Source organism: Elgaria multicarinata, chromosome 5 (assembly GCF_023053635.1).
Source record: "Elgaria multicarinata webbii isolate HBS135686 ecotype San Diego chromosome 5, rElgMul1.1.pri, whole genome shotgun sequence".
In the NCBI taxonomy this organism is placed as follows: Eukaryota; Metazoa; Chordata; class Lepidosauria; order Squamata; family Anguidae; genus Elgaria; species Elgaria multicarinata.
In genome coordinates this window covers 100,850,933-100,923,021 of record NC_086175.1, presented here as the reverse complement: position 1 = coordinate 100,923,021, position 72,089 = coordinate 100,850,933, and the positions used below count along the sequence as shown (strand labels likewise).

The 72,089-nt window shown below is 42.5% G+C and overlaps 1 protein-coding gene across 1 annotated transcript; it reads left to right on the top strand.

Moving 5' to 3' along the window:
- Positions 1 to 38,738: 38,738 nt before the first annotated feature.
- DPT (dermatopontin) lies at positions 38,739 to 58,667 on the top strand. Its single transcript, XM_063127639.1, has 4 exons — positions 38,739 to 39,082; positions 48,635 to 48,760; positions 56,220 to 56,327; positions 57,260 to 58,667. Exons 1-4 carry the CDS (start codon positions 38,784 to 38,786, stop codon positions 57,324 to 57,326), a joined length of 600 nt encoding a protein of 199 aa, XP_062983709.1. The 5' UTR covers positions 38,739 to 38,783; the 3' UTR covers positions 57,327 to 58,667.
- The last annotated feature ends 13,422 nt before the right edge of the window (positions 58,668 to 72,089 follow it).

The window sequence follows — 72,089 nt, the reverse complement described above, 5'->3', positions numbered from 1 at the left end:
GTCGGCAGCCCACTGTGAACAATTTGCCGAGCACTTAACAGACAAAATTGCTCGGATCCTCTCTGATGCTATAGTTGATACAGACCCAGTGGATGTAACTTTGGCACCTGCTTGTCCAGTGTTATTGGATACTTTTCAATTTGTACACCCTGAGGATGTGGACAGGATCCTTGGAGAGGTAAGTGCCACCAAATGCATGCTAGATCCTTTGTCCTCCCTGGTTCAAAAAGCAGCCAGAAGTGGTCTGGCCAAGTGGATAAGTGGAATGGTTAATGCCTCCCTCTACCAAGGCAGGCCTCCACCTGCCTGAAGGAGGTGGTAGTACAACCTATGTTGAAAAAGCCCTCCTTGAACCCCAATGTATTAGACAATTACCAGCCAGTCTCCAATATTCCATTTCGGGGCAAAGTATTGGAGCATGTGGTGGCCTCCCAACTCCAGGGTTTCCTGGATGAGATGGATTATCTAGATCCATTTCAATATGGCTTCAGACCTGGTTATGGGACAGAAACAGTTTTGGTTGCCTTTGTGGATGACCCACGCCAGGAACTGGACAAGGGTAGTGTGTCCTTGTTGGACCTCTCAGCAATGTTTGATACCATCGACCATGGTATCCTTCTGGGCCGCCTCACTTGGGTTGGGGCTTGGAGGCACTATTTTACAGTGGCTTCATTCCTTCCTGGAGGGATGGACCCAGCAGGTGGTGCTGGGGGACTTCTGTTCGACTCCTTGGCCATTGGCCTGTGGAGTCCCTCATAGTTCCGTTTTGTCCCCCATGTTATTTAACATATACATGACACCATTGGGAGAGGCTTTCCTGAGTTTTGGGGTGTGGTGCCACCAGTACACCGATCACACCCAACTCTACTTCTCCTTTCCATCCAGTTCCAAGGAATCTGTTTCAGTGCTAAAACAGTGTCTGTCGAGAGTAATGGACTGGATGAGGGCAAACAAATTGAAGCTTAATCCAGACAAGTCAGAGGTGCTTCTGGTCAGTCAAAAGGCAGATCAGGGAATAGGGATTCAGCTTGTGCTGGATGGGGTTACACTCCCCCTGAAGAAACAGGTTCACAGCTTAGGTGTACTCCTGGATTCAGCCCTGAGCCTGGATGCCCAGGTTTCAGCGGTGGCCAGGAGTACATTTGCACAGTTAAAGCTAGTGTGCCAGCAGCGCCCATTCCTGGAGATGTCTGACCTGGCCATGGTGACACATGCCTTACTTACATCTCATTTGGATTACTGTAATGCACTCCCCATGGGGCTGCCTTTGAAGAGTGTTTGGAAACTTCAGCTGGTTCAAAGAGCTACAGGAAGCACACAATTCCCCTGGTAAAACAGCTTCACTGGCTTCTAGTCTGTTTTCGGGCACAATTCAAAGTGCTGGTTATGACCTATAGAGACCTATATGGCTTGGGCCCAGGTTATCTGAAAGACTATATTCTCCCTTACAAGCCTGCCTGTGCCCTGAGATTTTCAGGGGAGGACCTTTCTCTTGGTCTCACCACCATCACGAGCACACCTGATGGGAACACGGGAGAGGGCTTTTTTGGTGGCTGCCCCAAGGCTATGGAACTCCCCTCCCAGGGAAACTAGACTGGCTCCCTCCTTGGTGTGCTTCCAGAGGCAGGCTAAAACTTTTTTTGTTCTGGCAGGCCTTGGGGAGTAGCCAATATAGAAGGGGTGGACTGTACTGGCAACCTCTGAAGAAGAATGAGACAAGATTTTGGAAAGCAATAAATGCTGGCTTTTTAAATCATTATTTTTGGTTGTGGAAATATCTGCTTCTTATTTTTCTGTACACAATTGAGACATCTACAAATGTACATTTTGAATAAATATAAAACAGATGTTCACATGTAAGTGTATAAATTTACAGCCTCAAGTACTGGCAAAAGCTTTCATATAAGGCTTGGAAATGAAGGATTTACAGACTTGAGGCTACAATCCTAGGCGTACTGCCTGGGAAATATGTCACACAAATATCTAAGGGGCTTGGGCTACCAATCTGATCCAATTAATTCTAAAGGCTATTTTATATCTGAACCCTTTTCATTTTTAGCCTCAGCAGTTAGTGACACCAGAAAGATAAAGTGAGCATCTAAATCTGACTTGAGGCACAATCCTATGCATGTTTAGACCAAAGAAAGTCCTAAAATCCCCAGTTTTCCCCAGCTACCTATGCTGGCTGAGGAATGCTGGGAGTTGTAGGACTTATTTAAGTCTAAACCTACATAGAATTGTGTCCTTAGTTGTGTTGGACTCCAACATCCACCATTCCCAGCCAGCAGGCAAATGGCTGTATTAGCTGTGGATAATGGGAATTGTAGTCCACTACATTTTGAGGGCACCTGGTTGGGAAGGCTGATCTGGATGGATATTCTGGCAGGTTATGGGTTTTAAGGGTGCTAAGCACCCACGAGCAGTAGTAAAAATAAATATTCATTTTCTTTCTGTAATTTTAGGAGAATGAAGCAGTAAAGTAATTGAAGCCAATGGGAACGTGTACGCTCCGCATTCTTAGAAAATTGGATGACGTACTCATCAAATGAAACATGGGCTGGAAATTAAACTCAGGCTAATATTAAAAGCTGGCCTTGTTTCTATGGGAAAATAAAGAAAAGAATGCAATTTCAAACCTGCTTTTTTCTATCTTTGTAGTTTGATCAATGTAATTGTTATATTGTTTGGGAAGCAACTGATGTGCGCATGTATTTATAATATAATGGAATGTAACATCTGCCATTGAATGACAGCTACAACTAGTGATGCTTCTCCTCCAAAAAAGGATTATGTTTCTGAATGTCCTCCAAACATTTAGCAAAATAAGCCAGGTGCTGCATTGGTTTTAATGAGGATTGGACTCCCATTGTAGCACCCAAATGTGATCCTATCCCCATTTCCCCTTCTTACCTATTATTATTATTATTATTATTATTATTATTATTATTATTATTTATAAAGCGCCATCAATTTTCATGGCGCTGTACAGAATAAAACGAAACAAGACAATCTGCCATATGGCTTACAATCTAAAATCACCGTAACAGACAGGGAAGGGAGGGAAAAACCCAATAGGGGTAGGGGACATTAAAACTAAATATAGACTACTATGACCACGCTACAGTATGACCAAGCTTTTGAGAAAAGAAATGTTTTCAAGTGAGATTTAAACACAGAAATTGACATTGTAGTTCGCAAATGCACTGGAAGAGAATTCCAGGCATAGGGGGCAGCGAGCGCGAATGGTCGAAGACAGTGAGAGATGTGGAAACTCTTGGGCAGGTAAGAGAAACGGTGTTATTGGAGCAGAGGGCAGGAGCAGGGCGTGTTAGGGAGGACTCAGGATGGACATCTCAGTAGGACAGCTGTTAATTCTTATACACTACCACAAATGCAGACTACATTAGCAGAGATGCTAGGAACTATGAGAAATGTAGTTCCCATAGTTTCTAACAACCCTGGATGCTGGTGCTCATATGAGTGGCATCCTCTAGAGCAGCGGTTCTCAACCTGTGGGTCGGGACCCCTTTGGGGGTCGAATGACCCTTTCACAGAGGTCGCCTAAGACCATCGGAAAACACATATTTCCGATGGTCTTAGGAAACTGTATTGACTGAACTATGTCATGTATCATCTTTTGTATTATTAAAGCTATTGTTATGTATTATTTTCATTAGCAAACCATCCCATGACAATGGATCATGTAGAGAAGAACGAAAATAATTTTATGGTTGGGGGTCACCACAACATGAGGAACTGTATTAAAGGGTCGCGGCATTAGGAAGGTTGAGAACCACTGCTCTAGAGATACTTGGAAGTGTGAGGACATATCCAATAGCTCTTGACAGCTCGGGATGTTGCCATGTATACTTGCGGCAGTATATAGTAACTAATGGAACTAACAGAGGCCTACCACAGTTAGGGTGACCATATGAAAAGGAGGACAGGGCTACTGTATCTTTAACAGTTGTATTGAAAAGGGAAGTTCAGCAGATGTCATTTGTATATATGGAGAACCTGGTGAAATTCCCTCTTCATCGCCACAGTTAAAGCTGCAGGTGCCCTGCCCTCTTTTAAATCTGGTCACACTATAGCTGCAGTATAGTTCTTGAAGCTTTAACTGTTGTGATGAAGAGGAAATTTCACCAGGTGCTGTATGCATACAAAAGGACACCTGGTGAAATTCCCTTTTCTATGCAACTGTTAAAGATACAGGAGCCCTGTCCTCCTTTTCATATGGTCACCCTAACCACGGTGTCTGTTGTAAACCCTGCCTATTGTTAAGTGCTACCCTAAATATATTAGGGCAAGGGTCTCCAATGCAAAACTCTCCACTCTTGTCCCCTTAATTAATTTATTTTTTTTAAATAAAAAACTTGAAAAATGTTAGGGAGTTCCTGAAACTGCCACTGCTCGTCTGTTTGGCAGTCAGGAAGAGGAGGAGAAAAGAGTTGTTTCCTGGCCCCCTCCAATCTTCTTCCATCCCCGCAAACCTTTCCCCTTTGCTCTTCTCTCTCTCCACTCCCTGGGGTGGTCTTCGTGGTGCTGAGTTGGCTCCACATTCCCCTAAGACCCCATGGTTTCCCTTACCCAGGGTGGTGTCAGGTAATCCTGACACCAAGGAGGGAGAATGGCATTTCCAACGGTCATCCGGGTACTGGAGCCACCCGCTGCCCTCTTCCTGGTTTCTGGTGACCAATCACCAGTTGCCTTCCACCAGAACACCCCCCTCCCCTGATCAGTCCTGAAGCGAGGACAGATGGTGGAAGAGCTGTACAGACCTCCAAAAAAGTTGGGGTAAATCCCTGACTTTTTCAATGCGCAGCTTTATGGGAAAGCCCTGTGGTGGCTGCAAATCTGTGGCTGCATCATACAATTGACACAGCGCAGATTTGCAGCCACCATGGGGCTTTGGCTGCATATAGACAGCCCCCCTGTCTCAGGCCCTGCTATTTCCCTGCATTCCCTGTCCCTAGCCTTCTTTCACTTCCTTCCTAGCCCCTGGCCTTGCTCGTTCTCTCCCACTAACTCCTTTTTCTTGCTGTCTGTCTCTACTCCCAGCCTTTAGCCTACCTATTTCTCTCCCTCTGACCTCTTTACCTTGCTGTTTCTCCCCCTCCTTGCCTTGCTCTTTCTCTCCCCTCTATCTCTTTGTCTTGCTAATCCCCCTCCCTCCCATCCTCTAGCCTCACTGTTTCAATCCTCCTCACGTCTTTTGACTAGCCATCCCCCCTCCCATGGCAGCCATTATGTGACTAGCCACATCTTCCATGGGAATCATTTTGTGGTGGCATCCACAGGACTTTCTCAGATCCTGAAATGTGCCTATGGGTCCAAAAAAGACTGGGGACCCTGTGTTAGAGATATTAAATAAGGTTGCATGCAAACTGGGACCTTTTACTAGAGATATTAAATAAGGTTGTATACACAATCATTGCCCAAAACAATTTTCAATTATCTTCTTGCCAAGAGCTACCCTTCTGAAATTGAGATTTATGTCCACTCCGACTGGTCAGAAGATGTCCTACTGTACAGAAGTCTTTCTGTATATATTCCATGCCCATCTTTCATTTACTTCAGCCAAGAAAGAGTCTTTCTCTAGGAATGACAGCAAAAACGCCGTGTTGGAAGCTGACATTTCTGCTAATCTTGTAAAGCTGCTAGCTAAACTTTCACACATTTGCCATTTATTTGACTTTTGAAATGTGATGGGAACAAGCTAAAAATAAGATATTAATTGAAACTAATTTATGTCGAGGAAGGCGATGTTTTGATGGCAGAGTAAAAATGTAAAATGCCCTTGACTCTGCTTCCAGCTATATGATAACAAATTTGCCAGTATTCGCTCAATGTACCCTACAGCCTCGGGACCAGCAAAGAGATGAAGATGATGAGAGATGCTGTGTCAGACAGAGAAGGAGGATCACCAGGCATGTTGAAATCTGCTGAATAGGCTTTGTACAAAAAGCCCTGCTTTGATTTCAGAAGTGTAATAACTTCTCGTCTGCTGGTGCTTATCGGAATGACAGCCCGGAGCTCAGCTGCCATGGTGCCCTTGTCAGAATCAAATTACCCCAAAGGTCAAAATCATTAACACACATTTTAAAGGAGATGAAAACACCAGTGAGAAACTTACAAGCTTTCACTACTGCAGTCTATTCTGGTACAGTTCCCCCCTAGCTTTGTTGTACATGTGAGTATAGGGCAGGTGAAAGAAAAAGCCAGATGTGTAAGCCTCATGCACCAGTGTAAATGTTTCTCTTTAGAATAGTGTTAATATTTTCCAGGACTGACAAATTGTGATGATGTAGATGCTTGTGCAGTAACTTCGCTTCTCCTCCCTGAAGGTGTGGAAGGGAAGCCTCTACAATATTACGGCTCAAAGTATGAGAATATCTTGGCCATAGCCTCTGCTCGTAATATTTCAATGGGGATAAAACTTGATCAGGATGCCAGAAAGAGGAAACGTATCACCAAAAACAGAGGACAAAAAAGACACGGGTTTGCATAAACATGCAACATTTAGAAATATTTGCATTTAAAATAGAAATCCAATAGACATGCAATACATCACAGCAGAGTGGAGAAGACTGAGCAGGTGACGTGTGCACCTGCTCTATCTGCTGCCCAGGTGCTAACTGTGGATGAGCAACTCCAGGGCCAATTGCTCACCCTTCTTAGAATTCTTTGTCTTTAAACCAGACCTGGTGTAGACAGCTCTTCAAACAGAGGATGCCTTCACATATAAGATTGTCTTCTGCAATGTAGGTCAGATGCTGACACTCCATGTCACTTCTAGAAGCTCTCTGTCAGAAATATAGTGAATTACTCCTGAACCTGTCCATCTTGAATATGTCACTAGCGTCTCATAGTCAGAGGTATCTCCAAGCATTGAAAGGAAGTACAGATCAGAGGCCAAGGCCAATGAAATCCAGTGGTGTCTATCTAGCTACAGTGGTTACTTATTCAATGTTCCCCAGCCCTCTCACAAAGAGTCGGGTAGCAAGAAGAGAGGTGTTAATAAGAACGCCTCAGGTTTTTGTAGGCCTGAACAGAACATTTCTCATTTGGCCCGCATTTTTTACATTGAATATATCAGTCACTGCTGTGGCTCAAAAGCTTTTGGGTTTATGTGTTGCTGCCCCATGAGGTGAGTCACTGAACTGCATGTTGTCATCTCTGCATCCCAGTTTAGCATCCTCAGGCCCAGGCCTGCCTGGTGCCGCCCACTCACTCTGGCTGTTAAGAGGACCTTCTGTTCCATTTAAGCCTTGCTTGAGTAGTCAGCCTTCCTGAACTCTCATGTGTTCCTGTATCCCTTGGTTCTCCTTCAATCCTGAGTTCTGGCTTGCTCCCCAGTCCTGCCTCCTGGGCAGGATGTACACTATTGCTTTAAAATGGTTTATAGCTGTAGTGACAACTGCTGGGGCCCAGGACACACACCATATTCAGTTTTCAAAACGTTTTCAAAGTGTCATACCCTGCTTGGTGCAGATCTGGCCCAGGTTTGTTCTTTGGTCCTGACTTGCTCTTCAGTCCTAACCATTCACTTTTCCATGGCTCCTGGCTCAGCACAGACTGCTGGCCCAGTCCTGGGCGTGGCAGTAGCTAGTGCTGCTGCTCCTTCTCATCATTGCTAGTGTGTGCTGCCATCCTCCAGTGGGCATTGGGGCCTAGTGGGAAAGGGCAGGCAGGTGAGTCAGTAAGTACATGGCATCAATGAGGTGACTGCTGTGGAATTGAGATGCCTTGGGCTATCACAGATTTAAATTCATGCCACAATTGGCCAAGTGGGCTGATGAGTGGGGCAAATGGTAACAGCCATGAAAGCCTAAAAGAATAGCATGGTGGAGTGGTGATTGGTGGTGGCTGCTTTCTAATTTAAATGTTCTGCAGCTGCCATGCAATACTTTAATGGCTTCTGGAACACAACTTTATTTTTTTTAAAGTCTTATACATTTGAGGATATGCACAAGGGCTAAACAAAGATTGTCATAGAAGATTGCATTTTCTGATGTCTCTTGTTGACACTAGATCTTCTGCTGATCCAGTTCCAGCAGCTGTCTGGACATGCCGATGTTGAGCCTGGAGCTGGTATTCCTGGACATAAAACATATTGCCAGGGGAATAGCAATAATATTACAAGTCCAGTTCAAAATGCGTCTATGACTATACATGTTTCGTTCATAGTCAAGGACATAGGTGAAAGTAACTTCAAAAGGCAGCACAGCACTGCTTTTCTTCCCTTTTTTGGCAAGGTGATTAAGGAAACCTTTGGGAAGAAAATCCAGAATCAAAGACCTTCCATTTAATTCTCCTGCTATCTCTTCCCTAGTGTGGCCCTCCTTCCTGGGTACCAAGCAAGCTGAAAAGTTCAGTGGTAGGATTATTTGACAGAACTGTTCTCCCTCTTCAACTCTCATAATATATCCCCCCAGTATCTCCTGGAGAGACATCTTGTTGTACGTAGAGATGGGTTGGCTCCAGACTTATGCCTTAGCTAGACCTACCTGTAAATCCGGGCTAGAGGAGGGGAGATCCTGTAATGCAACTATCATGGGATCTCGCCCTCATTCACACGTGAGGTGCGACGAGCTCTGGAGGAGAGCTGTCGCACCTGCCATTTTTTTAAGTTTTAAAGGGCCAGCAGCACAGGAGCGCTCTAGCGACGGCAGGTAAGGTTTTTTTTTAAAAAAAATTCCCTGCTCCCCCGCGATCCCCCCTGCTGTGATCTCTGATCCCCCCATCCCCCTGGCTCCATTTCCCCCAATCCCCCTGGCTCCATTTCCCCCCATCCCCCCTGGCTCCATTTCCCCCCATCCCCCTGGCTCCGTTTCCCCCCCCCCCCCCAATCCTGTGACTATCAGGGCAGTAGCTGGGAAAAGCTGGGAAGCTGGGAAAAGCTGGGAAAAGCTGAGTAGCTGGGAAAAGCAGCTGTGCGCCGTCCGCTGCTTTTCCCAGCTACTCACAAGTAAATGCAGTAGCCAGGAAAAGCAGCAGAACGGGCTACACGCCCGCGGTCTCAGGCTCAGCCCAAGGCCGTGGGAGATATCGGGCCACAAACGGTGCCGGTTATCCCGGGCCAAGGGAGGGTTACCCCTGCCTGAGCCCAGGATCCCCTGTGCATCATCTGGATGCACAGGGGCCGGGCTGGGGCTCGCACCGGGCTACCCCATCATCTAGCAAGGCCCTTAGTCATGCTTAGAGTAGAACTATTGAAATCAATGGGAGCCATGATGAATTTGTTAAGTCTGTTCTAGGTGTGACTAGCTCTGGACCTACATGCTTATGGGTTATAAGCATAACCCATATGGTTATCTATGACTGGAAAGAAATAAGTGGATTAATAGTATGCCTGTAGAATCCGATTGAGGGGGAAACAATTTAATCAAGGGTTGGAACAACTTTTAGCCTGAGGGTCAAATGAAGAGCCAGTGTGGTATAGCAGTAAGAGTGTTGGAGTGGGATTGGGGAGGTCTGGGTTCTAGTCCCCACTCAGCCATGAAGCTCACTGGGTGACTGGTGCTCAGCCTAACCTACCTGACAGGGTTGTTGAGGATAAAATGGAGAGGATGATGACCATGTGACTTGGGTTCCATGGAGGAAAAAAGTGGTATAGAAATGTAATAATAAATAAAAAAATCAATTTAAAATCAATTTCAGAGAAACTTTTGGGTTACACTTTCCAGTACTGGGCAGGGCCAAATGCAAAGCCCCAAATACAACCACCACCCTCCCTGCCTACAATACTTTAAAGCTCTTACTGCTACTGACTAAGCCTTAGGAGAGGCATTTCATCCTTTCAGAATTGGCGGAAACTGCATAAAAGCGAGGAAACCACAAACAATTGGTAGATGGGAGAAAGGAGATGGAGTCCGGGGAAAGAGGCGTGGCCTTTTTGGAAACCCCAGTGGGCCAGATTTGTCCATGGGCCTGAGGTTCCCCACTCTTGAAGTAAAGTGCTCCACCACTCTGATGGGAGTCCACTAGGGCAAGGAAAGTATTTTTGGAAAATAAATATCCAGCCATGAGACATGAGAGACGTGTTATTCCCTCCATTTGAGGGATAGAGCTATGCTGGAACCTAGACATGTGTTTGGATGACAACAATGGTCCTGATAGAGCTTATCCAAAGACATTTTGTGTAGTCACATGAAGTTGGCCTAAAAGCTACCAAGGGTTTCGTGGCTGCTACGTAACCTATTTCGAACAGCAACTAAAATACCGCTATAAATCAGCTCTTGATGTGAACACAGCTTCTTCAAGTTATAACGTAACAACATAAAAATAACTAAGAAGCAAAAACAAAAAAGCGCACCACCACCACCGAAAACTGCCTGAAAACACAATCTAGTAAACTAGACAGAAGACAGGGAACTTTAGAAACCCCAGAAGGGAGAATGATTTATCATGATCATTCTCTCATTAGTTGCAGGAAACACAGAGGACGTCAATCTTTATGAAGAGTCCTGAATAAAGGGAAGCTATTGGCTTGTAAAAAGAGGGCTGTGATGGAAACCACAGCTGAAACTTACAAAGAATCAAAGCACATTTAGCCAAGGCTATACCATATTATGCAAAATGGTGAGGTGAGGGTGAAGCCAAAATGGCTTCGCTTTAAGCCAATATATTGGAAAATTATCAGAATAATCAGCCATTAGAATGCATTTCAAAAGCTGAAGGCATCAGCAATGGCATCTGAGGATACTGAATGATCCATACATGAAGTTGGCAGTCTTAAATCCACGGTTTTCAACCAAACAAGCCGATGAGGGTCACCTGGCGCCAATATTGTTATCTTTTCGGCGCCAGGTCAAGACCTTTCTCTTGTCCCAGGCATTTAACAGCATTTAACAACATATGCTAAGTTTGTTTGATTTTTAATGGACCCCAGAACTGTTGTTGTTTAAAATGGATACTATTTTATACTGTTGTTTTTATATATTTTTGATGGTTTTAAATTTTGTATACTTTTTTTTAATGTCCATTGTTTTTAACTTTTGTAAACTGCCCAGAGAGCTTTGGCTATGGGGCAGTATATAAATTTAATAAATAAATAAATAAATAAATACATGTTTGGTGACTAGCTAAGACTGTACAGCTTTGGTGTACAGTGATATATGAATCTATTAAATAAATAAAGACAAAAAGGCCTGATTTTTTTAGAATATTCTTAATAGCAGTCAGAAGCTGAATTGGCTTAAATTTTAGATTTCAATATTGACAGTTGTTGGCTGTCATAGTTGTGTTAGGATTCACCTTCAGAGGCGAGGGGCAGGCTTCCTGAGGTAACCAAGCCCCTGCAAAACCTCTTCCTAATCCCTGAGAATGTCATATGTATTAACTGTAGCTTCAGCAGCACAAGGTCTCTCAAGAGTGTCCAGTTGCGTACATGTGATAAACCCACTCAGTTTATGATAGTTTGTGTGGAGTTGAGGGTTGTGTTTTCCTCAAGAGTTCACCTTGACTATCCTTATTTCCTACATATATTTTGCATGTTTTTTTATTCTAAATTGGTCATCTACAGTGCACAGCCTGTCTCAGAGAAGCCTCGCTCTAAGGTAGGAATATACAAGAATATGCCTGAAACTGGCATCCTGGTCAGATACACTTTGTATTTGATTAAAGAAATCCTTGGTTTTAATCAATTTACCATGATCAGCTATACCACCTTTCCTGTGCTTTCTGACCACTTCTGTGGCTTAATTTGAAATGGAAATAATGAGGTAATAAAATGATCCAGTTTGAATTGGTTTGAATTTTCCCTGTAAATAGGAAGTGCCGCTATAAAAACAGTACCATCTAGTGGCTGTACAATGAAAAATATAGAGCTTGCAGATAAAGGGAGAAGGGTAGCACATGTAAACAGGCAATCTTAACCCCACAAAGAATCCAGAAGCAGAAGCCCAAGTAAAATTGTGTGATAAAAAGCCTCTGTACGGAGATGCTCTGAGTCTCCCCAGTCCTAGTCTAACCCAATCTAACTACTACACTGACTCTCTGGCTCTATGATCCTTCTGTGTCTAGCTTGTTGTTAAATACAAATAGTTTATACCATGCTGTCAAAATTCTCAGTTGTTGGTCTCCATCCCACCCTGTGGCCAGATCTACGCCAAGCAGGATATAGCACTGTGGCCACATCTAGACCTAAGGTTTATCCTGGGATCATCCAGGGTTCGCCCCTGCCTGAGCACTGGATCCCCTGTGTGTCACCTAGATGAACAGGTTTGACCCCTGGATGATCCAGGGATAAACTTTAGGTCTAGCTATGGCCTATGAAAGCAGCATGAAAGCATTATATAAGAGGCAGGAGCCACACTAAGCAGGATATAGCAGTATGGAAGTGGTATGGAAGTAGTATATTGTATGTGTCATGGGCCCCAACAGTTGTCAGTGCACTTCAATGTCACTATAAAGTCGTACTGTAGCTCCTGCCTCTTATATACTGCTTTCATACCACTTTCATAGTACTATATTCAGCTTGGTGTAGATCTGGCCTATATCTCTGATAGGCTGGATTATTTAGGCATTTCAGGTTACATTTGCATCACAGTAAAGCTTCCAGTTCCCAATTGTCCTCTTGAGAGAAGGTATGTCCAGAGTTTGGCTGAATCTTCCTCACAATGAGGATTTGAGGATAAGCTCCTCTTGAAATATTTTTCTTAAAGCATCCTTACATCTGTGATTCAATGAGAAAATGTGTTCTGATAACATTATCTGGTCCCAGTGCCTTATATGAACATACATAGAGTCAAAAGACTCTACACAAAACTGTTGACATTCTAGGATCATCTATCTCATAAATGGCATAATATTCATTGTCAGTTTTGGAGCCTCTTTCAAAAATTCTGTGAAGAGGAAAAAAGGCAGGATATAGATGTAATACTACTACAGCTAATACTACTACTAATATACACCACTGGCCATGGAAGTTAAAGAACTATGGCAACAGGAAAAGGTCACAGTTATCCCATTAGTCACACCAGTCACTGGCATCACATCAAAAAATTATACAGAAAATCTTCAGAAACTGGGCCTACCAAAGTACATCCACACCAACAGCCAGAAAGCAGTCATACTTAAAACATGCTTAATTGTCAGGAAATCCCTGAATCAGTAAAAGACAGCATGACTTTGCAAAGCCCGTTAAGTCCACCATGAGCGAGAAACCGCCATGAGCGAAAAAAGAGACGACGACAACAACAACAACAACAACAACAACAACATGCTGGGGGTGGGGGAAGGATCACAATGGTAATCCAATCCCCAACCTATGTGCCACATTTCTTAGGCTGTCTGCATGTTGTGATTGATTTTCATGAATAACGCGAATGCTGAAATTAATACTAGACTAGCATCCCATTGGCAAAGCAATAATTGAATTGGTTCTTCATGCATAGACTTGGGCCCCGTCTCCAATGAGGTGTCTTCTGATGCTGATGCAGTTTCTTGAAATGGCATCTACTCCTCCTGTTGCACACAGAGCCAATTAATCCAGCGTAGACTTGATATAAATCTCGCTTTTGTGAGATAAATGTAACCCCAAACCACATTAATTGGGCCATGTAGGTGAGTCTCGGGGCATCAACATTTCCTTCCTTTTTCGTTTTCCTTTTTAACATTCATTAACCTTGGTGAGAAAGAGTGGAGATTAAGCAATGTGCTGACTTTCTCAGGAGTAAGCCTCATTGAAGAGAATGCGATCTATTTCTGGGCAGACATGGTTATCTGTGCCAGCTAGTTGTTCTTTAAGGCAAAGAAATAATAAGGACAAAGTTGAGAATGTGTCACATTCATTAAGCTTATTCGCAGGTGCAATGATGTGCAGGTACATATTAACAAACAAACAAAAAAACCAGTTGTCAGCAGAGAATGAAGCTGAAGGAAGGGTTAACTCCTTCCATTCCTGTCAGGTCCACCCTTAGCTGACCCAATTTTCTGTTCTTTCAGCGTTGAAGCCACTCCTCTTCCCCCTGGAGTAGTACCATCACTTTAGGATACACTGACTCCCAAAATGCATGGAAGTTGCAGTAACCAGAAAATCTATCACAAAAGGATTTCGCGAAAATGCTGTTTTTATGGCAAGAAAACCTGGAACTAATACAGTGTCATGCCTGTGTGTGAAACACAGTAACACTGTGTAGATTGGACCTTGGAACCCATTAATCATCTTCACAATCTGCTTATGAATACATATTTTTGTAAAGAGCTGCACAAGTACATTATATAACTTTGTTTTTATGTATAGCAACTATTTTATTTATTTGTGTACATTTGTTTAAATATTTCCAGGTAGCATCCAAGTCTTTTCTGATATATGCGGAGAACTTCCTTTCCTACTGTACTAATAAAGATGCAGCTGGGAATTTATCTGACCCAAAGCTTGATGCTGAATTCTGTTGAGATCAAACAGCAGGAAGGCCCAAGAACTGGCATTTTGGCAGAGCATGAGCTGTTGTGCAGCCAAAAATAATGTTCATGCGAAATGAACTATGGATGAATCTTGGATCAATTTCCCCAAGGATTACAGTTAATATCATGAAGTTCTCATGACAATTTTTCAATAATAATAATAATAATAATAATAATAATAATAATAATAATAAATATGGAACAGTCATGCTTCAGAAATTTATCTGTCCTAAACACACATTCCTAATGGTAGAGACAGGCAGATGGAGAGTCGGCGATTCTATCCTGTATTAAGTTTCCTCTTTGTCTGGACATGATATTTTCTTGCCGATATTGTTGTGTATCATCAGATGACCTTGACATTCTGCCAATTGAGGTAAGCACAGTTAATAAATATCCCATTTTCTAATATTGTAGTAGTGTCAGAAAGTGAACCTTATAAAGAATCAATTGGGGGTTTTGTGTCCCATTTCTTCTCTTGGAGAACAAGAAAATCTTTTTGTCTTAGCAGATACACACACACACACATGCATGTAGCTGTAGCTGTTTGAACCATTAGAAAAAAATTCAAACAGCTATAATAGCATAATATTGTAGCTAAAAAGACACAGAAAGGGTGGCCAGTTGTTCTATTTTACCACAGGCAGACCTCTATTTCAGAGAGCTGGCAGAGTGCAGTCCTCTCTTTGAAGGTGTCCTCTAGTTGATGGGCTGTCCAGTCCAAGTCTGCTTTAAAAAGTCAAAGAACCAGAAGGCAGGAGAGCAGCAGGGGGCCTTGAGATTGCCCATCAAAACTTAGCATTAGGACAGCAGACTGAGCAGCTACACAAGTTGCATGGTTAGTCTTCTCTACAATGGTGAGATGCATTGTATTTCTATTTAAATTACAGTCATTATTTCTAAATTTGAAACACTCCACATTTATTTCAATATGCAAATATTATGCAAATTGGTGCCCTTTCTTTCCTCTTTTTTTGGGTGTTGCAGTTTCTCTTTTTTGATAAGTGGTCACTCAAGACAGAAATGAGTGAACAAGCTTTCTTGTTCACTGCAATTTATCTTCAGCTTGCATTTTAAGCATTTGTTTTTGTAGTGGTTATTTATTTATTGAGGTCTATATTTTGCTTAACATCGAGCCTGAAGCAGAATGCTGATGAGTACAAGAACCTGCACGCTTCTTCTTCTTCTTTTTAATTTGTTACCTAATAAAGATATTATGATGCTACTGTTGTTGTTGGGTTCTTTTTAGCCATGACCTTCTGAGCTAGCTCAAAATGACAATAGTAAGTGTCTGAGACCAGATATAGAGAAAATAAAGAAGTTTCCGTCTTCCCCATAGTAAAGTGGTTGAGCATCATGTGCACAGCGGGATGGCAGCCAGATGGCTTCAATAATAGCTTTAAGCCCCTCCTACCAAAGGAGAAGGAACAGAAGCACGAAGACGGTATACCGGGTTGCAGTCGAGGCTCAGAAAAGCTGAGTTTGGAGGAGAAAATGCTGCATTCACTGGAAATTTACTTACAATGAGTCATTGCTTTTAGGATGTTGGAGATAAGAAGTGTGCATTTTCACAAATTGACTCTCATACTCTGCTACTCCCTCTCTCCCCCTCTTCTCCCGCTCACCACCAAGTAGACGGAGCATGCAGAAAATCAAGAGGGCACTGGGTTGGTTTAGGAAGTATTGGAGTAGCTTTTAACTAAGAAGAATAAGACTGAAATCCTAAACCCACTTACTAGAGAGCCAGCACCATTGAATTTTGTGGGACTCACCTGTGATTAAACATTCACAGGATCACATTATCACATCAGCTGGTAGTTTCTCTTTATTATAAGCCTTGTGATTGCACCTGTAAGCAGAAACATCTACATATAAGCACCTATAAGAATCTATAATCATCTTAATATTTAAACGTCTATAATCTCATTTCCCCCCCCCCAACAGAAATAGCACAGCCGTTGCTATTTACTTTTTTAAAAAACCCATTTGTGCAATGGCTAGTGATAATGATGGGATTGACCTCACGGTAACATGCTACCACTGGTGTAGGCTGATGCCTGTGATGTCAGTGGGGAGGTGAATCTGCTCCAGGTTTCAGTGAGAACCAGCCAGAACTCTAAAGGAGCTACCCAAATACCACTGTGCCTAACCTGGACTATTTTAGACAAATGCTATTTACCTATTTGCACCCCATCTGAACTCCCCAGAAAGATGGCAGGCTATGGCGAGCCTTCCTTCACAAAGCAGTGACAGCATCCCCACATAAATCACGTATCCTTGATTGGGCGCCTGGAGGGGCATTTCGTTCTTTGGAAATAATCCTTGGTATGTTGGGAAGTGTGACAAGTCCCCCTCTCATGAGCTGAGTTTCCCAGCAGCTGGAGTGAACAAAATACTATATTGGTAAACCACAAATGTTCCAGTTTTATGAGTAAGCCCTTCTTCTTGAGAGAGGTTTAGAGCTTAAACATAGAGGCAGCAAATGCACTGTACTGTAGCCCAGAATCCTTCCCTTGTTTGGGATGTTGTTGTTTTGTTTTGTTTTGTTTAATACAGGTTCTCACGGCTCAATCAAGTTTTTCTTCATCTAAATAAAATTAATTAATTAATTAATTAAATAACAACAACATTTGTATTGCACTTTCAGGTCTTCAAAGCTCTTCGTGTGCATTATCCAGCTAAAATCACCAGAACAGCCCTCTCCAACCTGGTGCCTTCCAGATGATTTAGACTGCAATACCCATCATCCCTGACATTGGTCATGCTGGCTGCGATGGACAGGAGTTATAGTCTCAGGTATCCAGAGACACCAGGGTGGGGAAGATTGCCTTAGAACACTCCTGTAAAGTGAGCATTATTACCCCCCACCATTTTGTGATGACGCGAAGGAAGACTGTGGCTGAGAAAGAGTAGGGATGTCAAGGGAATCCATTGGTGGGGTTGCTCACCGAGCCTTCATTAGCTCAGCCCCCTGGACTTTGGCTTGCTTTTCTACGAGGTGGCCTGACTCAATCAGTATCGTCAGACCAATTTGGGGATTTCCAGTCCCCCCCCCCCCACAATTGCATAGATAGTGATTTGTGCAAATTGTGGTTGTAATTTGTGTGACTAGTGGGCATAATCTGCTATTTATGCAAATAATCCCCACCCACCCCAAAAGTCCCTGGATTTCGGGAAGAAACCGACAACTCAGCTCGCAAATGCAAATGACTATAGAATATATAGTCTGGCTCTGGAGTGAACTCCCTAGCGAGATTCAGCTGGCACCTCCGTTGTACACCTTCTGGCACCAGGTGAAGACCTTTTTATTTTCCCACTATTTTAGCATTTTACCATCCTAGATTTTTTTAGCTCTGCTGTTTTTAATCTGTATTTTAAATCTCTGCACTGCTGCTCATTTTTTATTCTGGTTGTACTTTTATATTGTGGTTTTAAGCTTCCATATTTTATATTTTACCCCATATCTTATAGTTTTCATTTTTGTGAACTGCCCAGAGAGCTTCGGCTATTGGGCGATATAGAAATGAACTAAATAAATAAATTTGTTCAAAGGTAGAGAGAGAGCAGTAAGATTCCCAGGCCATTGACTGATGAGTGGTGGGCGGGTACCCTTCTCGAGCTTGTAGTATAAGGGCTCATCTACATCAAGCAGGATATTCCACTATGAAAGCGGTATATAAAAGGCAGGAGCCACACTACTGCTTTATAGCAGTATTGAAGTGCATTGCAGGATCTACACTACTGCTTTGTAGTGGTACTGAAGTGCAATGACAACTGTTGGGGCCCACGGCACATCTACACCAAACCGGATATAACTCTATGGCCATAGCTAGACCTAAGGTTTATCCCTGGATCGTCCAGGGGTCAAACCTGTTCATCTAGGTGACACACAGGGGATCCAGTGCTCAGGCAGGGGCGAGCCCTGGATGATCCCAGGATAAACCTTGGGTCTAGCTGTGGCCTATGAAAGGTATGAAAGTGGTATATGGTATGTGTCCGTGGGCCCCAACAGTTGTCAGTGCACTTCAATACCGCTACAAAGCAGTAGTGGGGCTCCTGCCTTTTATATACTGCTTTCATAATGGAATATCCTGCTTGGTGTAGATGAGCCCTTAGTTTCTTTGCAACTATAAGGATGCTTAGGATCCACTGCTGCTGTCCGTCTGTGAGTTCTCACATTCTAGGAATATAATTTAAAAGCAAATGGGCATCCATAAATATCAGAGATTTTTCTGAGACAAAAATAATATGAACCATAACTTCTGACAAAAAGATGTCACCACAAAATACGTTCATGCCATATTCCTCAGTGAGGCATTTTCCACACTACATAGCCAACATCTAGCAGAGCTACTTAGTTTTATTCTTCACAAGATTCTGCTGAGGGCACGAAGTCAAAGGAGGCTATAAATCATGACGGCTCTATAGCATTGAATTTAGGAATGTATAAGAAATTTGTTTCAGTTCATTTTTGGTCAGGTTTGACCCACTTCACACCTTCTGGACTGAACACAGACTTGGACACAATCTGTGGTCACAGTCTGTACATTACCGACCTCGCGATATGTTATGCAGGCCAAAATAATATGCATTTGATAGCATGCACAGATTTGGAAAATGCACATGAAAAAATGCATGCTTTTAAAAAATATGCACAAGTATTAATCAAGGGGAGAAGAATGTGCCCATTTCAAAGATGCACATAATTTCATGCAAAAAGAAAAACAATATTCACAATCTGATACAGACTCGAATCAGAAAGAATTTTGAGATGGAATTCGAAGGACTTCAGCGCGCTCGTGTTTTGGTGATTCACACATCCCTAACTTGAAAACAGGGTTTGATGAACCTGCTCAATCTCTCAATCATTTCTGTGTCAGATATAAACAAACAAACAAACAAACAAACAAAAAAACTATCAGAAGAATTCTATTTCTATTTCACTTTCTCCCACATTCATTGTTTTGAATAAAAAATATATCAAGTTCTTTCCATCCCATCTTTGAAGAAATTTGCAAGTTCTTATCAAAAGTCAACTGAATAGAATTTTCACCCATCTGCACCAGCCATATTCAATAGATGCAGGTATTCTCAGCATAGATGGGAGCATGTTGTTCCTGTCTGTCATGTCACTGTTAAAGTTGAGGAGCCCGTCAGAAAAAAGAGGTGGCAACCCTAGTTTAACATCACATATGTGGCTGGACACAGAGGGATAAAACCCAGACTTTTGAGAGCTAAGCATTCAAAGTCTACTGCCTACATCAACGAATCTGTCAGTTCTGCTTTCTCCAACATTTGCATTTTTTAAACCTCATTCTTTCCTGTCCTATTTATGAAGGAATAACAAATATAGTAAGCGCTTATCAACAAAAAAAACCAAACAAAATTCTTACCCATCACTACATCAAAGGCAGCCCTAATAATTTCCTATAAATACCCGGTATGTGCTGTACACTCTTACACTAGCAAAGTGCCTATATTTCCTGCATAACTATATGATGTTTATAAACCCCCTTACACACACACAGCCTTGGTCTGTATGTTCCATAAAGCAAACATAGCTGAAGAAACATTGTACAATAGTTTTACTGGAGTCAACCAGATTACAGTATTGACTAGAAATCGAGAAAGACAAATCCCAATTATTCAGCTTTCCCCTGCAACTCCCACCCCTCCTCCAGTCCAGGGAGCCTCTCTGTCCCTCGTTCATGGAGTCATCAGGGCTTCTCCTTATGAAAATCCCTCTGTGCCTTAGCCTATAGGAAATCTGTTTCTTCTTTTGGGGCCCTCCTGGATGCTTCTCAAGGATGCCATCTCTGCCCAGTTGCCAGCATCTTCACCCTGAATTAGCCAGACTTGGGGATCAGGGGTCTTGAACTTCCTGAGATCAGGTTAGATTGCTGGTGTGCATAACTCACTTTCTGCTGGGCAGTGGGGCATGAAACCCCTCAGGATCAGCCTGCCTGAAGGACAATAAGCTACTCTTTCTCTGTCTCCATGGGTAGGTGTGAGGGTCTCTGCACCCTCCTGTGGATGAGTTGAGAACCTCTCTTTCTACTTCCCTTATACCTTCTTGCACCTCCCTTCCCTGTCTTCTCTCCCTGCCTTGACTTTCTCATGTGACACTTTCCCTCTCTGGCTCTCTGACCCACTCTCCATCCTTTTTGTCCTCTTCCTTTCCACCAATGCTCCCCTCTTCTCTCTCTTTTCTGTCACTTTGGTATTGGGCAGCCATATCTCCCCACGCCACCCACTCCAAGGTGCATACAGACAAAGCAGCTGGAGTAGCCAGTAGGCAAGCAACGGCCGTCTGTTTTATCCGATCGGGCCACTGCCGCTTGTGGCTATCCCAGTCTAGCCATTTCCATCACCACAGGAACTTGGAAGGTAGCAGAAAGCCCCAGAGCCCTACACCCATTATCATGACTTTCTTTATTTGGCCCAGAGCTTTTCTCTGATTTTGAGGGATGGTGTTGGATGAAAACATCTTTTGTAGATTGGATTAATCTTCAAAAGGTAGACAAATCTGATTAATGTTTTGGACCTACAACAGCTACGTTACAACAACTGGAACTGTTTAGCTTGGAGAAAAGGCAAGTAAAGTGAGACATAATAGAGATGTACAAAATGATGCAAGGTGAGGAGGAAGTGGATAAAGACACATTTCCCTCTCTTTCTAATAATACTAGAACCGGGGGTCATGCCATGAGGTTAGGTTGCCTACAATTCTGAGCATGCCCCAGCCAGCATGTCTAAGCATGTATTTTCTGTCTAAACATGCACCCTTAGCTACCTTGAATTTAAAGATGAGACACTGAAAACGTTGTAAACATTTGACACCCCCCTTGAAAATCACTGAAAATCCACCCCACTTTCATGGGAGATGAATGATTTTATGAAAGTGGGGTTTTATTTGGCACACTTTGAGTATTAACAATCCTTAGCTAAATGTATAATAGAAGGACCCACCAAAAGGGAAAGAAGCAAAATCCTGGAGCAGAGAAACAATGAGGCCCACTGGAAACTTTGCATCTGTGTCCTGAGCTGGTTTTCTTTGCCATCTTGAATTTTATCTCATTTGTCTTAGTAAAGTGATTTTGGAGGCAGGCAGTTGGGTGACAACTTTGGTTCCAGTAGAAAAGTTGCCTCTTTAAATTGTCCCTGAGTACAAAGGCCTAGACTGACGACCACTATTCACTTCGACATGATCTTACATGAGCCACATTTTCCATGTCCTGAATGCAACAACTAAAAGAGTGAACATGTTTAATGTGGCAGAAATCCAGAGGATAAAGAAAGCCAAAGTAAACCCAGGCAACCCTCCAGCGGAATGGTTGGGAGTCAAATGTTAATATGCACTAAAACTTTAAGGGGGAACAAGTAAAAAGACGTCAGAAGTTATTTTACTAAAGAATTGCTAGGCGGTTCTACCCTGTTTCTCATTGATGATATTTTTTTTAAAAGCAGGATAATTAGCATTATTTTAACATATTTTCTCCACAGAATAGACATTTTTGTATGCATTTTACCCCAAATATGCTTTTTGTAGTATTTTTAACCCAAAATGTACATTTTTATACACATTTGGGTATGCTTTTTGAATAGAATATTATTGTAAACTTTTGGGAAAATATGAAAGCCAAAGGGTAACTTTATTCCAATCCCTGCATTAGTCTGGGAAGTGCAAATCGGGTCACATCACTTAAAAATGTGGGCCTGACAAAATCTTCTAGCATCCCTAAATGTGATAAATAAATATTCTAACAAACCACAAGTCAGACTACATCCAGATGTGCAATAATATATGCCAGCCTATTGCAGGAATTTGGTATTATTTTTATTTTAAAAGAAAAGGAGTCCTTAAGAACTTTTGTCCTTGTACGAAAAACAGCATATGGATAGAACAAACAGATGATGGGAGCTCAAGGAAGCAGTGAATAAAAATAATTGGGATTTTCCCTTGTAAAAGATAAAGCACCATCACATTTACAAGGATGCCCATGTCTGCATGTCATCTGCATAGCAATTGTGCTAGGCCCAAGACAATGAGGACTGAGGAGGGGGAGCTGAGCATGCCATACAAATCAATTATTTTATCTATGCAAAATTCACCTTCTACTGAGAATTCAGAAATGCACAGAACCTTCATAAATTGCTCTAGCTACTCACCCAGTGGCTGGGTTCACAGAACACACTAACCCCCACTCTGTGGTGGAGTGTGGGTAGTTGAATTGTGGGTTGTTATTGAATGGTGGGTTATCTTGTAATGTTGTCTGAAAGCAGTGCGTTTTCCACAGGGTGAGTTGTTGTCTTGTCTGAACACAGCACATTTTCCCCAGGGTGGCTTGTTAACATGCAACGTGGCTTCTTAAATACCCCAAACAACATCTCATGGTTAATAAGCCACCCTGCGGAAAGCATGCTGCATTTAGACAACACTATAACCCATGGTACAACAACCCACAGTTCAACAATAACCCACACTCAACCACTGAATGTGGGCTGGCATGTTGTATGAACCCAGACAACTGACTACTCTCCCAACTGTGAGCCTAGCTACACATTACTTACAAATGCATGTAAACAAAACAAAGATGCCTCTTTTTTCCTCAGGAAGGGTGCGAGTTTGATTGAAAAAGCAGTAGAATGGGGAGGGCTGAACCCTTTACTCCCTGAACTCTATTTCTCCACTCCAAATCAACTCACAACATTTCCCTATATGTAAAACCCTTCAGGGGAAAACACATTGGTTTGGATTGGAGAAATGGCGCACAGGGCGATATATTTGCCAATCAATGCTATACCAGCTTATCCTGGAAAAAAATGGTTGGGCTTAATTTACAGGAACACGGCAGTGTCCATGTAGTTAAGGTCACAGAGTAGATAAAGCATTCTACCATTATAACATCCATTGTGTTGCTTATCGTGTTGTGTGGCGGGCAACACATAACGCACACACAACCCAGAGTATGCTATTTTGCAATTTTTAGCAATGGAGAAAACCAACGGGCTGCTCAGTTGATTATCTGAATGCCCGGTGATTAATGTGTGGTGGGCTCCATTGCTTAATTTCATGCGTCGAGTGTGCTATTTCGGAAGCCCATAGAATCCTTTGGTAAGAGCGTCCAAAACCACCCTGGCGACTCTGTTCCAGGTCCCAAAACTGCATTTTGAAGTCTGCCTAGCAACTCATGATACCCGCTTCCCCATCTCCGCTCTCAGTGCACTCAAGTGAAGAGCTGCATTCTGAAAGGAGCATCTCTCTGTGGCTTCACCTCCACGGACACCAGTGAGCCTACCCACCTCCCCAGAACACAAACATTCCCTTCACAAAATGGGAATGAAGTCGAATTTTGAAGAATAAATGACCAGAGATGTAGTTAGGCAGTTTTAGACTCTGGTCTTATCTGGTGTGTGTGTGTGAGAGAGAGAAAGAGAGAGAGAGAGAGAGAGAGAGAGAGAGAGAGAGAGAGAGAGAGAGAGAGAGAGAGAGAGAGAGAGAGAGAGAATCTTTCAATGGTAATGTGCATATTACTTACTTTAAAATGAGGTTTGGAGGAATCCTTCTGGGATAGTGATTATTATTATTATTATTTATTTATATAGCACCATCAATGTACATGGTGCTGTACAGAGTTCATTGAGACTTTGGCTTGTTTTCCTATGAGCTCGCCCAAATCAATCTGCATCGAGTTGGGCCAGTTCCTGGATTTTTTGAGGGTTTTTTTGGGGGGGGGGGAATAAATAGCAATTTGCACATAATTTGTGGAAATGGCTATTTACACAAATAAAAAAACTTGAAAAAGTTTCTGAATTTCGGGAAGAAACCCACAGCTCGGCTCACAAATGCAAGCCAAGTTGGGGGTGTTGCTGAAATCTGGTAAGCCCCCAAAAGACTGTATTTCCCAGGAATGGGCATCCCTATTTGGACCCCACCTTCTCATTCTGTTGAACAGAGCTCTGGACCTTTGCCGTGAAGTCCTGCCCTGATGGCATCACATGGAATAAGAAGTCTAGCATCTCATAATATCGAACTTTTAACAAAACACACACACACACACACCAAGTCAAAATTTGGGCAAAATAGGAACAGGGATTTACCAGGGACAGGTACCAGAACATAGAGAGTGTCCCTGGTACATAGATGCAGGTGGAATGTATATGAGATATTATTTATGAAGAGAGATGGAGATAAAAATTAGGGATGGTGTGAGAGGAGTATTTCTGAGTGAAGAGGAGCTCTTTTTTGCCGCCTGTTTCAGTACAGTCAGTACAACTTCAGCACTCACATGATGGAGCTACTGTAATGCATCTTAATACTCTTCAGCTATTGCCAGACCTCCCAAGAATGCAAATGCACAAGATGTGCTAGAAATGTGCCAGGTACATTCCAAAAGAAAACGTTTGCCTCTGATTGAATGTACTAGGTACCTCCATGTGCTGCTAAATGGTTTGCGACAGCCTTCCCCAACCTGGTGCCCTCCAGCCAGCATGGATAATGATTTTGGATGATGGGGGTTGTAGTCCAAAACATTTACATTAGGAGATTCAAAAAAGGGGATAGAAGTATTGATAAGAGAACTAACGGAATTTCAACAGTGGACAGGTCTTAAGGTAAATACAAAGTAATCTGACTTGATGTGTATGAATATAGGGCCCCAAGAACAAATAGAAATTTCAAAAATGATGGGCATTCCTCTAGTAACAAAATCATTTAGATAGGAGTTCAGATCCATAAAAGACAGAAGGAAGTACTGAAACTAAATTATGGAAAACTTTGGAAAGAATTAAAGAAGAATATAGTTAGATGGGAAAAGTTAAACCTATCATTCCTAGACCGGATAATGACTATAAAAATGATACTGTTACCAAAATTCACTTATCTCTTTAATGTATTACTGCCAGAAATACCACTTAAAAGATTAAAAACATGGCAAAGATTAAAAACATGGCAAAATGAGATTAAAAAAAATCTTTAAGAGCAAAAGACCAAGAACAGCAAAGGCCTTCAGACACAGATTGGTACAAGAAGGAGGGTGGGGCATACCACATTTAAAAAACTATTATGATACTTATCAATTAAGGCATTTGCTAGCAATAATAGAGGAAGGGGTGAGTCCACAGTGGGTAGAAATAGAAAAAGAACTGATGGAACTGAAGGAAGAAGAAATACAGGATGTGTTCTATTTCAAAAAATATATTAAACAACAAATGAGAAATAAAAAAAGCACAATAAAAGGATTATTAGAAGTATGGTATTTTAGGAAAGTGAAATTAATGCCAGGGATCTCACCCTTGACACCAATTTGGGCACAACTGGACTTCGATATCATAAGGAAAGCAGTAGGCAAAAACAATTTGAAAAAAATAGGATTGATACAAATGAGAATTTTTTATGAACAGCAGCACCCAGGAACACAAGAAATATGGAATAATCGTACACAAAATATGGGAACGTCATGGCTAGCATGGATGCAAACCAATAAATTTATAAGGACTAGAAAGACAATAAGGCAAAGTACAAGAGAGTTAACAGAATGGGGAAAATTATAGATAAATATCAACTAGGAGATAAAAAAACAAAAAATAAAATAATAATAATAAAAAAAACATCTAAAGAGCACTAGGTTGGGGAAGGCTGGTTTATGGGCATCCAGACTGAGCATTGCTGCAGAGCTATTGACCGTACAGTGCTGAAATTGATTTCAACGGAATGGCAGTGGAATCTCTCTCCTACCCCAAACCCTACCTAAGAGTTTGAGGGGGCCTTTGGCACTGGGCCCTTGTGGAGGCTCTCCCAGGCCTAAGGGCAAAATCTGGACATCCCAGGGTTGCAATCTGGGATTCCTATACAGCCACGCTACCTTTTCCTGTCCACACCCCCTTTCCCTCTGACGGCCTGTCATTTGGTAGCTTTCTACCCTTTGCATGATTCCCCCCGCCCCCATTCTCAAAGGCATAGATGCCTCACCTGAAGTTTAGTTACAGGCAGGAAGAGCTTTAAACTAAAATATGCTGGTATTTTTCCCCTCACCTTTTGCTTTTGGCCTACCCAAGATTGGAATGTGGCCCTCAAGAGTGGCTCTGAAATTGAATTTAGCCCTTGGAATGCTTGCTCGGTATTTCCTGATATATATTGCCTTGTCACCGAAACCTACGGGGTGGAGGTGGGAGCTTTTTTGGGAGATGGCATGCAACTCCCTTTAGGAGGCCACAGTTAAGTGATTCTTTCTTTTCCCCATAGACATTCTGGCCATGTGAGCATATGAAATTAGATTATCATGGCCTGGGAATCATTTAATCACGGGGTGTAGCATGCAGCAGAAGCTTTAATGCCAGTGTGGGGTTACTGCAGACATTTCTATGGTTTGAAGTCCAACTTAAAGCCTTTTAATTTCCCAGAACTTGAATCCCGTTGTTAATTTTCAAACTGCTCACTTGAGAAACTCTGCTGACACCAAGAGCTGACTCTAACATAATACTAGTTGCGTTCCCACACAAGGACTTTGAGAAGTGATCCTGAGAGCATATGTGTGGAAAAAGTAGGTCACAATGGCTGATCCACTTAACCTTTCTGGGAACTGACCTTGAGCATCAAGGACTGATATAGCATTATTTCTTTTTCATACAACATTGCATTTTAATATGCAAACAACGAGCTTGCATTTAGCTTAGAACTTGCCCATTTTCAGGCTCTGTAAATTAAGGCTCCTTCTAGGCAAGGTGTTTAGTTCAGAATCACCATCCTTTCTTCACTCATTTTTTTTTTACTGATCATCCAGACAACATAGTCAGCAAACCATTGTGCTTCCATTTCCCCCCTGTTCTTCTTCCATTCCATTTTTTTTTAAAAGCTCATTTATTCAAACTGGATTATTATTATTATTATTATTATTATTATTATTATTATTATTATTATTATTATTATTATTGGAAACGTAGTACAAATCCAGGCAGGATCTACACTACTGGTTTAAATGGTTTATAACGGTATTGACAAGTGTTGGGGCTCAGGACACATTCCATATACCATTTTCAAACCGCTTTCAAAGTGTTATATCCTGCTTGATGTAGATCTGGCCCTGGAGGGTGTTGTGTGCATATCACTTTAGTGCTACCATCCTGCTCCTTTCCTCGATTACATGTTTCCCTCCCCTGGCTTCCAGTCTCCCTCCCCTCACTTCCTAGTTGAGCTCAAACAGAACTGATGTAACCAACTATCTTTATTTCCTTTGGCTTAGGATGGAAGGAAAACAGGGATGTTGTGTTGCATGGACTGGAAAGATCCACAAAACAGTGAAATAACTCACTATTTTTAAAGCTCTCTGTGACACTCAGTGCAAGCAAGGGGAATTCTCCTCGTTAATGTGACTCATGTGGAAGACAGAGTTTTGAAATCTCCCTCCCTTGGCAGGGAACTGGACTTCTTGCTGCTTCTAGATCTCCTCAGGTCCACAAGAGTCACACAAGAGAGGCAAGGACTCCTCCTCACATCCGCTGAGCCTCAGATTGCTATGCAAACATGAGAGACATTTCCCTATTGTGCAAACAAGGAAGTGGGCTGGGGCAGGGAGGATTATCCCACCTCTTCTCCTCCTAGATCCCCTCACATCACACCCACACACCTGTTACCATCCCCCACCTCCATTCCCCTTGCAGATGGGCATTGCTGGATGTGAATGAAGATAAAGCACCACATTCACTGCACTGTGGAACCGTTGTTTTAATTCCACTTGAAACAGCTCAAAATGGAAGAGTTCAGCCCCCATTGGTGTATAAGTGACATTTTGCCCCAAACGTGCTTGCATTGAACTGCATTTGCTGTTTTAATGCACATTCTTCTGATTTGGAAAGACTTCTTTGTAGCTCTTCACTGTTCTTATTTTGCTTTCAACCGTCCTAAAACATTTGCGGACATCAGCAAATGTGGCCACGTTGGAAAGCTTCTCTGCGTAGATGGGACATCTCATATTTCCAATATTAAATCTAGTTCGTCCCAAATTTTCATTTTAAGTTTGCATTCAAGTCCATTTTTTCCTAATTCATATATTTTGTACACACTTTGCCTAATATATGCATTCTTTGCAAGTAATTTTTCCTAATATAAAGCATTTTAATGTTATTTTCACTAATATATTCATTTTTGTGTACACTTTCTTCGATACACACATCTTTTGACTGACATGCTCCATTGCAATATTGAGAAGTGCAAAGGATAACTGTGTTTCAGTTCACATATTGGTCTGACAGTGCAAAATTAGCAGCCTTAAGGCCAAAGTGGAATACTATGGACAGTTCAGTTCATCCCCCTCTAAAAAGGATACTTTTGGTGTAGAGCTGGAAATGATGACGAGGCAACCAAAACGATCAAGGGTTGGAGCACCCTTTCTACAAGGAAAGGCTAAAATATTTGGGAAACTTTTAGCTTAGAAAATAGATGACTGCGGATAGGGTGGATGGATACGATACAGGTTTATAAAATTATGCTTGATGTGGACTTGGAGAAAGTGGAAAGAGGAAGTTTTTCTCCTCTTTCATAATGCTAGAACTTGAGGTTGTAATATGACATTGATTGGCAATAGATTCACAGCAGACCCTCCACCCTCCCACAAAAGGTTCTTCATAACAATGGAAAATTTATATATGGCATTTCCTGCTATGAGATGTGATGTGATGGCCACCTGGGCAGGATCTACACTACTGCTTTATAACAGTATTGAAGTGCACTGACAACTGTTGGGGCCCATGACACATTCCATAAACCATTTTCAAACCACTTTCGTAGTGTTATCATAGAATTGTTGAGCTGGAAGGGGGCTATAAGGCCATCGAGTCCAACCCCCTGTTATATCCTGCTTGGGGTAGATCTGGACCAGCTTTGATGGTTTTAATAGGGTATTAGACAGATTCATGGATGATAGGTTTATCAGCAGTGAGAGAAGGTGATTGCCTTCATGTCCTGCTCATGGCCTTCACAAAAGTGTCTGGTTGGCTACTGTGGGGGAAAAGATGTTGGACCATTGATCTGCTCCAGATAGGCTGCCCTTATGTTTGTATTTGGCAGTGTCATGTCAAAAAATGGATAAGAACAGAGAGAGGATAGCTTCAAATGAGAGGAATGGGGGATCTCTTGAAATGGGAGGCAGAGAAAAGGGGTCTAGAAAAGCAGGTGTAGAGTCATGGATAAAAGAGTGAGCTGGGAATTCTCACTACAGCCATGAACTTATTAGATGGCTGGAGGCAAGTCAATATTCTCTCAGCCTCCTATGTGGAATATATCTATGTCAAGAATTATTGTTAGATCACTAAGCTTAAAAAGAAAAGAAAAGAGAAACAGTCCTTTCATTGTGTGTCTGTTTTTTAAGACAGACATTTCGGCAAGTTAGGAGGATATCGCCCCCCCCCAACAAACAAACTAACTCTGATTATGTGAATGACCCCTTCACATGATTTAGGCGAGGGCTTTCTCCCGCTCGCCTCTCATGCAAAGACAAGAATGGCATAAAGATACTAGCAGATCATTTCAACCCATTCTCTACTTGCTCATTTCCACCATAAATAAAGACTACATTGAGGATTAAGGCCCTCGGCAGCCCTTTAAAAAAAATGAAGCAATCATTGTGCTTCCTGGAGAAATGCTTGGAACATGGGCTTGACTCAATCCCATTCCCATGACCGGTGCATGAGAATTACAGTCAGCTACTGACGCTTTAACTTTGAAGATCAATCAAGTCCTGACCTCTGCTTTACCCCAGTGGATCTGTGGAGAGTTATTAAGAGTGATTAGTTCAAAATTACCCCCACAGCACTTTGCAGTGATATTATGGCTGTTCCATCATGACACACACTGCAGACAGCAATGTGAGAAAGTTTCCAATGAAACCCTGATTCTGGAAACAACCCAACTCAGTGCACGGTGCACATAGATTTGTTCCCATGACTAGCATCAGATCTTAAATGCTGGTTTAGTAAGCACAGAGGTTGTGTCAGGACCCAGAAGGCTAGCAGAATGCACATCAATATGAAAGGTAGGGGATGTGTGATACAGGGACTCCTGCCGCTTAGGGATGTGTGAATCGACCTGGATCTGGTCCAGGGGATGACCGTCACAGGGAAATCCGGTCCTCTTGGAGCTTGACGGATTCCTCTAGAGACCTCAGCCAAGCTTGCAGTTTTCATGCAGTTTTTCTCTTTAAAAATAGCAAGATATGTAGATTGCATAAGCGGTTTGTGTATCTTGGGCAAATTATGGCCATAATTAAGGTATTTAATGTTAATTGTGGCCGTAAAGTCCTTAGTTATGTGTAAATTACAGCCACAATTTATGCATAACTAAGCACTTTACTGCTGCAAGTTGTGTAAACTACACTTTTTTTCCAAGTTATGCAAATTGCTTATGCAATTTATGTATCTTGCTGTTTTTAAAGGGAAAAATTTAGACAAAATTAGCAAGCGATGCTCAACTCTCTTGCTCATCCTGTCTGTCAGTGCCAACACCGGCAGGGAGACCCAGTCCACTGTGGATTTTGGAGGTTGGATTCTTAGGAATCCAGCCTCATTTAAATCTGTTGGGGATTTCTCCTGCAACCCTTCCTCTGCTAGACCTGCCCCATTTCTCTACTCTAGTGATCCTAGTGCAGGGTTGGAGAACCTCAAGCCCATGGGCCACATCTGGCCTGCCTGGAATCACAATCTGGCCCTCCAGGATTCCTCAGAGAGCCCCACCCCTTCCCCTTCCCATGGCCCCACCTCCTTTTTCCCTACCACTGATTATTCGGTAGTTTTCTGGCTTTTGTGCAGTTCTTCCCTATCCAAAAGGTTGAAATGCCTCCCCTAAGGCTTAGCTACCAGCAGTAAGAGCTATAACCTAAAGCATGTATTTTTGGTATTTGGGCTCCACCTCTTTAGCCTTTGGTACCACCCACCACTGGAATGCAGCCCCTGGGAGCTTCTCCAAAGCACAATTCCATAATGGTGAAAATTGTCTAATTTTTTTTAACAGTTGTTGATAGTGGCTTGCCTTGAGGAAGCTGGCAATATTTCTCAGGCATCTCCACCAAGTAAGACTGCTTTCTTCCAAAAGGGATCTTGGACTTCATTAATTGTAGTGAAACGTCTATCAATTGCTAGGGGAGCATATGTGGCAGTTCTTGCCACCTCATCCCAAACAATGGTCCCACTTGGTAGATACATTGCTTCAGGACTATTTGTAGATAATGAGACGGGGTTCTCTGTCAGTGTAAAATGTAACTTAAATGAACTGTGTACGGTGCATTTTTCCTTGTCCAGACAATACGTGCGATGAAGTCTGGTATGTACATGTTTTTTCCACAGCCCCTATGGAGCATCCTGAAAATGTGCTTTTGATTCATTGGCATTGCAATCAACTGCATTAACTGGACTTTTGCAAATAATTTCATAACCTCTGGATTTGCCTGTGCTTTCAATAGCCCTCTTCATACAATACAGTGGAGAAGAGCAGCAAAGTCACAGTGAATATTATATGCATGTAGGGCTCTATGGACACTTTCAGCTGAACACATGGAAGTTGGGGGCATAGGCAGCGGGCATTAACCTGCTCCCCCCTCCTTGTATTCTCTAAATGCACGAAGAGCCCTATTGTCAGTCGTTTTCTAGTTCAGCATCTTGTACAATTTCCTTCAGAGGTCGTTGGATATAATTTGGTGAGAGGGGGCGGAATAATTCCACAGGCTTATTTGTTAAATTGTGGTCTCAAGATATTACTTCTTCAAGTGCATGGTAAAAACTGTCTTCCTGAGATTTTTAAAAGATAAATCTTTGCATATGTAATTTCTGAACTTCTCCTACAATTCACCTACATTTGATGGTCCCTCAGTTGTTCAGATGTATGCATACATCCACCTTAACTGAAAAGGCACTTTGAAAAAATGCCATGTCCTCCTTAGCGTGGACGTACAAAGTTAAATTGGGTACTATTAGCTAATGATTGGAGGGCATGAAATAGGAACGTAGGGTCATAGGAAGCTGCATTATATAAAGTTGGACCATTGGTCCATCTCAGGGCTGGCTCAAGACATTTTCCTGCCTGAGGCAAAGGACAAGATGGTGTGTGTATGCACGCACATAAACACACACACACACACACACACACACACACACACACAAAGTATGGAAGTGCCTGGCTATGATTTCAGTGAATCCACTGAAATTTCAGTCAGAACTAGCCAGAACTGTATTTTGTGGCTAGGGTTCAGCACCTTGGAGAGCTTCTTTAGAGTTCTGGCTGGTTCTAACTAAAACTTAGAATAGATTTACAGCCCCACCAAAATTGGAGCCACCAACTTCCACTGGGCACACACCAATTCCTAGCGAAGAAGCTGACTGGACTGGCAGCTGAATCTCACTTCTACACTGGTGACAGAACAATGTCCTCCACCACACCTGAAGGGCATTAGGGTAGTTTAGGAACTGCAAGGCAGCCCAAATAAGTATACAGAATCTGCTGGCTAAGGCAGACACTCCATTCTGCCTAATATTAGGCTCAGTATTATCCATTGACTGACTGGGTTTCAGGTCTTTCAGACCATCAAAGCCTAAATCCCTCAATTCCATTATAAGAAGAGCCCTTGCTGGATTTGACCTATCTAGTCCAGTATGCTGTTCCCACAGTGGTCAAATGGTTGCCTGTAGAAAGTCCATAAGTAGGACATGAGTACAAAGCATTGCTTGAGCTGGGAACTTGTGCACAATCTGAACGACATCTGCATCCTAACCTATGTATTAGTTTAGGAAGTGCAAATTAGATTGGATTGCTTATCTGAACAAAATTCTTCAACATCCCTAAGACCCCCCACATTTCTCTTTACTTCTGCTCTTTGCCTAACAAGGTACTGTATGTTACAATCAGTGTTAGACCCAAGTAACTGTTAGGTTTTATATATTTAAAAACAAAACAAAAATGAGGGTGAAGCCATTATTGCTTCTGTGTTCCAACAGCTCTTGAATGATGCCTGCTTATCACCTCCTTCACTCTATCCTGAGGCTGTTACAGAATGCCGATTCTTGGGCTTCGCCACGTAGCCAGGAAAAGCTGCGGAATGGGCTAGACTGGGCCACAACCGGTGCCAGTTATCCCAGGCCAACGGAGGGTTTACCCCGGGCTGACCCCGGGATCCCCTGTGCATCATCTGGACGCACAGGGGTGAGCCCGGGTATTAGCCTGGGCTGAACTCTTGTCTAGCAATGGCCTCAGCCCAAGAATTTATCCCACTACCTTTTAAAGTCATCCAAATTGGTGACCATCACTACATCTTGTAGTGAATGCCATAGTTTAACTATGCTTGTTTTGCTTAATATCTAGTTTGGACACCATTTCTGCAGCACTTGGATGCTTGTCCATGAGTTTGTGTTGCTTTAATGCCACTGTGAGGGCCAAAACTGACATTACGTGAATTCCTTTTTCATGTTTACCGTAGAGCAGATGCAGGGAGCCCAATTCAGATTGGGACCATAGTGTGTAGGGGGGGTGGGGGGGTCGGGGCTAGGGGCTTTTAAGAGCCAGATTGGGACCCTTGCCCCTATTGTAGAGTAAAAATGGAAGAATAAAAAAGACATAGCTGCTAGATATGGATTCAAAGTAATGTCTGTTTTGGCCCTCATACACATGAAAACCATAGATTAAAAACATACATTTAAAAGCACCCTGCAAAACTTTAGTTCACATAGTTGATACATAACTGAAAAATCTGTTTTGCTCTGCTTTGACATCTGATACTTTAATTGAGAATTGCAATTTAAGGCCACAATCCTATATCCATTTTCCTGGGAGTAAGTATCATTGAACCCAAAAGGATTTACTTCTGAGTAGACACATAAAGGATTGTGCTGCTGATGAGCCCTTCCCAAAAAACAAACTAGTGGTGTTTACTGTAATTTCGAGAGCTTTTAAAGCTACATACAATCTGAACCTGAGATGAGATTGAGATTTGGCAACTTTTGTAGCATTTGATGTGGTATCACTCATGTGAGAAAAAGAAAGAGGGAAACGAAGAAAAGTCATTGCTATGGTGACTACCAGCTCTCGTAGGGATGCAAAATCCTCTTGGGTATGATTTCATCTTTATTGCCGGAGCTGAGTAAGATGTTCTCACTTCAGCCTCTTTTTGTATGGTGAGTAATCCCCATGGATGTTCTAGAATGTGCTCACCATAGGTCTAGTTAAGCATGAGGGGGTTAGCCACGTGGAGGATTTTATTATCAGGAAAAAGACTGTGTGATTGCAGTTACAGTATGAGCATCTGAGATTTCTTTCTTCAGAAAGGGGAAGAGTCTAATCTCTGCGGGTATATTGGCTAAAATAAGAGCGTTTGAGTTGCACTTTGTCTTCTAAAGGGTTTGGTTAGACTCCCTACTTTATTCAATTTAAAAACCTCAAAAATTGCCCTATTAGCATCATAGTTTGTATTCAGTCAGTCTAATGAGACTACTAGAATAAAGGCATTTTAGTCTGGTGTATTGCCATAGGGATGTTGTTTATATAGGAGAGAGAGCAGAAGAGAGGCACTTTTAATAAAGTGATTGTATGTCCATTAAGGCTGTACATTTCAATTACAAACATGGAGAATACAAAAACTGATTGAAGTAGAATAGACTCTGGCTCTTAATTTAGGGCATTTAAGAAAAAAAAATCCTCCCTGTCCTATACAGTTCCTTGACAACAGCCCTGTGAAACAGGTTAGGCTGACAGACTGAGACTGGCCTGAGGTCATTTAGATAAGTACAAAACAATTCTTATGAACCGAAATAAAGATGGTGCTGAAGGGCAGCCCTTTGCTTTGTTGTAGTAACAACATAATTAATTAAAAACTTCTTATGGCTCACTCCTGTGCATGTTTAGACAGGAGAAAGCCCCTGCAAAACCCATCATTCCCCACCCAGCATGGCTGGCTGGGGAATGCTGGCTGTTGTAGGACTTTTTCTGTCTAAAGATGCACAGGATTGCACCCTGAAGCTCTTGGGGTGGGGTGGGGGCACATTTCAGCTCTGGGTAGGGCCAATGGTAAAAAAAGATGGGACCAAAATACTCAGACTACCAGCATAGTTTAGCTGGAAGCACTTAGTTGTCAGTAACTAAAACTTAAGGGAGGCATTTCAACCTTTTAGAATGGGGGGGGGGGAATGGCACAACATCTGGGAAAGCCCAGAGGGTTGGCTTGGGATCCTAGGTGGGCCAGATTTGGTTCATAGGCCGAAGGTTCAACACGCCTCCATGGTAGTGAAGGCCAGCCATTTGTTTATATGGAGAGAAAGCAAAGAGGTGAACTTGAACATGAGAAGGCTAAATATGTTCCTTGCCTGTGATTGCTGCAGGGTGGTGGTGGTGGTGGTGGTGGGAAAGCGTGCTTTCCAGGACCTCTGGAAAGCATGTCCTTCTCCTCGCCATGCTATTGGCAGCTGCCATTAGTGTGGCAGTTGTGACTGACATGCTTTCCAGAGGCCCCAGAAAGCATGCATTTCCCTCCTCCACTCCAATTGGGGCCTTAAGGGCCCCAATTGGAGAGAAGGAGGGGAAAGTGTGTCATTCCTGCCCCCCACCGCTCCAATAGGGGCCTCTGGAAAGCACATCATTCCCCTTGCCACACTAATGGCAGTCTTAAAGGGGAAAGTGTGTCATTCCAGGACATTACAGAAAATTACAGGAAATCCCCAGGATCGACGCCCAGGATCAAACAAAAACCAGGACAAATCTAGGAAAATCCTGACAGTTGGTCACCCAAACACTGTGGGCAAAGTGCATGTTTTTGAGAAGGGTTTTAAGGAAAGAGTAGGAGGAGATGGATTGACAGATGCATATGGAGAATCTGCTCCAAGGACAGGAAACAGCTTGGGAGAAGGAACAAAGTCAAGGCGGGAGAACGGAAGTAGGGCCGGCCCTGCCATTAGTCAGAGTGAGGCTGTTAACTGAGACATCTGCTTTTGGGTGCCATGAAAGGGCAGAAAATAGTTGTTTCATTTATTTTATTTTATTTTATGCCAGGCAATGGGAGAGACACTTGTGTCAGAACATCTCGACTGGCTATGGGTATTATGAACCTTGATTTTGAGCGTGGTGGGGTGCCATTTGGTACTACGCCTCAGGCTGCAAAGTACCTTGGCCCAGCCTGGAGAACAAACATGGCCACCAGCAGATGAGTTTATGCAGAACAAAGGGTCCAAGCAAGTGGATAAGGAGAGAAGGAATATGAGATAGATTTAGGAGAAAAGCAGGAAGAGATATCAGTAAAAGCTGAGCCTTAAAACGTAAGCAGTAAGAGTGTGAGGCTGCTGTGTAAAGTGGCAGACAACACAGACACTTAAAAGACATGTGTGACATGATTGTCACAACACAATCAGAGAGAAAAATATTATTAGTCGACTCATTCAATGGACTGTAAGACGAGGACCATATGCAAAAGGATTTCAGTAGCTCTTGCAAATAAGAAAGGATTGTGAGAGCAGCCTTACTTGTGATCCCAATTTGCTTCCACATCCACGCTGGTCATAAAAATAGGTCTGCAAGTGATGGTAGTCATCAACACATAACTGAATACTTTTGCATTTGGGTGTATGAGTTAGCATCACTAGCCCTGATTCATCTTTGCCTTCTGTTTGCCGCAAAAGCTGAATTTACCACATGCTGGTCCTTCATTACATGAAATGCTTGTACTGCTATTAGGAGACACAAGCCTTGGGTGAGGCTTCAGGTCACGTCTCCTCTGTCATTTAAATCTGAGATGGAATTTTCTCTCCCTCACCATAGTGGTACCATAATTCCCTCCAGCCTCCTGTTGCATCTCATGGAACCAGACCCTGAGGCAATGGTAATTCACAAACCAGAAGTGACCCTGCATGCATGCTGCATTAGTGGAAGTCACGTAGAAAGAAGCGGAGTAGGTCCTTCTGCTATTTGTCACTGGCATGAAAACCAACCATGTGACTGGAAGGATCTATAGGACAAATCACAGGAGTCAATTAGGGTGGCCAGTTGCCCTCTTTTACAGAGGAAAGTCCTCTGTTTTGGAGAGCTGGCAGAGGACAGCCGTCTGTTTGAAGGTGACCTTGATTTGAAGAGCTGTCCAGTCCAAGTCCAGGTTACAGATAAAGAACCATAAGAAGGGAGAGCAGTAGACGCCTTGAAGCTGCCCACCAACAGTTAGCACCTAGACAGTAGACTATTCAGGCCCTCAGGGCACCTGGTCACAATCTTCCCCACTATGATGAGATGTATTGCATTTCTATTTAAATGGTCATTATTATCTCTAAATGTATACCTATACATGTGCGCATGCTACTTTAATGCATATTGGTGTCCCTTTCTATGGTGATTTGTAAATGGCCCTCGATGTGTGTCTGAGGCTTGAGCTGAGTGATGCTTCTTCTTATGCTAAAGACAATCTAACTCTTCTTATGGTTTTTCAACTTTAAACCAGACTTTGATTGGGCAGCTCATCAAATAGAGGAGACCTTGAAATAAATTAGATTGTAAGCCTATGCGGCAGGGTCTTGCTATTTACTGTTTTACTCTGTACAGCACCATGTACATTGATGGTGCTATATAAATAAATAAATAATAATAATAATAATAATAATAAAGGAGTGTCCTCTGACATTCTTCAAATGGAAGACCACTCTCTGTAAAGTAGGACACTTGGCCACCTTAGGCAATGTATGTGCAGACATTGCTGGGGGGAGGGGGGCGGGATTAATCCCCCAACTAGCAATTTCAACTATCAGCTGTTCCATGGGTTTGCTGGATTGAGTGTCACCCCCCCACACACACACCTGGTCAGTTGATTATCTGACAGGGTAATATGCTGTGTGTACACGATGGGCTCACAGCATGCACATTTTCATCAACCAGAGAAGATTTTTTTCACCAATAAAGATGGGCTAAGGAACGTTATTTTTTAAAACAAAGGATAGAAAAATGTTACCTGAAGTTATTTCTGTGTGTGCTTCCTGGAATTCCAATGTTTCATTAAATTAGAATTGCCTGCAGCAGAATTGCATTAAAATTGAAAAAGTTTATTTGCTCCCAGCTTTAGCTACTGTGTGCACATCTGTGATGTATCTTATGCACTTCTTTTATATAGGAGCACATGGGATTATAAATAGTTTACAGTCCTAGGAAATCCCGGTCCTGACCATGTAAAGGATTACAGTGCTCATAAAATTCCACCTTAAAACTAATTGAATGTGTCTGCTTTGAGTACGGAGGCACTTTGCTAAAACAGTGACACATAGCATTTGGAGCGAGATGTTCCACATCTGGAATCCAAATGTTAGACGTGATATAAAAAAGCCCGCACAACAACCCAGTGGGGCGTTTTACAGCCAGAAACACAAGCAACATGGACCTCGTTCTTCTCTGCATGTTCCTGCCACTGCTCACAGTGGCATGGGGCCAATATGAGGACTACAACGACCCCTACGGCGAGTACGGGGGTGACGATGGCTGGGTCAATGTGTATCGGCAGGGTTTCAACTTCCAGTGTCCTCATGGGCAAGTGATCGTGGCAGTGAGGAGCATGTTCAGCAAAACAGAAGGCTCGGACAGACGGTGGAACTATGCCTGCATGCCCACCCCGCATACCCTGGGAGAACCAACAGAGTGTTGGTGGGAAGAGATCAACAGAGCTGGACTAGAATGGTAGGACACCAAGTTCAAAATATCTTTAGGAGTTGGCATTGGAAACCCCCATCTAATGCATTGTCAGGCTGATGCAATGGGTAATAATAGCAATGCATGCAGTAAGCACAGGAATGCATGTTTATGGCATAAGCCGCTATGAACAATCTGGCCAGCAGCAATGACGATACCTATACCTATACCTAAGGATGTATGGATTTTGTAAAATCCGTTCTTTCTGGATTTCACAGGTTCCATCATCCGCTCATTGGCGTAATCAGTCGTCATCCCCCCGCGCAATTTCCTGAATTTGCTCAAATCTGCACTTGTGAAAATGCACAAAGCCTCAACCAAATGCACAAATCCCTCCCCCCATGTGCATTTTCATGCTTTAGCTTGTGGGAAAATGCACATTTTCAGCTAGGTTTGTTTTTTAATTTTTTTATGGATTTTTCTATTTTTAAATGCAGGAAAGTTTTTTTTTTTAAGGTCCAGAAGTCCACAGAATCCATGTGATTCTGGAAAAGCCAGTTGGCTATGGAATCCATGGCTCAGATGCATAGAAATCCAAACTCATTTGATTCTGTTGTGGATTTCTCTGACATCATTAGACACTGCTGCTATTTTCCATTAATGAAGAAGCAATCGTAACTGTTGGTTTTATCCAATTTTAGTCTAACTTAAGTCCCATTCATTTCAATGGGTCTACGTAGAACTGATGTTGGATATAACCCAACATTTCAACGGTTTGAGAAATTTGCCCGGTGCAGTATGAGTTTCACAATGAAGGACACATGCTCCTAAACAGATTTGAATTTTAGGCTGTAATCAGATATCCACTTACTTGGGAACAGACATGTACAACATTGCACTATTAACCATTCTAATCCACCACCCCAAAAGCCAGGAGCAAATATTCTTTTGCATAGAGAGTGCTTCAGCTATTGGGTGGTATAGAAATGCAATAAATAAATAAATAAATTCTCCGTTCCCAGCTTTTCTTGATCTTATGTATACAGGGCCCTCTGTTATTTATGGCCCCAGTACTCCGTATTTATTTTAGGCAGAGTACATATGTAAACAAATCTGCTACCCATTCAGCATTAAGGCATTGCCTTCTTTCTTTGGTTATGAGTCAAAGAATGCATATTTGTTGTATTTTATGGTGTTTGCATTAGTGTTGTACCCTGCATCAATCCAGAGGGAGAGGCAGGTAACAAATAAATAAAATAATAATAATAATAATAATAATAATAATAATAATAATAATAATAACATGAAAACACAGAAGGATGAATTCTCTTGTCTTTGACGTGCTGAGCAATCCTCTCCTCTCCTAATCACAGAGGTAAAAGGGTGGTCAAGTGTCCTATTTTACAAAAGACAGTTCTCTAGCTGAAGGGCGGTCCAGTCAAATTCTGGTTTAAAGATGAAGAATCCTAACGGGGTGGGCAGGGGCCTTGAAGCAGCACATCAAGAGTAGGCTGAGCTGGCACACAAGTCCCTTAGTCACATTCTTCCCCACTATGGTGAGATGTATTGTATATGTACTTAACTGATAGTCATTATTTGCAAAGTTGCCTATATACATATGAATTGCCTTGTGTACATTTTATGCAAATCTCAGTAATAGTCTAATCATTTTGATATCAATAAACTATACATTCTATGAGCATTCCATGAACATGACAAAGTTTAGTATCTATGTGTGATATTTTTTAAGAGCATCCAGGGATCCCATTTAAGTGTGGGGTCAAAAGGGTATATGTGGGTGTGAAAGGAATCAGTTTTGCCAAGGGACAGTCTAAGTGAGCAGTTGGTGACAACTTGGCTGTGCTGGGTGGGATGGAGGAGAGCTGTAGTCCAACACAGCTGGAGGGTACTGGATTGGGGTTGGCTGTCCTACTCCACCCCTTGCCATTTTTTTCAGCTGCCTCTCAGTTCATTCATACTGGCAGTCTTTCAGATGGAAAGTGGGCCGTTCATATCCATGGAGGCAACCGTGTTCAGCAGTTTTGACTTGGAATCTGCCTCGGAATGGTGCTCACTCCTTTGGCATGCTTGGCTTAGGTTCTGTTTAGCATGGCTCAAAAGATTCAGATACACACCTGGACATGGAAAGGCAAGAGCTTGCAGAAACAACTTTGGTTTCATGGAGAAGTCAGCCATTTTATTGAATGCTCATTTCCTCCTGGGACCTTACAAAGTGAGAGTCGGTGGCAAACCCATCAGATGAAAGAATGGTGTGCCATAAATTGTTTATACTGTTGTTTCTGGAATGCTAGTCATCAGTGAACCATCACTGTGAACCACTAAGTCATGGTTTACATGACATGCTAAGCCATAATGTTCAGCACAAAATGCTTAACTATTGTGGCTTAGCAGGTCGTCTGAACAGGGTCACTGTCATGCCACCTCAGTCTGACTGTCATCTATTTACTGCTTTTTTGTTATTTACACTCAAAGCTAACACTCTGGTTAAAAACACTATCATGAAACACAGATATCCAAAACAAACAAAGAAACAATCACTAATCAAATTTCACAATTACCTTTGCGGGGCATGACTTCAGCCCTAAGCATAGTTACTCAGTGGTGCCTACTTCTGACTGCAGAGGTTCAGTTCAACTTGTACAACACATTGAGCTTTCTTTAAAAAATGGTCTGCAATGTTTAACTTTTACTTAGAAATGCAAACAACCATACAAAGAAGTGTTCCCTTGTAAACTGCTAACAAGGAAGGAAGGAAAGGAAGAAGGAAGCATCCAGCCTTTTCTCAGTAATTTTTCTCATTCTCTGACTTCCTCTATGGTAATCTGTCAGAAACAATAGCAAATTTGAAAGCCTTCTTATCGCCCTACTCACTTGCCTGAGTAAGAAGGGTTTGTCGATTACCCTGGTGCTCTGGCACATGACATCCCTGCTCCTGTTCTGAAAAACGTCCTGGAGCTCTGCTCCCCCTCTACCACATCACCGTTAGCCATGTGCCAGGGTGCTCTACTGGCACCCAGGTTAGACACAGATGTCCACGTCGCTGAACTCCAAAAAAGCAAAGCTGAACAAGAAGACACAATCTCCCTTTAGGAGGGCTTGGGAAGAAGTGCTCGGCACTTTGGGTTAAAGATGAAAATCCTAACTGAACTCTACAAAACATTTTCACATCTGTTAACAATAGTCCTCAACTTTGCATATGTCTCTTGGCTTGGCTTTTAAAGAATTATGCTTATTTGGCACAAGAGGAAAGCTTAAAGATGATGGGGCTTCCAGCTTCTTTACTGAAATGAGATCTGGAATTGTGTTGTTTGTTTTACAAGGAGAAAAGAAACAAACACAAACAAAAAATGAAACTTAATTACACACACATACAGGGGGGAAGGGAGGGACAGAGGGAAAGTAAAAGAAGGTATGTAGCCTTCTCCAACCTGGTACACTCCACATGTGTTGGACTACACCTCCCAGCATGCCACAACCAGGGCATGGCTGGCTGGCATGCTGAGAGCTGTAGTCCAATATATCTGGAGAGCATCAGGTTGGGAAGGCAGAGAGCACAGCAATGGTGACCATTTACCACTCTGCTTAGGAAATGCAGATGTACATTTCTCCAAGAATGCACAGATATGACTCGTCACCATCATCACTGATATTTTGCCTAACACTTCCAACTGAGTGTGAGGACTAGATAAAGCATCACACTAAATGTGCAGGTATATCCATTTCCCACCCTGTTCCCAGCTTGGGGTATAATATCAGCATGTCATTTTATCCTCACAACAACCCTAATCTACACCAAGAAGGATATTGCACTATGAAAGCGGCATGAAAGAAGTATATAAAAGGCAGGAGCCACACCCAACAGAATATAGACTATGAAAGTGGTATATGGTACGTGTCAATGGGCCCCAACAGTTGTCAGTGCACTTCAATATCGCTATAAAGCAGTAGTGTGGCTCCTGCCTTTTTAATACCGCAGTATCCTGCGGTATCATAGTGCAGTATCCTGCTTGGTGTAGATTAGGCCAGAGTGACGTACTCAGGAGAACTACCCAGTTAGTTTCCTGGCTAACCAAAGTTCAGTGTGCAGTGCTGTCACAACATTAGCGCTAACATCGTCATGTTCGCATAAACTGATTGCAGTGCAACATCATTAGCACTTCCTGGCAAAGTGGAAAAGCAGTGAATTGCTACAGTTTGCAGATGTATTTCAATGGCAAATTGCTGCTTTTACCTTTGCCTAGTAAGCACTAATGGTAGGTTGTGCTTGAGTTGGTTCACCCTAGTGCCACGTCATTTTTGCTAGCGTATTGATAGCATTGGAGACTGCCCCAGGATTTGAACTGGAGGCCTCCTATTTTCCAGCCTAGCTTTCTCTCCACTGCATCACTCTTTCACAGTGGTTAAGGCCACAGAGGAATGCTTTTGAAGGGTTGGGTGGCAGTGGCTGTGGTTGTGGCACTGCTAAAACTTGCAGAATCTGTTTCATTAGAGATGACAATGGGCCACATGTGTGTGTAGCCAGAAGAAATCAGAGTCCTACCAATCATTTGGCTGGTCTTAAAAAGGGGGAGGGGCTGTTGGTTTTTTTATTATTATTGTTTGTTATTGTTTGTTATTATTTATTTTACTAGTGTAAAGCACATGTCATCATGGGTTCTCATAGTCTTACTCCTTTCCTACTTTTTTGCTCCTCAGTCCCCTCACCACAGAGGAGCTTATGAATAATATAAATGTGGCTCATGCATAGTGAACCCATCCCCCCAAAATTTGCATGTGGCACAACCCTGTCCCCTCCCTCATGAGCCCTGATTGGCCTCCTCCATCCCCTTCCTTGCTGACAGTGACAGCGCAACCACGTGGCTGTGCACAGGGTCTGTCTTCCCACCATACTGATTGGCCAAGCAGGGCTGTCCATCATTCTGCTGGCAGAGGGGCTGCCCTGACTGTTTGGCATGGAGGAAATTAATTGCTATTAAAGCTCGAGCTTTGAACTTTTTTGAACTTTCAAATTTCTCTGCATGTCTACACTGCTCAACCTTCAGTTTAAAATAAAAATAAGAAAACATTGGTCTGGTAGATGTCGAGTAAGAAGACTTACACCGCCATATTCTTATATAAAATTGTGTATGCTGCCTTGGGAGTGTTCCATCTTTAAAGGTGACCTAAAATACTGTAAAAATATATAAATAAATAATAAATATTATTTTAAAAACAATTTCCCATCTCCAGCAATACAGTTGGTAATAGTAAAAATAAATAAATCCAACACCCCATTAGAAAATTAGGTGACATAATTAGGTAGGCCAGTTTGATTCAGAATATTCTTTAAGAAAACAAAACTCACACATATCCAAATACAACCACTTTCTTTCACCCCTTCTTTTGTTGCTGACAAGATAGAAAGCAAGTGTAAGGTGAGGAAAATCAGCAATTCAAGGCTATAAAGGCATTTGAGGTAATATTTTTGGGAACGTCTCTGGTTTTAGTTCTACAAATTGAAACGGAAATCCACATTAGTAGTCTTAGGGCACAATCCTATGCAAGTTTAAGAAGGAAAAAGTCTTACAACTCCAACATTTCCCAGCCGGCCATGCACCCTTAATGTATGCTGTACAGCATCTCTCCTCCACCTTCCACCTTTGGACTGTTTTAAGATAACAACATCCTTGGCTGAAGGACTATGCCATAAGAACAACGTCATTATTTCCAACAATTATTTTATAGAGATAATTCACAGTAATCTTGTCTTGAGAAAGGAAAATTAAACAAAAGAATCTTCAAAGAATCAAAGAATCTTTCAAAGCTTCAAAGAATCGCATGCCTTTGATAGTCAAATAAATAAATAAATAAATAAATAAATAAATAAAAGCAGCACTAGCTTATCTGTTCTGGTTTGAAAGACAGAACACAGGGATCTCTGCCTGTGTGAAAGAGTTCCAGTATTCTTGAAGCAAAATAGTTAACTATAATGGTGGTGGCTCCATTATAAGTACTAATAGGTTTCGTTTCCATGACAGACATGTAAAAACACTCATTGCTAGTCTACAGGGACTCTTTGTTACTGGAATAAACTGCACTTTTGCCAATGGCAGCTGGAGTACTGATAATTTTTTTAGGGTGTATATCTTAGTTAGACTTTTATAAAGAAAGAAGGCAGCAAGAAGCAAGTAAGCAAAACAGAGGCCTGGGCAAAGTATTCTGCAGCCGGCTTCAGACATGGGTTTGCAACCTGTATAAACAATTGCAAAAAAAAACACCCAACTTTAATTTCTTTAGGCCTGGCATCAGGGGTCGGCACCATCAGGCAGTTGCCCCTGGCCCAACCTTACAGGAGGACCCACTGCTCACCCTGCTGCTAATTTGGTGCTAAAAGAGTTAAATTATGCTGCATGAAGAAAGCTACTTCAGGTTAAATATGGAAGACTTGATCTGGAATGGTGGAATGGCTTGAATGAAGGTTTTGGGGAAGAAGTTCTCCTAAAAACCCCAGACTCATATCTGAAAGACCCCCAGAGGTATATTGTAGACCCCTGAGCCATGCCACTAGTCCAAAATGCTGGCTGAAGCCAGCAGGACCTGACAATCCTCTAAGTGATGAGCAAAGGAAAACTAGTGGCTGTCCAGCACTCCAGTTTGGATAGCCGTGGCTGTGGATTCTGGAGGAATTCGAGAGGGACTAAAATGAGCCCGGGTTTCTAAGCATCTGACCTGCAGAATCCGCTGTGGACAGGCATCCCTGGGCTGCGCAGAGTCTACAGACTTCTGGATTTACTTATCTTTTCATTTTTCTGAAATTTATGCAAATTCATTTGCAAGAAAATGCACACATTTCTGCTGGACTCATGCTATGCTGAAAAATATACACGGGGGAAAGTTGAATGGAATGGGAGACAATACATTAATGTCACATACTAACAAAAAGAATAAAAATTGTTGTGAACTTTCTTACGGAATTATTTGTGTATTTTTCCACATAATAGAACCCCCCACCCCTGGAATCTGTCTGTGATCGGACACCGGAATGAACAACACTGCACAATCCACAAACACACGTTTGTAGATTTCACAAAATCTGGACATCCCTAACTGTGGCTAGTGCCTACCATTTCAATTCCTCCACAATGTCTCTGGGATCTAACAGTATCCTAATAGAAAATTCTTTTCCTGTCAGGCAGGAGAGGGCAACTTCTCACCCTTCAAATGTTTTGGCCTATAACTCCCATCAGCATTAGCCAGCATTGCCAATGATGAGGGATGAGGGATAAAAACATCAGGATGGCCACAAGTTGTTTACTCCTGCTCTGAGGTATCCAGGACTAGCACCAGTTCTGACAGGGCCCTAGGCATCCCCAGGTGCGTCCCCTCACTCCCCTGGTGTGCTGCCTGACAGCAGCAAAAATAGCTGGGCTAGCTAGCAAACATTGCTGGGCTTCCGCCATTTGAATTCTTCCACAATACATTTGAAGCACTCTGAAGGGGTGCCATGTTAAGATCCCAGAGACATTGTGGAGGAATTAAAATGGTAGGCACTAGCTGACTGACACATGTTTCTTTTTTTATGGTCTCACGATGTGTTCCTGATTTTGGAGGTCTTCAGGTGGCAACTCTAGGCATAGCAATCTCAGTCTACTTAGCCATGGTTTATACAACTGAAAAAGAAGCTTAGTGCTTGTATGCTCTGCTTTCCCCTTACATACCGGCACTTCTTAAACCAGTTTCCCTTGCGTCTGAATCAGGAAACTGTGATCGAATCTCTGTTACAAACTAGGATGTGACACAATGATCAGATCCAAAAATCCTTGAGATGTAAGGTTTTAGTTGTATGCACATGTATGTTTTCATATTTTAACATGTGAGGTTTTAGATGTATGTGCATGTATGTTTTAACATTTTATAACATTTTATCTATTCTTTCGTATATGACACGCTGTTATACTCTGTGTATAACTTTTGTGTATGTAATTGGCTAAAACCTGTATTTGGTTGCCTTCAATAAATTGATTGAGTTTTAATATGGTGGAAGATGGAAGATTGTAGAGCAAATGGATACAGAAGTCAGAATAGAAATGTGTAACAGTGGGCCAGGAGGTGGAGGCTTTGACAGAGATACACAGTATGCGATATTACAAGCATATCTCTGTCTCCTTTTTGTCTGTGAAAAGGTGGAAGCTATGAGATCCTTGCCCTGTTGCCCAGTCTGTGAAGCCTAGAAGACAGGCAGTGTTGTCTGACATTTGGCTCATGACTCTCCAGCTTCCAAGGGCAGTTAAAGCAAAAGGAAAACATTCTAGGCCTGAGCTGCAGAGGCAAAGAAAGAGAAAGCAGGGCTGCAAATCCATTTTCTCTCCTCTGTTCCCTCAGAAAGACAATAAACTAAGGCACGTAGCCAAGGCTTTCAGACAATGTACTGATAGGGGAGGAGAAAAAAGGTAGGTTGGCACTTTGTGTCCTCAAAACATCAGTCTTTCAGAGAAAAGAATGGGCAGGAAGGATGCTGAGTCCCCCCATGCAGCTGTGCCCATGCCTTTCTAGAAGACTATGGCCTTTGCTAGACCAGGCTATATCCCAGGCTGATACCCGGGATCGCCCCTGTGCGTCCAGATGACGCACAGGGGATCCCAGGCTCAGGGAGGGATAAACCCTCCCTGGCCCTGGGATATAGCCTACCCTTTTAAGCCCGATTTTTCTCACAGTTTCTGGCTGAGCCCGCGCCGTGAGTGTGTAGCCCATTCCGCAGCTTTTCCTGGCTCCGAGCAATTACTCACATGTAGCCGGGAGAAACCATGCATGGTGCACAGCGCTCTCCAGGAGCACTGCACCCATTGGGGGCAGGGTGGGGGGAGCGAGGAAATCTATTTTTTAAAAACAACAACAACACCTTACCTTTCGTTGTTCGTGCGCTCCTGCGCAGCTGGCCCTTTAAATCTAAAAAAATGGCGGACGCAACGGGTCTTTCCTTTAGCTCTTCACGCCTGACATGTAGACTAGGGTGACAGCCCGCGATAGTTGCATCGTGGGCTCTCCCCTCCTCTCGCCCGAATTTTAAGGTAGGTCTAGCAAAGGCGAATGTCACACAGTCAGACTGTTTACTAGGAGGCCTATTGGGAGTGAGATGGAGGAAGCCCAGACCCTATCCCCCCAAAAGAGGAAACATTGTGCATAGGCTATCATTTACATGTAAAGATCCAAATTCAGAAATAATTACTATAATTTAAATAGATATATCTCTCACCATTGGAGTCTTGTGGATCTGAGGTCAGTGGGGTGGTGAATCCGCTCTGGGTTTCAGTCAGAACCTGTCAAAACTCTAAAGGAGCTATCCAAGGTGCAATGTTCCCACTGGCTGCACTCATGTCATGCTTGTGGGTTTCTCTGGGCAGCTGATCGGCCACTCCGTGAACTGAATGCTGGACTAGATGGGCCCAAAGTCTGATCCAGCATGACTCATCTTATGTTCCTGGGGGTTGCCACTAGCTTCCAATGACTTGCAAGCAAGTGTTCATAGGCATTTTTTAGAAACAACAACAACAACAATAACATGTTTGTCAATTTGTTGTTTCTTTTCTCTCTTTTTCTCAGGTACCAAACATGTTCAAATAATGGATTGGTGGCAGGATTCCAGAGTCAGTATTTTCCATCTGTTCTCGATCGAGAGTGGCAATTTTATTGCTGCCGTTACAGCCGGAGATGCCCGTATTCATGCTGGTGAGTTTACAAAACTGCTGAGTTTCTAATGCATTCAAAACTCATTAATATCACTATGAAATGTATTTGTCAGTTATGCAGACTCCAGCGTAGAAGGACACATCAGCAAGTGTAATGATGGAGAAAGTACAAATTGGGTGCTTGCAAACCTCACTGTAAAGAATAAATCAACACTATTCTGGAAGGTCTATCTTTTAGAATGCATAAAATCTAAAAGAAGCATGTAAGAAGCTTTAATCATTCAGCCATCTCTTTCAAATATTTCTCATATCTTGTTTGTTTGCTGTCTCTGGGGTAGTATTGGTCAAATACTTGTCAAAAGTTTTATTTCCTGTTGAATTTGTATTTTTTTTTTTTTTTTTGGCCTTGTAATGGAATCGAAGTGTATCGGTTTAATTTATGGTTTTTATATAAAGTTTTGTTTTATGCTGTTTAAAATATTTCTTTCTTGCCTGTACTTTCTTGTGCTGGAAAGGATGTGTTCATTTATTTAGTTATTTATTCTCTGTCCCACCTTTCTTCATTATGGAACTCAAGGTGGCTACATGTGTTTCCTGGATGGTCTCCCCTTCCAGGCACTGACCGGCCTCAGCAAGGTGGCTGCCTCATGTGCCTTCAGGCCATGCCCAGAGACCATTTAGCACCACCTCTTTCCTACTATAAATAAACAAATATGAATACTATTATACTGTGAAGAAAAGTATTCCTGATCATGTACAGGATGCTTTCTGCTGAACAACTCCAGCTTGTGCCGACCGACTTAAAATAAAAGAGCAGCATTTCTCCAAAGGCAGATTGCAGAGAGGTCTGTGCCCTTCAGCATGGATTCTTCACCTTTTTGGTCCTGAGGCCCACATATAGTGTGAAATGACACTCTTCCCCTTCCCCCCCCCCCATACACATACCTACACTCATAAATGCACTCTTTCCCCTCTCTGATACCTACATTTTCCCTGACTTCATCATACTTGTGATGAGGACTTTTAAAAAAGACACTCTGGAAGTCATGCTCACAGGGCTCTATGGTTCCCACCATAGAATTCCCGTCCCGAAAGCACCCTCCTGAAAGCTTCATGGTTCCTACAAAAGAAGTTCCATTCCTAGAGCATCCTCTGCGGTGAATGCTGATTTGCAATTGCAAAGAGATGGAAGTGACCTACACAGAGTAGTGGCTGGTGGCTCCAATGTCAGTCGGTGGTGAATCTGCTCCAAGCTTCAGTCAGAACCAGTCAGAATTCTAAGGGAGCTATTCACACCTTGGATAGAGCCTTTAGTTCTGACTAGTTCTGACTGAAACCCAGAGCAGATTACATTGCCCCACTGACATCAGAGCCACCAGCCTCCACTGCCTACAGATTACCCATGGCAGGTAAGGGCACCTGTGGGCCATCTACTCTTCACTTAGAATCATAGAATTTTAGAGTTGGAAAGGACCTTGGAGGTCATGTAGTCCAACCATCTCCTCAATGCCAGATCTAAAATGCAGAATACAACTACAGCATCCCTAGCAGATGGTTGTCCGGTCTCTATTTAAATACCTCCAGAGAAGGAGAGCCCATCGCATCCCAAGGCAGTTTTGTTCCTCTGTTGAAGAACTCTTACTGTTAGGAGGTTTCTCCTAACATTTAGCCAAAATCTGTTTCCCTGCAGACTCTATCCACTGGTTCTAATGCTGCCCACTGGAACAGGATCTCTCCTGGAACCTCCTCTTTCCAAAATTCAGTCCTGCTTCTATCATTCTGGGCAAACATTATGAGAACATAGTCATATAGTCATATAATCATAGAATAGTAGAGTTAGAAGGGGCCTATAAGGCGATCGAGTCCAACCCCCTGCTCAGTGAGGGAATCTACCAGCCAAATAATTCTATCCCGATGAGCAAGAGATGGGGCAGATGGGATATCCCACACCAGTTCATCCCCATGTTGTTTCATTTCCCTCCCTCCCTCCCTGTGTGGCATACCAGGGGTGGAATGGATGGTAGGAGCTTAGTCTCCTGTTACATTGGGAAGCACAGAGCTCCTGCATCACAGTATCCCGATTTCCTCTTTAGGAAAGCCCTTTGTGAATTACTTGCATTTTGTAAGTAGAAGGCAAGTGTTCATGCCTCCATTTTCTTATAGTGTAATTCCATATACATTTACTCAGAAAAAGGTCCCACTGTATTCAGTGGTCTTATTCAATGGCAACTATGCATAGCATTGCATCCTTGAGTTAACTCTGCTTTTTAGGCAGGATCTACACTACTGCTTTTATAATGGTTTATAACAGTCTTGATAACTGTTGGGCCCCAGGACACTATAACAAGAAGCCGGGATGCCTGCCTACCTGTGACATATAAACCTGTGCAGTTAAGGTGAATGTTGGCAGGTTTTCCCCTTAAACTGCTGAACCCATTCAAAGTATTTTAGACAAACAGAACTAAGCAGGAAGTCAAGTTTCCAATTATACACTCATATGATGTTTACTTGCCTTTTGTCTGGCCAGCTGCTGACCTACATGCACAACAATGCATACAAGTTCAGAATTTAAAAGAAAAAAAATGCCTTGAAGACAAAAAGCCAAGGAATCTTGGACTAAAACCTTCAAACATCCTTTCTAGTGTCACTTGATATTTTGCGCCTGGATGTAAGGCAACAGTCCTGGAAAACATATGTCCTATGAAGGAGGTGTGCTCTATTTTATCTGTCAAGGCCGCCATTAAGGTATCTGCTTCCTGTGATAAAAGAATTTGTTTTACATTTCAGCAGGGCAGGAAATGCTGCCACATCTTTCATTTAGATTGCCATCTTGAAGCCTCCGGGTTGGATCCAGACTTAGGGTGCATCTATACAGCACTGCTTTGGTAAATGATTCCCTCGAAACCCCGCAGCATTACTGCTGTAAGGCGGAATCGTTAAAGTTACATGGCCGGAGGGAGCACAGCTATCTGACCAGGAAAATCCGCAACGCTGGTGGCTGTTTGACTTGTCAAGCCCAGCCCATGCACTTGGCTCTGCCCCTGGCAATGCTCACTTGCTTAATCCAAAACGAGGACCGCTGAGAGACCAAGAAACAATGTGGTGACCTCGGAGCGACTGAAAAAGTCACGGTAAAACAACACTGCGAAAAAGTACAGTTTGGGGAGGAAAAGCCCGATGTGGCTGCGAGTTGGCGGCTGTGTAATATAAACAACGCAGCACCATTGCACAGCCATGACAGCATGTTTAGACAAAGCCTTAGTCATAGCTAGGGTAGGCCTGTTGAAATCAATGGGGCTGAAGTTAGTCATAATTAACAGAAGCGCCAATGATTTCAGTCAGCGTACTCTATGGCCATAGCTAGACCAGGCCTATATCCCAGGATCATCCCGGGATCATCCCTGTACATCCAAATGACACACAGGGGATCCCAGGAGCAGGCAGGGAGGACCCCTCCATTTGCCTGGGATAATCCTTAGGTCTAGCTAAGGCCTATGACTTTAGTCTGGATTCAATCCTCTGGGTAGTATCCAAGCTATGTCCTATGTCAAGTAGACCTATTGAAATAAATGAGACTTAAGTTAGTCACAATTAACTTAAGTCTCATTCATTTCATTGGATCTATTCTATGTAGGACTCACATTGGATGCCATCTTCTGTTTGCTACACTGATATAAAGTTCTTTCCTTATTTGAAACATGCAGCTTAGCTTGAATCATCTGGGACTATTTGCATTCAAAGCACTATCACTTTGCTTCTGGCATCCGTGTGTGTGTGTGTGTGTAGTTTCCCTCTGGTAAGTTTAAATGATTATGCTTTTCATATAAATCCTTATAACTGTAGGTCATTATTATATCCATTTTGCAGTTCATAGCAGGTTGGATCAGGGTTTGAACAAGAGTCCCCAAGTGCACATCCTGAACACTGTATCACTGTGGCATTTTATAAAGCCAAAGTAGCTTTGTGCTCCAAATCCTGTTGGTTGGCAGGTACTTTAATTGCCTGATCTTGCTTGCACACAGCTATTTGTATTTCCATACCATTGTTACACTGTAATCCTATGGTTGCCTACTCAGCAGGAAGTTCCATTGAGTTCAATGGGACTTACTCACAGCTATGTGTGTATAGGACTGCAGCCTTAATTTACTATGAACTGGTGAGATATCATCATGGCTGCATCTGGTTATGTTGGGCCTTGTTCTTGTACCTAGGACATTTTTATTACACTATCGTAATACAATCTTGGAAGGCAAAGCAAGGCATTTCCCTGGGAAAGGCTATAGCAATCAACTACATTTTATGGCTCTGTGATGAGAGGCCAGGTGTCCCATAACTTTTCAGCATTTGTCTGGGAGGAATAATAACAATAAACAAGTTTAAATAAAAAGCAGCAAATTCCTTGCAGATGTGAACTTGTCGTTACAAAATAATCCCACTACCTCCATCTGTATCTGTGGATGAAAATGGAATTGCTTGCCTTGAAGTTCTCCAACATAAACAGATGTCCCTTGAGCACTGGAAACCTCTGCATGTACTGTTTATAATTGTTTCCCCTCTCTAAACAGCCAGAGCTGCTGAGTTTCAGAAGGTTTGGCTCTTGTCATAACCACTTTCTCTTACCGTTGCCAGTCCAGGCAATGGCTGTATTTTCCAAGGTTTTATGGCATACATGCCCTCCTGGATATGGGCATTTCCTTTACACAGTTTGCCAGGTCTTGATAGAAGGTCTTGGTGTTAATAGAATTTTTTCATTGGCAAAGTGAATGCGAGGACAGCATGAGATTTACTGCTGCTGTTGTGCTCCCTTTTCCATTGCTGGATTGACAGTCTTGTTATTTTATATAGAGAGAAACATTCCATCCACCCCCACCCCATTTTCAGTGATTTTGGGGAGAGTACGCAATGTGGTAAAGGGGGTGAAAAATGGTAGTGGGGGCTTACCATTGGTAGCAGCAATTTTCTTGGCTACTGTGGGGGTGGTCACCATTTTTATTCCCCTGAATGCTCACGGAAATAATGCATCATGATCACATAGCAGAACTACCAGAAGCATTTTGGGAAACAGAATGGGAGTCTCCAGATGGCAGCCACTAGAAGGGTCACTGCCATCATCATCATCATCATCATCATCCCCAACCACCACCACCATCACAAAAACAATGGTGTTGAAAAAGAAAAGAGGAGCTGGTGAAAAGTAAGCCATGTTTCACTGTCAGCTTTTGTGCCTGACCCTCCCAAAATTCAGCATGAAATTTCTTTGGCCTTAGCTAGAACTAAGGTTTATCCCGGGATCATCCCAGGGTCTTCCCTGCCTGCTCCCAGGATCCCCTGTGTGTCATTTACATGAACAGGGATGACCCTGGGATGATCCCAGGATAAACCTTAGGTCTAGCTAAGCTCTTTGAGAAGAACATTTAAGTCAGCCCCAGTTTACACCCCACTTTTTCTATCATGCTCTGGCTTTCACCTAAGAGAGGAAAAATAGTTTGGTTCAGAATCAAAGCTTACTTTCTCCATGGTGTCTTCTCTTCTCTTCCTTTTTCTAGGGCCTAACCTATACCAAGCAGGATATTGCACTATGAAAGCAATATGAAAGCGGTATATAAAAGGCAGGAGCCATACCAAGCAGGATATAGCACTATGAAAGTGATATATGCTATGTGGCAATGGGCCCAACGGATGTCAGTACACTTCAATACCGCTATAAAGCAGTAGTGTGGCTCCTGGCTTTTATGTACCACTTTCATACTGCTTTCATAGTGCTATATCCTGCTTGGTGTAGATTAGGGCTAGGATGGAAACATCCAGAGATCTGGAGCCATTTCTATCCCACAGACTCCCCCCTCCATGGTCTGCAAGGCACCCGCCACCCAAAATGGGGAAAGGGCAGAAATCACTGGCATGCCACCAAACGTTGGCAACAAATTGCTCCATAGTGCTACAGAGCACTATAATGGTTCAATTTAGCTTGTTTCCACTCTATTGTGGCTACGGAGCACCAAAAGGAACAAATGCAGTTTGTAAACATGCTAAGTTTGGCTGTTTGGGTGCTCCATGGTGGCTACGGATACTATATTTTAAAAATGGGCAAGGGCAGAGGTCACAGGCGGCCCAAGGTTGCATGTTTCCCACCCCTGTTCTATTGTTCGGCACAAGCAGGATATCTTTTCTTTGTTCTGTCTCTATCACACTATTGCCCTTTGTACGTAGTCGGTGGATGTGATTAGCATGTGATTTTGAGCCATGATACCCAGAGCTTCCACAGTTCCACAAACCACAGTGGAACCCAATGCTAAGGAGACAAAAACATGGTGGCACGTGTTTCTCACTTTGACCATTGGATGCTGGTGAATAGTGAACACAGAACCACTATAGTACCTCTATGGGGGTGGGGGAATGCACTTCAGGCAGGAGATGTCTTGTGACAGTTGGCACAAAGATCACTCTTCTCACTCAGTTCCAACTGCATGAGAGAGTATAAATGTCTGTATGGGGTATCCTCCGTACAGGGCTTCTGTCTTCCATGCACATCTACAGTGAGAGGGAAGATTAAAGGATTTTACTTTGCATGATCAGTCTGTCTTTCATTCATTGAGAATTTTAAATGATTCAAGAATTTCAAAGTTGATTATTCTTGTTATATTCGTTAGGGAATGCTATTCTGTTCCTGGTAATGTTTAGATGCTGCACTAAATGGTTTTTTGGGGAGGGGAATATGAGAAAAGAGCAGAACAAAGAACTGTAATTAAATCCCATCTGCTACGTACATGAAAAAAGTAAACTTACCCAACAAAATAACAAAGTTGTGGATTGTATGCTTAATTATGTAGAACTATAGAGCAATTTCAGTGTTTCTGTAATCACTGAAAATAGCTAAGGGATTAGAGACACAATGTCTCCACTGTACCAGAATACAAAGTGAGAGATTTCATTCTTCATTTCCTCTCCTGACTCTGACACAGGCTTCTTGTAGGTATTTGGGCAAGTTACCCACCATTTCTATATTTTTCTTTAATTTTCTGACCAAACAGAAGAGTTACCCTCACCTATCTCAGACTGGAACTGTGGCTAGAGCCTCCTTCAGGTTGTTCAGGATAATGACTAGCAGTAAAAGAAAGCAGATTTGGATTAGATGCAACATGAATGCTACTTTGTAGATTATTATTATTATTATTTATTTATTTATATAGCACCATCGATGTACATGGTGCTGCACAGACCACACAGTAAATAGCAAGACCCTGCCGCATAGGCGAAGAAGTGTGCTTTATAAACCACTTGGCAAGAAGTGCAGACATGAAATCACAGTATACATAGCCCTGTCTATAACTCACAAGCTGCTGAGTTTACAGATCAATTAATACTGAGTGGGGGATGACCTGAGTTCAGATACATGTGTGAATTAGCTTTTCACTGAGCTGACAAAAGGAAATGAAGCTGTACTGTCCCCCACACACATTTTTTACAGGGTCAACTGTTTTTTCCCTCCTATTTAAAAGGTTGACAACAGAATATCCAGGACACTATGGGGAAGATATGGACATGATGATGTATTCCTATGATCATTATATCCGTGGAGCAACCACAACTTTCTCTGGTGTGGAAAGGTCAGATTTAAACATTGTCATGAAAGCCTAACCGTTTCACCAGTGCTGAGAGATGGCTAATTTATTATATTATAGCTCTCTTTTTATAATGCTTTGTAAAGTGTGGCACAGACTACCCTGGGGAGATAGGAAGAATGGCCATTGTGGAAGATACAACTCCATTCTGGGAGACAAATCTACACCTCCCAACACCTAATCAGAACAATATGGGACTAGCTAGGACTCAAGAGATCTAAAAACATAAGTCTCTGACCCTGAGCACTGCCAGGCAAATTGTACTCTTTATTTTACTTTCAGAGTGATCTAAACACTCTTAACAAGAGATCAAATTCCATTAGGTTCAATGGAGGCCATCGTTGTACTTACTTTCGCTAAATACACTTACATCCCTACCCATGCTTGAGTACTCTCATAAAGTGGGGTTCCCAAATGTGGGGAGCACCATAACAGAGTTCAGCTGAATGAGCTTGCAACCCCCTATTAGATCTTTGCACTAAATATATAAGGATCTCTAGCCCCCGCCAGGCACATGGGGACATTGGTGGCAGGCCTTGTGTTCATGCCCCTGTACCCTCCCTATCCCCGCCCCACATATTGGAGGCAAATGCCACCCTATCTTAAACCTCAAATGAAGGTTCCACTAAACAGCCAGCATTTCAGATCAAACTCCAATTCTTGTTGTCAGACATTGTCAGCCTGAAATATCTCAAAATCATGAAAAAAGAAAGAAAGAAAGGGGATGAGGGGAAAGAAAAGAAGGAAAGGAAAGAAAACGTATCTTTATTACTGTATTTGCAAGTTACCCATAGCTCATCCAGACAGAACATATGAACAGGTAACAGAATACAAACCAGAATTCCTTGATCCATTGTAATGTTCTGTCATCCCTTGCAACTCATTAAAGCTTGTTTCTTATTTCTCTTCCCTTACAGAGATCGTCAGTGGAAGTTTATTGTCTGCAGGATGACAGATTTTGACTGTCGATTTGACAATTTTTAGTGGCATTGAATACACACACACACACTCACACTCACACTCACACACCACTCTGGGGGTTGGGGTAGGGTAGGGTAGGGTGGGGTGGGGAGATGGCAGATGGTGAAAAGAAATATATAGGAATAGCAATCTATCAACCATGCACCTGCCTTTTTGCAGAGGTGTGACTCTTCTTCTGTGAAAAGGCCTGGTAAGTACAACACTGAGTTCAATGTTACATTCTACAGGCCCACCCATAATGCTCTTAATTAGGAATTAGATGTTGTTGCTTCAGTTCACATGGACTCTGCAGAGCATGTGTGCAGAGTACTTCAGCTTCTGCTGCTTCCTGGCCCATCCGAATACCTGGAGGATGCAACTCCAAGACCAACATTAGCAGCGTAACGTGCATGACCAGCTTCCTACAGCCATGGTGGAGAAGTTCCTGCGCTTTCTGGGATCACTTCCCAGATTCCTGCCTGTACCTGACCTGGCATTCTGCGTATGCTCTTAGACAAAACTGTGGACCACTCCTTTGCATTTTTTTAAATTTGTGACTACACTGTTTAGATGCTTTCTGATATAAACCTAGCAGAAGTGATTTCCTTTGCTGTCCAGCTCATCGGTATACCAGCTTGATTTTGCATAGCATTCTTGTATTCACTGCACCCCACTGTCAGTGTACAAAAAAGTGCCCTAATTTGTGCTTTGCTGATATTTCAGAGCTACTGATGCGCACACAAACAATGCTGCTGTGCGCCCCCTTCATAAGACAACCTATGCCAATATTATATCACATTCATATTGTATAGCAGGGGCAGCTGGGATGAGTCAGATTGGCTATCAACAGCATTGCCTGCTATACACTCACTTTTTCTATTCTTTCTATATCTAAAATCAAAGTGAGATTGATGCAGTAAACTCTGATGACCTTAATGTCTTCATTTCGCAATGAAATCAAATTATGTGTTCTTTTTTGTAAATATTAGGCATCTATGTTTCCTCCGTCATCTCTTGTAATCAGAGACACATAATGAATGAAAGAAGACCAGTCCTCTACCTTCTAGGTAAAAAAGAGATTTGTAGTTGTATGGCTGAACCTGGGTGCCTAAGACTGATGACATACTGGTGACCTTTGCCATGGAGGTCAATGGTGGGATATAATTTTACTGAGCAATATTTAAGGCTTGACCATGAACCTGAAGCCAGTGACATTTTTTTCTATCACAGGAGAGGATTAAAGCAAAAATCTTGGAAATGAACTGTGCAATTTACTCCAAAAGCCCGTATTAGGACGTGTTTATTATGTTCAGTATTGTTAGTGCACTAAGAATTGTTATCATAATTAAATCAAGAAATAAAATAGTGTGGTGATGCAGTAGTCTTTAAACATTTTTTTTCAAACAATGCTTGGGCATTCACTCATTGTCAACAAATACGTCATAGATATTGGGTTCCCAAGTATTTCCTGGAAATAAGCAAGAATCCGTTATTATTCAATGACAACAGGCAAAGAAGGTTGCTCAGGTATAGTAGCCCCTTAACTTGGACTCATTGTCTTATGAAAGTGAGGAAGTGAGAGTATGTTGGGGAGGATAAGAACATAAGAAATGCCATGCTAGATCAGGCCAAGGATCCACCTAGTCCAGCACTCTGTTCACTGAGTGGCCAACCAGCTGTCAACCAGGGACCCATAAGCAGGGCAAGGTGCAACAGCACCTTCCCACCCATGTTCCCCAGCAACTGGTGTACATAGGCTTACTGCCTCTGATACTGGTGGTAGCACATGGACATCAGGACTAGTAGCCATTGATAGCCAACTCCTCCAGGAATTTATCTGACCACCTTTTAAAGCCATCCAAATCAGTGGCCATCACCATATCATGTGATAACGAATTCCATAGTTTACCTACGGGTATTTTAATTTTATTTTATTACATTTATATATCGCCCCATAGCCAAAGCTCTCTGGGCAGTTTAGAAAAGTTAAAACAGTGAACATTAAAAACAAATATACAAAAATTTAAAACCGTCAAAAGCATAAAAACAACAATATCCATTTAAAACAACTATTCTGGGTTCAGTTAAAAAAACAACTCAGCATATGTTGTTAACTGCATGTGTAGAGTCATCAGACTTTAAAAATTGCTCATACAAGTCAATATGTTGTATAAAAGACCATTGAAATCCATCCCATCCACACAAAGAAGAGTCCAAAGTCGTGCGGTACCTTGTATTCAGCTGGCTGTGTGAAAACAGTAGGCATGAAAGTGGCAACATATACAGTACATGTTGTGTACCTACCCTTTCAGTGCACCCAACATCCCACATAGCTGTCCACAAAAGGAGCTAGGCAATATACCCCAGTGTACATAACAGTGAATGGCACATTCTGTACGCTCCGCGCTTGCCCCGTGGAGATCGTACCTTGGAATCTATATGCAAGGGCTCCAATGCCCATGTAACATCCAGTGTGTGAATGGCTGCTGGATCAACAGAGTGCAGAAGATGGCATGATCACAACCCTTCTCCAACATACACAGAGAAGAATGTCTTCATAAGGCTTTTGTAACAAATGCAGATCTCTTGTTGAATATTGTGTGAAGCAGAGCTAAGCTAAAAATTCACAAAATGTGTGCCTTCATATGGTTGTTGTCACCTAGCGATGGACTGATCTATAAGTTTCGGGTTCTCTCTCTCTCTCTCTCTCTCTCTCTCTCTTCAATCTTAAATTCACCTCTTTCTGAACCTGGAATATTTTTTCAAGTTCATTTCATCCTGAACTTGGAGGTCCTCCCCACCCTCGCACCAAAAACCCAGCTTGCATTTTTGCATCACTACATTTTGTGTGCATTTCTCCAAATACATGCATTTTTGTAGGCTATTTTGCCAAAGATACATATTTTAAAAGACATTTTCTTAATAAAATGCATTTTAATGTTTTACATGTTTAATATGAGTATGTTTGTATACACTTTTTGTTTGAGAACTCCATTGCAAAATTCGGAGAATTGCAAATTTAAAGGTATAACAGATTCGGTTTGTGCACTGGTTAAAAGAGCATTAAAATGTGAACAAAACAAATTTAAACTCCATCTACTTCTACTACTCATCTTCATCTGAACCAGTGCTTAGCTGTGACAATGGACTGGATGAGAGCTAATAAACTGAAACTCAATCCAGACAAGACTGAGATGCTGTTAGTGGGTGGTTCTTCTGACTGGATGGAGGGTGTTCAACCTGTTCTGGATGGGGTTGCACTCCATAGTTTGGGGGTTCTCCTAGAACTATCTCTGTCACTTGAGGCCCAGGTGGCTTTGATGGCATGGAGTGCCTTCTACCAACTTTGGCTGGTGGCCCAGCTACGCCCCTATCTGGACAGGGATAACCTGGCTTCAGTTGTCTACGCTCTTGTAACCTCCAAGTTAGATTACTGCAAAGCACTCTATGTAGGGCAGCCTTTGAAGATGGTTCAGAAGCTGCAGTTTGAGCAAAATGCAACAGCCAGATTGGTAACAGGGACCAGAAGGTTCAAGCATATAAGACCAACTCTGGCCTGCTTGCATTGGCTGCCTGTACGTTTCTGAGCCCGATTCAAGGTGTAGGTTTTAACCTAGAAAGCATTACACAGCTTGGTACCACAATACCACAACACCCCTTCCAACTTGAACCTACCCGTACACTACACTCAACATCTAAGGTCCTCCTCTGGGTGCCTACTCTGAGGGAAGCTCAGAGAACAGCCATAAGGGAGAGGGCCTTTTCTGTGGTGCTCCCCGCCAATTATGGAATGATCTCCCGATGAGACCTGCCTGATGCCAACATTGTTATCTTTTCAGCACCAGGTCAAGACTTTTCTTTTCTCCCAGGCATTTGACAGCAGATGTTGAGTTTTAACTGACTCCAAAACTAGCTTTGGCCTGGCTGAGTGTTTAACAATTGTTTTAAATGTTAGCTGTTTTATGTTTTTAAATTGTGTATATTGATTTTTAATGTTCAGTCTTTTAATCTTTGTAAACTGCCCAGAGAGCTTTGGCTATGTGGTGGTATATAAATGCAATAAATAAATAAATAAATAAATAAATAAATAAATAAATAAATAAACAAACAAACAAATAAATAAATAAATAAATAAATAAATAAATAAATCCCTAGTGTCTCCCTGCCACTTCAAAAGATATGGAACACAAAGTTCTTAAAATTAGTGACTGTATAATTATGGGGCCATGTTCCAAGTCAAACCCTGACAACTCTTCCTTTAGAAAATTAATAATCATTGGGCTCACTGGCATTGTTGCAGACACACTGATCAGGGAAGCAACCAAATCCTGGAGCTTCTTCTCCCAATTCATTACTTATCATCTTTAAGAGGCAAGAATGGAAATGTCATCTGAGAGCCAGTCTTCTATCGCTGAGGGCCCAATGTCTAGCACAACAAGACTCGCCTTTTATGGAACTTGGACACCGGGCCGTACTTAATCTGTAAGAAGCGACACGCTGAGCAAGCACATATTTATGGAAAAAACAGAGTCTGCATGAATTTGCAGGTGATAGGATTACAGAAGCCTCTGTGAGAGGCAAATGACTCAGTATGATACTGCCTGAGATCTACACTTTGTTCACAAAAGTTCCCTTCTTTGAGATGAGCCTCTACGGATTTGTTCTAGCCTGCTTCAGAGACTTTTATCTCACTCTCCTCCCCTTGCCAGCTCCTACTGCTTGCTTGCATTTGGCTCCTCTCTGCCTCTTTCAACAGTTGTGCCTTGTCCACTGAAATGCTTCTCTAGGGATATTCATGTTGTCTTGAGTTGCCTGGACATATGCAGAATGCATATGTGAAATATGGCTTGTGAGTTCTTTGGTGATAGCCCCATTTTCACTGGGATTACAATATGCAAGAAATGGTTTAAGTCGTTCCTCTTCCATCATAGTAGTCACAATGAAAATCCACCGCTACGGCCTGTTATTAGCTTCAGAGGATGTCAGCTGCTAGAGAAGAAGAGAAGGCTGGAGTGAGGGGGGCATTTGGCAGGAGGGAAGAGAAGGGCACAGCCAGGCACTGTGCAAATGCAAAAGTATATGTCTAGATGCAAATTTGAAAACAATTGCTTGAATGTAAATAGAATTACAACACATCTCACCCTAGTGGGAGAGTCAGTGTGGTATAGTGGCTAGAGTGTGAGACTGGGAGTTGGGAGATCTGGGTTCTAGTCCCTACTGGGTGACTTTGGGCCAATCACAGACTCTCAGCCCAACGTACCTCACAGGGTTGTTGTTGTGAGGATAAAATAGAGTGGAGGAGGAGGGTTATGTACACTGCCTTGGGTTATTTGGAGGAAAAAAGGTGGGGAAGACTGTGACCAGTTGACCTGTTTGCCTGCCCACTCTGCTCTCCAGGTGCTAAGTGTTGATGGGCAACTTCTAGGATGCTTCCGCTTTCCTTCCTTATGTTTCTTTAACTTTAAATCAAACTTGGACTTGGCAGCCCATCAAACACACTACCAGCTCTCCGAATGACAGGACTGTCCTCTGTGAAGTAGGATATCTGGCCACCCATTATCCCTGTCTTGTAGATGTTGAGCTGAGGTTGAAAGATTGCGGTATCCTTAAGGCCACTTTGTGAGCTCCTGGGAGGAGCAAGATTCAAAGTGGGAAGTTACTGGATTGTAGCTCAGTCTCTGTTATACCAGTTCTTGGGTGTACACTGAGAGACACACTCTCTTCTTGTCTCCCCCCTTACCCTCAGAAGGCAGGACGGATGTACAAAAATGCCTAGACAGGGCTTTGCCAACCTGCGTGTGTTTGTAATTGCTACATTCCAATCTTTATCAAACCTTGGAAATGCTCGGAATGTGTACAGAGAAGCCCCCTTCTAAGTCTCTGGGAGGGTTTCTGCTGCAAAAGACATAGCCTAAGGCAACCATCCCCAACGTGGTGCCTGCCAGATGTGTTGGTTTGCAACTCCCAGCATCCCCCTACCAGCCAAGCTGGGAGCTACAGTACAACACATCTGGAGGACACCAGATTGGGGAAGGCTGCTGCTTGCGGCCATACTCCTGCAGAAGAAGCAAACACAGGTAAAAACTGAGAAGTACGTTCATGTCTTCATAAAAACAACAGCCTCCCTATAAGTTCATAGGAAGCTGCCTTATACTGAGTCAGACCCTTGGTCCATCTAGCCCAGTATTGTCAACACTGACTTCCAGCAGCTCTCCAGGGTTTCAGGTAGGGCTTTCCCCCCCAGCCCTGGGGATCAAACCTGTGACCTTCTGCATGCAAAGCAGGTTCTCTGCCACTGAGCTACACAGCCCCTCCTTTCCAACATCATAGAATAGAGTTGGAAGGGGCCTATAAGGCCATCGAGTCCAACCCCCTTGCTCAATGCAGGAATCCATATCCCTCAGAATGCTTCTTTAGCATCTTGTAGCTCAGCTATGGGCACACAGGCCTGCCAGAAAGGGGTAGCGAGAGAGAGATGGCAGCATTTCAAAACTTAATAGGAAAATATCTCATGACACACTGATTCACCACACCATAGAAGGACAAGGAAAAGGAAGGTGCTTTGAAGTTATATAGAACATCTGCCCTTTCTATCTTTTGGGTCTATTTATAGTTAATGTGCATTCCCCCTCTCCATCTATTTGTTTTAATGCTCATAGATTTTTTTTTTGTATGTATACATTTCAAACTGGAAACTGAAGCTGAATTGAAAATAATTACCCAAATGCACACAGTTGCTTAGTGTAAGGCCCCACATATACGATCAAACCCACCAAAGATATTGGACATCCTTGACGATATCTGGTTGTGCAAAAATAATGATGTCAATTTTATTGATGGCATTCTATTGGTAACAAGAGGAGAGAGTTCTGCTGATGGCATGCCAAGGATGTAAATAAATAGTCTTTCACCATGTATAAAGTAGTTACATCTTGTCTTCTGACTGACTGCCCTGCTAAAAAATTGATGTCATCTTTTCTTAAAGCATTTGCGTCCTTATAAGGAGAGTTAGAGGGTCACAAGTGTACTAAAAGGGAAGGGAAGAGAAAAGTATGGCTCTTGTTGTTTTGTTTGTTTGTTTTGGCGGGTGCGACAGGTGCGATGTCCTTCTTCTTTTCTGGGACATTGCACTTCCATTTAGATGCCTAGGGACAATACCAGAAGCAGGTAAGTCTGGGATCATCCCCCCTCCCTCCCCAAAGGCCCTTAGATGTAGAAAGGGTGTAGAAAGGTGTAGAAAGGGTCTCTCTCTCTTTCTGGCCTTAGCTAGACCTAAGGTTTATCCTGGTATCATCCCGGGGTCATCCCTGTTCATGTAAATGACACACAGGTGATTCCGGGAGCAGGCAGGGATGGCTCCGGGATGATCTGGGATAAACCTTAGGTCTAGCTAAGGCCTCTCTCTCTCTCTCTCTCTCTCTCTCTCTCTCTCTCTCTCTCTCTCTCCTCTCACTCAGTCCATCTGCAAAACATGGGTGTCTCTTATGTTTGGCGGATATGCCTGTTGTTCATATAATATATTTCGTTCTTAAAACAAATAACAAGCAGCTAGGTTTCGTTCTTAAAACAAATAACAAGCAGCTATCCAGGATATTTACATGCCATCCTATAGACAAAGCCTGACTGAATAAAAATGTCTTTGCCAACAGGCAGAAAATCCTTAAGAGTTGGGGACATGCCTCCCTTGGCAAGGAGTACCAGAGCCTGGGAGCTGCCATCAAGGCCCTCTTAGAAAATGATTCAGTTCATTTTCCTACCTACCTCCCCAACTCTCTCTCTCTCTCTCTCCTATTTCTATATCAAGAATTTTTCATTTTGATATATTGCAAGATATCTTGAGTGTAGGGGTGGGGGGCTGCCTAATAAAGATGGGATATCAATTTTGAAATAAACAATCACAATGCTGGCCTCCTGCCTCTGTGTGCCTTCTAGTTGGGTGGTCATGGCATGATCAGCACAAAGGCTGTGGCCTGCATTCTTAGACAGTTGGGCAAAGCTGTCCTGAACAGGAACTTTCCCATCCACCTGTATCTTGAATGTTCAAGGCCTCTGATGTGTTAAGAAGGGAGGCAGCACACAGATTGAGTGGGAAAAGGCAGTGCTCAGAAATCCAGACACAATGACGGAAGGTTTCTGGATAACAAGTTGGCAAAGGCTCAGAGGGATTGGTGGATAAGCGCCTGATGTTTAAAGAAACGTTATCTGAGCGCTGTGTATCATCTCTTACTTCCAGTTGTGGCTGGAAATAGCTCGTGAGCCTCTTCTCCCCAGAGAGATTGCTGCAGTCCTAGAACTGCCTGGCACTTGAAAGAACATGGTGACATGCAAATTAATTTTGTAAAAATAGCTGCATGATTCAAGAGTGGATCAGGATCACTTTGTAGTCGGGGAAACATAAGAGATGCAAGGTTGTGATTGAGCCTAAGCTGAAAGGCCCACTCTCGTACAGTAAATAGGAGCTGATTGTCCTGCCAGGAGGAATACAAATGAGAATTGGGCAATTTTGCAGAATGGAGTGAAATTAATCTGAAATTAATGAAATGGGTTTGTCACTTAGTGTAGTTAACGTACTGTAAAATTAGTACGAATGAGATCAAAAACAGGTTCTTGGAAGGAGCTAGTGATGAATTAAATTCTATTAGGCTGCAATCCTATACCCATTTATTGAGACGGACTTTACTAACTTCTGAGTAAACATTTAATCAGAAGTAAGTCTGCTGTGTTCAGTTAGGCATACTCCCAGGTTAGGCGGACCTTATGAAAAAGAGGACAGGGCTCTTGTATCTTTAACAGTTGCATAAAAGGGGGGAATTTCAGCAGGTATCATTTGTATGCATGCAGCACCTGGTGAAATTCCCTCTTCATCACAACAGGTAATGTGGGAGGAGCCCTGCCCTCTTGACCAGATATAAAAGAGGGCAAGGGTCCTGCAGCTTTAACTGTTGTGATAAAGAGGGCATTTCACCAGGTGCTGCATGCATACAAATGGCACCTGATAAAGTTCCCTTTTCTATACAACTGTTAAAGATACAGGTGCCCTGTCCTCCTTTTCATATAGTCACCCTATCCCAGATAATTGTGGAAAACATACATCACAGCCTTGCAGCACAATCCTATGTGTCTCTACTCAGAAGTAAGCTCCACGGAGTTCAGTGGGACTTACTCCTGGGTGTGTATTACAGTTGTAATAAATTATGTTGGTAATTTTGGCCCCACCCCTTTTTGCCCACCACTGGATTGCAGTCCCCCAGGACTTCTCCAAATTTGAAGTTGGGCCTCAGGCTGAAAGAAGTTCAATGCCCCTCCTGAATCAGGAACATTCCTCACTGCACTATTTTGTGTTGTTTGGGGCTGGTGGCTGACCATTCCTTTTGTCAGGCAGAATTAATAGCCTGAAACAACCTACCCCAATCATTTTATAAGCCACCCCAAGGAGCATATCACTTCTGGAGACCATGCTTGAAGGTTATCTCAAAAGTCTGTTTTGTTGATGTTTCCTCAAAGGAAGCTAATGGCTGGGAGATAGTCGGCAATTATTTAGCTGCATTGAAGATCTATAATGGCAAAATGGTGGATGAACCCTAGAAACAAACAAAAGACATCTCCATATGTTTGAATGATACCCATCAGAGGATAAGGAAGGTAACACACAGGCTAAAACATTGGGAGGGGCTGATGGAAGGGGCGTTTGTGAAGTCGGTATATTGTATGTGTCATGGGCTCCAGCAGTTGTCAATACTGTTATAAACTGTTTATAAAGCAGTAATATAGATCCTGCCTAGGACACCTCACCACACACATGTGAAGTTAAGGAGTTTGGAAAAGTCAGAGATAAAGACAAAGAATGAGCTATACATTGTATGGAAGCTGAGGGCTTCTTGGTTGGCTTCTATCTCCTGCAGGTTTCTCGTGTCTTGCAGACATGCTGTATAAATTATTGTGGGTCCCTCAGCACTCTCTCTCTCTCCTCCAAAGGCAAGTACCACAGCCCCTTGAAAACACAGAGAAGTTGGAAGCACATAATATGCCATCAATGGCTTAATCCACACCAGCCGTTTATTCCGGAATAATATTGAGGTCATCCCTACCACACCACATGACGTGCATTTACTCCTGTGGTGATCTAGGGATGACCCATCAGTTATTCAGGAATATTGCCTACTGCTTTTGCTACGTTTTTTCAGTCTCTCTCGCTACGATACCAAAGTCTGCAGCTGGTGTACCCCTTCTTCCTGAAGCTGTTGCTGTTCAGTGTGAGCTCCCAGCTCAGCAAACAGCCAACCTGCTGTAAAGGGCATGTCCAGCAATTTCAGACATATGCGGGAGTGGACAGCTGCCATTTTTGGCACTGTTTTGATTGGCAATTGGTGTGTTTTGGTGCCGACTGTATGTAATTTTTTTTACACAATCATATAGATGCGCAGGAGCACATCTTCAACACAGTACCTATCCCCCCCAGTGTTTCTGTGTATTTGCACTGGTGCACATCTCAAAAGAGTTATTAAAAAAAATAAAAATCTGTGCCCCGTACCCACCTGTCCAGTCCCACCCACTTCTCCTGATACACCTTCGGAAGCACCATCACAGGTTGCATGTCCTCCCACAATGGCTCTCCTTTACTCGTGGGAAACCTCACAATTATCCCTCCTCCATTGCGAAATGGCGGTAGGTGTAGACTAAGCCAATGATGCAAATTCTGAAAAACGATTGAGGAGCCATGGCTTAGCCACCCACTCCTCACGCCTCAAAAACCATTGGCCTTATCCCCAGTGGCTTTTTCAGCTGGTTTAGGCTACAATTAATGGTAACAGTGTCTAAAAAGGAATGATCAAAATGCTTGCTTCCATCCAGAGAGAGGGAGAGAGGCATATTTGCATTTCTCAACAATAAGCCCTGGAGAGAACTAGCTTGGGACCTCCTCCAGTTCAGCATTTGAAATTTTGTAACATGAGATAACTCTGCCAGGGAGCCACAGTGGAGAGGCTCCCAACTGGCTAAAAGGAAGCTAGTACCTGGCACAGGAGGAATTTGGCAGAACATCAACTGGCTCTCAGGAGACGTCTTCGGATTTCAAGGGACCGGCCCTCAGCTCTCTGTTGGCTCTAAGTAAACAACAAATCTATTTCTGTTTCCTAATATTTATCACAGCGGTGGGGGGCGGTTGATCTCTTTTAGGCAGCTCAAGTTCTTCCTGCACTGTTGGATTATATATATATATATATATATATATATATATATATATATATATGCCACAGGCAGAAGCAGTTTTGTTCATTGCACGTGTGCAGGTATCCCATGCCATGTTGAATGCAATCCTGTTATAATGACATGAAATCATTTTGGGTTCAATGTTTAGACAGGAAAAGATCTTACACTGCTGGCTGGGGAATGCTGGGAGTTGTAGGCCATTTTTCAGTCTAAATATGCATAGAATTGCACCCTTTGATCGTAACCATGGCCAATATATTACCATGTATTAGTAAATAATATTAGATTATAACCGTGTTAGTCTTCAATTAACAAATTCAGAAGTTAAGTCTAGTACAAATATAGACTAACTGTTTTAGTTGTTCAGATATTTTAATAAATTAGCATGAGTTTTCATAGGTTACAATCCACTTCTTCAGATACTATTAAGTGGAACTAGAGGCTTTCAGTGCTGTCTTTTCAGACTCAAAAATCTCCAGTTCCACTTATAGCATCTGATGAAGTGGGTTGTAACTCACAAAAGCTCATGCTAATTTATTAAAATATCTGAACAACTAAAACAATCTGTCTGTGTGCTACACTTAACCCTGGAGCACGTATTAGTGGTTTGCAAATTTGTGGACAAGAGGAAAAAGACTCCTAGCCTAGATTACAGCACCACGTTTCTATCACTATTTCCTGCTTTTTATTCCATATTATACAAAATATCACAACAGATGTCACTGTGTGTGCTGTGAGGTATAAATGTGCAGAGGGACATGGTCTCTCTATGACGGCATTGCATCGATATGACATGAGGAGTAGATCTGAGGCTCTGGTTGTGGTTTGTGGAAGTGACCTGTATTGATTTGTTCCTGTATATTGCCCCCTAGGGATGTATGAGAATTCCAGTTCAGTTTGAAAAAGGAACAACTTTTGAAAAATGTGCACCTTTCCCTTCAAATGAACAGAAAAACAAGTTGCAAGCGCAAACAGGAGCAGATTACACAGTATTATAAAGTACAGTTTGGAGAATTTCAGCATGTTCATATACCCCTGGTTCTCCTATTCCAATGGCTCACACCATTCCCTCAGCTACCACTGAACAATCAGGGGTCTAAAATAATGTTCTGATGGAAAGCTGATTCACTTTCCCATATGAAATCAGACTTTTTCACATGAATCACATTCTTGGTCAGCCTTCAGATGATGCCGTTGGAAAAAGGATTGTGGGAAATAGGAAGTTGTACTCAACAGACCTTCAGTGGGGCCCTTTTTACCTACTTACATTCTTTGCAAGGGATCCACTAAAATTCAGAAGTTGCTCTCCTTTCCCCCATTGCCTTAAATTGGTTTTTGAACATGTCCTGCCATTAGACTTGGGCCTTAGCTAGACCTAAGGTTTATCCTGGGATCGTCCCAGGGTCATCTCTGCCTGCTCCCGGGATATCCTGTGTCTCATTTACATAAACAGGGATGACCCCGGGATGATCCCAGGATAAACCTTAGGTCTAGCTAAGGCCTTGGTTGGAATGCAAATGCAAGAAAATTGAGAACTCTGAAAAAGTGGAGTATAACAAAAGACTAATATTAAGAACAAAATCTAATGATCTTAACTGGGCACGTCTAATTCACAGACTTTAAAATATATCCCTAAGTGACTACCTGGCAACAAGAACACTGGTGAAACCAGAAGAACCAAGTATCCACGGATAGAGACAGGGAAAAGCCATATTTAACCGGTACTTACTGTGCTCATTGAATGCTGGGGTGGTCATGGTGGGAATATAGGAATGGTGATAGAATGGGTGTCCTCATACAAAATTTTATATGGTGTTCAGAGAAATTATATGGAAAGACCATCCTGTACAATAAGATGTGTATAAAGACGACAAGATGTGATGAAAGGGGTAATTTTGAAATCAATAAACAATTCAAGATATCCCAGAGAACATTCCAAGTGACTTAAAAAATTAAAACGCTAACCCCAGATATCAAATACCTGCCCTGACAGGAGACTGATGTGCCAAGTGAAATGAAGCCAGTGGGTAATGTTGATTTATCTTTTCAAATCTTTGTTCCAAGTCTCAGATCAGAGAAAATGGATAGAGACCGGGGGGAAAAGCACAACAAAGTAATAGACATGCAGGCAGCAGGGATAATAAATATGAATAAGACAGGAAGGGAAGAAGGCCAGTGGCTAGCCATGGCATATTTAAAAAATAATATTTTGGACATTTGTGGATTTCAACCAAAAGATAAATTCTAATGTGCCTGCCATGCAAAATTTGATAGATAATGCTTAGCATTCAGGTAGTGCTTCTAGAATGTTTAAAGCACTTTACCATATTCATTATAGCAGTAATCCTCATGCCAACCCTGAAAGGTTGATCATAGAATCATAGAGTTGGAAGGGTCCTATAAGGCCATCAAGTCCAACCCCCTTCTCAATGCAGGAATCCACATCAAAGCATGCCTGACAGATGGCTGTCCAGCTGTCTCTTGAATGCCTCTAGTGTGGGAGAGCCCACAACCTCCCTAGGTAATTGATTCCATTGTTGTACTGCTCTAACAGTCAGGATGTTTTTTCTCATGTCCAGCTAGAATTTGGCTTCCTATAACTTGAGCCCATTATTCCATGTCTTGCACTCTGGGATGATCACATTCTGGCCATCCTCTTCAAGCACCTGTCAAGTACTTGAAGAGTGCTATCATGTCTCCCCTCAGTCTTCTCTTCTCCAAGCTAAACCTGCCCAGTTCTTTCAATCTCTCATTATAGGGCTTTGTTTCCAGATTCCTGGGCCTTAGATAGACCTAATGTTTATCTGGGATCATCCCGGGGTCATCTCTGCCTGCTCCCGGGATATCCTGTGTGTCATTTACATGAACAGGGATGACCCCAGGATAAACCTTAGGTCTAGCTAAGGCCTTAATCATCCTTGCTGCCCTCCTCTGAACACGCTCCAGCTTGTCTGGATCCTTCTTGAAGAGTGGTGCTGAGAACTGGACACAATACTCAAGAAGAGGCCTAACCAGTGCTGAATAGAGGGGAACCAATTCAGCCGAGCCCAATTCAAGGTGCTGGTTTTAACCTATAAAGCCCTACATGGCTTGGGACCACAATACCTGATGGAACGCCTCTCCCGACATGAACCTACCCGTACACTGCGCTCAACATCTAAGGTCCTCCTCCGAGTGCCTACTCCGAGGGAAGCTCGGAGGATGGCAACAAGGGAGAGGGCCTTCTCAGTGGTTGCCCCCCCGACTGTGGAATGATCTTCCCGATAAGGCTCGCCTGGCGCCAACATTGTTATCTTTTCGGCGCCAGGTCAAGACCTTTCTCTTCTCCCAGGCATTTTAAGCAGCATTTAATAACGTTAAGTTTGTTTTAATGGACCCCAGAATTGTTGCTTTTAAATGGATACTGTTGTTGTTTTTATACTGTTTTTATGTTTTTTTAAAAAAATTGTATACTTTTAATGTCTACTATTTTAATTGTTGTAAACCGCCCAGAGAGCTTCGGCTGGGGGGCGGTATATAAATGTAATAAAATAAAATAAAATAAAATAAAATAAATAAATAAATAAATAAATCCAATAC

What these genes read in the sequence shown, in the direction of transcription:
- DPT (XM_063127639.1), top strand. Translation starts at nt 38,784, where the DNA reads ATGGACCTCGTTCTTCTCTGCATGTTCCTGCCACTGCTCACAGTGGCA. An exon ending in AGATGCCCGTATTCATGCTG is followed by an intron (nt 48,761 to 56,219) that starts GTGAGTTTACAA and finishes CCTATTTAAAAG; the next exon opens with GTTGACAACAGAATATCCAG. An exon ending in ACTTTCTCTGGTGTGGAAAG is followed by an intron (nt 56,328 to 57,259) that starts GTCAGATTTAAA and finishes CTTCCCTTACAG; the next exon opens with AGATCGTCAGTGGAAGTTTA.